General features: G+C 46.4%; 1 long non-coding RNA gene and 1 pseudogene across 5 annotated transcripts; one reads left to right on the top strand and one right to left on the bottom strand.

Moving 5' to 3' along the window:
* The first annotated feature begins 6,744 nt into the window (after positions 1 to 6,744).
* LOC103666269 lies at positions 6,745 to 15,607 on the top strand (annotated as a pseudogene).
* A 4,253-nt stretch (positions 15,608 to 19,860) lies between these two features.
* On the bottom strand, positions 19,861 to 60,247 carry LOC121100301. 5 transcript variants are annotated; one of them, XR_005832057.1, is made up of 5 exons: positions 59,889 to 60,225; positions 38,405 to 38,632; positions 30,947 to 31,271; positions 24,194 to 24,283; positions 19,861 to 21,145 (listed from the first exon to the last, which is right to left on the bottom strand). It is a non-coding gene; the product is annotated as an uncharacterized LOC121100301 (long non-coding RNA). The 5 variants fall into 5 exon arrangements; XR_005832056.1 differs by lacking the exon at positions 38,405 to 38,632 and having other exon boundaries at positions 59,889 to 60,220; XR_005832055.1 differs by lacking the exon at positions 38,405 to 38,632 and having other exon boundaries at positions 30,947 to 31,256; positions 59,889 to 60,220.
* Between the last annotated feature and the right edge of the window lie 7,368 nt (positions 60,248 to 67,615).

Below are 67,615 nucleotides of genomic sequence, written 5' to 3'. Positions count from 1 at the left end.
CCCGGCCAGCCACGCAGCCCCCGGCCAGCCACGCAGCCCCCGGCCAGCCACACAGCCGGCTCTGTCCGTCCTCGGCCTTCGTGCTCCGCCACTGCAATTGCTGCTGCTGTAAGCTGCTGCTTCAGGACCCCACATGCCTGCCTTATCTGGTTCCTTGACCACCAAGTGCTCCCTCCAGGCTTCCCTTGTCAAGTTGGCCAAGAGCGAGGACCTCCATGAGTGTCGCTGGGCTGAGCCCCCACTGGCTGACCAATCAGTAAGTGGGCTGCTACTTGGACCAGGTGCCCAGCCCGGCGAGGTGAGGTCAAGGCGTGGCTCCACGCGTGGGCAGAGGTCTTCTGTGGGGCTGAGAGCAGAGCTGGTGTCTTGCAGGCCGGAGCCCTCAGCCTCCGATCATAGACACGTCGTGATTAAAACAGGAGACGGGAGGGGGACAGACTGCTGGGAGTAGTGTGCGGAGTTCGTACACTTCTGAGAGTCCCAGTGCTTGACCATCAGAGATTTCTTTGACTCTGCAGAGTTGGTGAGCACATACCCCAGGTCCCCCTGATGTCATGTGCACGCTCCATTTGGGTCGGAAAATCAGCAATGGGCGTTGAGTGTGTATCCGAGCTGAGAGTGGATTAGGGGGAACACGAAGCCGTGACAAGAGATGAAGAGTATGTGCCAATGATTTTAGTTACTCCATGAAGGAGAGAATCTGCAAGGTGACAAAGCTGGTTTAAAATAGGATATGAGAGGGGCGCCTGGGTGGCACAGCGGTTAAGCGTCTGCCTTCGGCTCAGGGCGTGATCCCGGCGTTATGGGATCGAGCCCCACATCAGGCTCCTCCGCTGGGAGCCTGCTTCTTCCTCTCCCACTCCCCCTGCTTGTGTTCCCTCTCTCGCTGGCTGTCTCTATCTCTGTCGAATAAATAAACAAAATCTTTAAAAGATAAATAAATAAATAAAATAGGATATGAGAATAAAGATGTTGTGCGCCCAGAAAACAAAGGAATGCTGAAGGCTGCAACGTCTGATGCGAAGCTGGTTAATGTCCTAAGGGCCACAAAGCCGTAACCTTCGGGGTTATTTTTTGCTACCAGATAGAAATCATTTGCATCGCTACTGAACAGAAAAGTCATTTACATTTTAACCGTTTCTACGCAGTGTCATCTAATTTTACAGCGTTGTGCATGCCTGGACTCTAATTAATAGTAAATACTAAGTCAAAGTTACCTTCCCCTAGAGAGCCAGAAGACCCCCAGGTGAGCTTAAGACATTGCTTTGATACCGAAGGGCCTTTTTGCTCACCCCCTCCCCCTGCCGCCAAGTTTTAAAAACCCTTCTTAACAGAGGAAAATTGAAGGCCGTGTACTTCAATGGGTGTTAGAGAAGGGAAAACAATAGTGCAGGGGGGCAGCCCAAGGCCAGGGGGTGGGGCAGGAGGGTTCTCTACTGGGGTTGGCCGCACACCAGCGGCGGGGCTTCAAATCTGATCTCGCTGGACCTCAGTGTCCTCATCCATAAAATGGGGCTATTGGACCTCACATGTGGCACAACGTTGGCCTAAAAGTCCTTTTCCAAATAAAAACCTGCACCACCGCCGCCCCCCACCCCCACCCCCTTACCATACTAATCCTGAGAGAGAAAGAGGAAGGGGAAACAGCACCAAAGCAGTTCCCGCGCAAACCTTCGGGGCTGGGAGAGGACCGTTTTGACTGCTCCAGAAAACACCGCCCAGCCGCGGGGTAAACACACACGCCGCAGTTTCAGGCAACACCTGCCCGTTGCCATGGGCGTCTTCTGCTTTGACAGAAGCTGGGCCGCGAAGCCCTTGATTTGGGGCAGCAGGCTGTGGGTGTCGGGATCTCCGCGGCTTCACCCGGAAGGCTGGGGTGGGGGGCTGTGCCCGCCATTCTCACGGTCTTTCTCGGGTCACCTGACCTTGGCTGAGTGCCAGGGGTTCTCACTCCGGCTTGAGACAGGAGGTGTCCCGATGAGAGGACTTTCAGGTAGGTGAGCGCCTTCCTCTTTGCCCGCCAAGGACCACGTGAACACATCCTTTTGTCATCTCCAGAGTAGATGGGACTGTGGAACCCTGCCTTCTGGTAGCTTCTGTCCCTGCCAACTCAGACCAGACTCACTGAAGACCGGGAAGGAACCATGCAGGCATCCCAATAAGGGGAAGCAAGGAATCTGGAGGCCAAGAAGATAGCAAGGACGTGTTTGGACCTGCAGAGAGGGTTTTCAAGAAAATGCTGAGCGCTTGTCCAACCACTGCTTCTCAGTGGGGAGGGGAGCGCTCTGGGTCTTCCGGGCAGGACAGTTCTAGGCCGATGAAGACAGGCTGGGCTGCACTGCAGGGGGTTGGCATCCCTATAGCTCCCCATGCCGCAAATGCCCATAGCACCTCCCATCTTCGGGACCACCCGAATGCCACCGCCTATAGCCAAATACTCCTGAGATTGACGGGCTTCTTTAGGTTGACAACCACTGCTGGGTCATTTCCTAAAACCTATTACAAAAAACATGAACTAGTTCCTTGAGACGTAGCCGTTGTGGTATGAAGAGTTTCATGGTTGATATCATGCTGCGCTGGGGAAATGGTAGGTTGAAAAGGGGGAACAGAATTTCTTTATGACAGGCCTTCTCAGATCCTTTAATGTAGAAATGTGTGTTTTGAATGATCAAAATTCCCCAATCTGACAATGGAATTCTTTGGGACTCACATGGGGGGGGGGGGCGCCTTGGATAACTCGGCTACACCATATCCCCCAGAGCACCCTGTGGCGACTCTTGTATCGTCCGCCACGTGCAGCAGAGGGGGGAGCCCTCAGAAGGCCCTTATGTTTTCACTGAATTGAACTCTGGCAAACCAGAATGTGTGAAGCTACCAGGAAGGGGGCCAGAGGGCCCGAAGCCACTGTGAAGATGACCTCACAAAGAAACCAGTGTGGTGGGGCTCCCGGAGCGCTCACGGGGATGCGCCCTGCTTCTGGGAGGGAGCAGGCCGACAGGCGCCTTGGGCTCGCGTGGCTCAGGGAAACTAAAATAGCCCCGGTGGCTGGAGGAGAAGTGTGTGTGGATGAAATGATTCAAATGCTGCCGGGTGGATTGGGGGCCTGGCAGCCTCTGTGTAGAAAGCCTGGCAGCTCTGCTGAGGTGCTGGAAACGTGAGCCCGGGCAGATAGAATGGCGGGAGGCACAGCCACCAGGCGCTCAGGAGGGAAGTTGGAAGCCAGAACGTCCGCGGAGCCCAGCTAGGAGCAGGACCGTCCCGGCCAAGCGCAGAGCTCTGTGTTCAGGTCGAAAGGGTCGGGTTTCTAAAAATGGAAGCGTGACCTGTGCACACGGAGCTTCAGACTTTGCTCCAAGGTCAGGGGGACAAAAACCTGCTTATTCCCCTTCCAGGAGGATGCCACCCAAACGCGCTCATTCTTCCCAGGGCAAGGGCAAGGGGCCAGGGCCCGGGGGATCTGCCACTTCCTGTGAAAACCCGGGGAAGCGGCCCAGTGACTTCAGGCTGCCAGCACCTCACCACACCCTCCCGGGCTCATGAAGCTCGTTCTGCTTTCCAAGGGTGCTCTGTGCAAGTGAGACTTCCCTCTGAGCAGTTAGCTACAAGCTGCCGGTTCTTGACATTTTCCAGTTTAACTGGCCTGGTCGGTGCCTGGGGGCCCTGTGTTCAAGATCACAGCTGCAAAGGAAGAAGAGAAAAGGAAAGTGGTCCCCGCTTCCCCAGGGCTGCTGGGCTCTGTGGATCCTGCCTCAGCTGCCAGGCGCCCCAGAGTCGCTTTTTTTCCCCCAGCCTGGCCAACTTCTTTGCTCACAGGTCACAGTCTAGCTTATTAAACTTGGATGACAGTAAACCAATGACTAAGTGGATAATTAAAGCCACAAGTCAGGAGGCCTGGGTGGATCCTTCCTCTGGAATCTGCAGTGGCCTGTTCTGTAGGCAAACGTCGTCTCTCGTTCTCCCCACGGTAGAAATGCTTCTGTGAGTTTAAAGCCGTCTGTGTGACCTCCACCTTCTTCATGAAATCAGTTCTCCATTATTGCTTCGTGCCCCCTCCCCACCGTCCCTGTCCACCCTGAGGAAGGAGGAAATCTAACCGCACTCCCCACACTGCTGCGTAGACAGGAACATGACCAAAGATTTCCAACTAAGGAGGTTACTCAGGAGACCTTCCTGCCTGGCTGCCGTGCTGGGGGACAGAAGGCGCCTGCTCGGCTCTTTCTCTTCCATGCAACCTCTCTGCTTCAGTCACTTGAGAGCCTCCCCACTTCCCCAGGAGGGTGGAGGAGAACTTCAAAGCAGACAAGCCTGCACAGAGAGGACTCTGGTTGCTTCAAAGACGGTCTTCTCCAAGTCTGAAGTTCTTAGTGAATGCCTCGCCCCCATTTCTGCAACATGAAGGGTTACTGAAATTTCCCATCTCCCCAACAGCATTTCTGTGCTTTCCCCTCTAACCTAGGGCCCTCGGACCCCCACTGTGATACCACCCCTGGGTGGGGGCTTGCGCCTCCCCGGTGCCTCTGCCCTCTCCCCCCCCCAGCTCTGGCTGCCCTGCTCCCTCCCGCCTCTCCACCACTGTGCCCTCCAATGCTGGTCCTGATCAGCCCCCCATCCACTAGGATTCACGGGTGGAAGAGGGGCTGTAAGTGGGCGGGTGGGCGATCTGATTTTTGCAAGCTCTTCCACAGTAGGGGTTTGTGGTTATTTTAATCAAAAACATTAATGTTCCCTCCCAGTGTCTGAGGACCTTTGATTCCAAGAAAGTATAGACCACATGTAGCCCATGGCTCCATACTGCTTACCCCTGCTTCTAAGGACCCTAATAGGAGACAAGAGTAATCTGGACTTGTACTTGTTAGTAAGAATGTCTTTCATAAAACTATAAAACTTTTGAGGGCAGAGACTTTCTGACATTGACTTTCATGGTCTTGCCTGGAAAACAGTAAGTGTTCTTAGGCAATTTGTGTTTTTTGCACTACTATCATTATCTAAAAGAAATTATAGTCACTCTCTGTTCTCAAGAGGCTGTATGTGTTTAGGCTTATTAAGAAGAAACAACAGGGGAAAAAAAAAAAAACAGGGGCACCTGGATGGCTCAGTCTGTTAAGCATCTGACTCTTGATTTCTGCTCAGTCATGATCTCAGGGTCGTGAGATCAAGCCCCGTGTCGGGCTGCGTGCTGAGCAGGGAGTCTGGAGTCTGCCTGAGATTCTCCCTCTCCCTCTGTTCCTCCCCCCCACCCCACTCGCACTGTCTCTCTCTAAAATAGATAAGTAAATCTTAAAAAAAAAAAAAAAAAGGAAACCACAGACCAAAAATGGAATCACTTATGTTAAGCCCAACCCAAAACTTAGCACCTAACACTACCGCATTTCCAGCCTTTCCCAGGAGTGGATTTTAAACCAATCAGTGTGCAATTTCCTGATCAGCATTAGTGAGGGTGTCTGCCAAGACCCTTGCCCTTAACCCTAAGGGAAAGTGACCTTGCCTGAATCAGTTCTTTCTTTTCTTTCACCAATAACTTCTTTGTCCCGCCCCTTTCCTGTCGCACGGCTCCTCAGAGCACCCCCCTATTTGTTGGATGGGATGCTGCCTGACTCATGAATTGTTGAATAAACCAATGAGATCTTTAAGTTTCCTTAGTTGAATTTTGGGTCTTTAACAGGCTACATGCACGTTGACAAGTTGCACACATATCCTCTACATCTCGAGTCACCAGGAACCGATGCTACGAAAACCCGTGTCTCACCTGTCCTCTTATCCTCTGTGTCTAGCGGAACGACCCCATGGCCGACCAGGAGACCTGCGGACTGAGGAGGAAGGCATTTGAGACCAAGCTCTGACAGAGCTCCAACCCAAAATGAAAAGTAAAAAAGGGGCGCCTGGGTGCCTCACTCAGGCGTCTGCCTTCGGCTCTGGTCAGGAGGCCAGGGTCCTGGGTTCGAGCCCTATCTCGGGCTCCCTGCTCAGCGGGAAGCCCTGCTTTTCCTCTCCCTCTGCCTGCCTCTCTCCCTGCTTGTGCGCTCTCTCTCTCTCTCTCTCTGTGAGATAAATGGAGAAAATCTTTAAAACAAACAAAAGTTGCGCATCCTGTGAAGCGGCCCCAAGCCTCAGTCCCGCCCTGGATGTCCCCACCGCCTCAGGCCTCAGGGGCCTTGAAGCTGCTCAGCTGAGCGTCTGCTGGGCCGGTTTCCTGGCCGAGGAGGAAGTGCTGTGGGGAGCTGAGTGAGGCAGCCACAAGGTGGGGGTGAGCGGGGCGCACACCCCCGGGGGGCTGCAGGGAGCTGGCTGAGGACAGAGGAAGCCACGGGCGAACCACCCCTGCTGCAGAGGTGACTTTCTTGTCCCCCGGGCCCCCAAATGCACTCCAACTAAAAAATACCAGTTGTGCCTCGCTCTGCAGGCAGGCCTGCCCCTGTGGGTCCTACCAGAGTTTTGTTCCCGGGGAGGAACAAACTACAAACATCCCATTCCTTTCAGTGTTGAGTTACTGCTGTTTAAAAAGTCAAAGGAAAGAAGTAAAGTCGATCCTTCTATTAACAGAGAAATTTTCAATGAGAAGAGTGTGATTTCTTGCCAGTTGCTGATGATGGGTTTTCCAGAAGGAAATGCTGTGCACGTGAGGCAGTTATGAAGTGTGATGACAGCCACCAATTTAGTGAAGGGTCCGTGGTTTGCTTGTTCTTAAGTATTGAAACCTCCTGGGTCATACATGGATCACTTGAAATAATACCGAATAGTGGCATTATGGTGACAGAATTCGACCACTTCCTGGCAAGTGAGGAGTATGACCTTCTATGTTACTCTTCTAGAGTAAGAAGTTACTCCCAAGTAAACGCTAGGAAAACCTTCCCTGATGTCCCTTGAGTTTGCTGATCCCACGAAGGGAACCGTGGGCAGGATCCCCTGGGATACAGTCTGAGCAATGGGGTGAAGTCCCTGTCCCCCAGGCCATCTGGTGCCAACGAGCCAGGGCAGCAGGCCGCGAGGGCTACGTGGTGGTCAGCATGAGCCAGCCGGCTGCCTGGCGCAGGAAGCCCATGGGAGCAGGTGTCTGGGACATTCCGACATTACCACTGACCTTTGCCAAGGGGGCAGGTTTGGTTTGATCCAGAATGGCTTAGCCTGGTGGTGAGAATGCACCCTCTTCATCCAGGACACTTTCAGGAACTAGGCTTAAAATGTTCAACCTCCAAATTGAATATTTTCTTGAGCTGTGGGGCTTATGTTGCCCCTGGATTGTTCTGGGACTTCATCCTGCCCATTTCCCTCCCCATGTAGAAGTGGGAGATGTCTCTCCCTATCTTGTCGCCCTTGCAAGTGTCCTGACCAATCACAGTGACAGGGCCTCTAGGGGTTTTCTTTGTTTTTTGTTTTGTTTTGGTTTTTTTGTTTTGTTTTTTCAAATACATGTGCCATTTAAGTAAAAAGAGTTTAATATACACTGTAGCTTTAGGAACGGTCCTTCAGCTATTCCTCCCAAACAAAATGCTACCTCTGAGATTTTCCTACATAGAAATTCTAGAGCCATGGCTCAGCCTCTGTGACATGTTGTCATGAGTAAATTGTTTTTGGTAGAGTACCAAAGTACACCAATGATTTACCTCTGAAAAAAATAAGTTGATGGCTCACGGTTGTCCATGTCCTAAGGTTCTCCTCTGTTCCTTGGGTCTGAATGTTTTCTAGCGTGGGAACGGAGACCGTGGAACAGCCTGTATACTGTCCCGGGAGTGGGCTCCGTTACTGGGGCGTACTGGGCAAGGGCAGACGGGGGGGGCAGGTGGGGACTCCAGATCCAGGGCGGTGTTCTACTGCAGCAGAGAAAGGGGATTTCTAGAACTTCAGAAAGCCAGGGCCTTCTTTCCCTCCAACAACGGAATTGCCAAGTAGGAGGTGGATTTAGCTCTGAACACTTGAGAAGCTCCTTTGGGGGGGGGGGGTTCTGCTCATTTGGGAGCAGAATATTAGAGCACACCTAGATCCGTCCCTGAGGCCAGGCTCTCTCCTCAGAGTCTCAGTCTGTGGCTAGATGGTGTGATTCGCTTGGTCTGAGGAAATTTCTAAACTGTTTCAGTATTTTATAATTAGTAGAATTCAGGTAAAATGGAGACCTCTGACTTTTCAAGAATCAGAAGTGTCAGCAACACTGGACTATCATTGGTGAATGGGAACAATGTGCATGAGCAAGGGATGGCCAACCCCACTGGCAAGGTTCCCCCCCATCCCTCCCCCAACCCCCAAACACACCCAGACAGCCCCCCTCCTGCTTGAGTACCACCGTGAAGCTCCTGCCATGGACCCCTGCTCCCCTACACTCTCTGCCACCCAGAGGCTGTCCAGACACATTTCCTGGATCAAATTCAGGCCCGAGAGCCATGATTTATTCCTGCCTCGGCACCTCCCCGCCACACACACACACATACCCCTCCTGCCCTGTCAGGATTAACCCATAATTGAAACTTTTGAAAGCTAAAGGCAGCTTTAGCCTCAGCATTCCGTAGCTTCTCATGAAAACAGGGACTTTCTGTAACTGTAGGGCAGCTGGAGACACAGGACTGACTTCCAGAGCTCACACGAAGGATGCTAGCCTCAAGGGTGCAAGGCAGGCTTGTTGGGATGCTTGATGTGTCTTTCGGTCTCGGGACAGGTGTATTTGGTGTTCAAAACCACAGCCCAAAGGTCAGAAGGCCCCAGGCCCTTGGGAGCAAGGCAAGGATGGTCACAGTCAAGGTCACAGCACTGCTGGCCCCTGGCAAGCCGGAGTTGAGGTTCTAACACCCAACTGGCCCAGAAGCAGGCAGCAACTTTGAGCCCCAACGTGTGTGGTCACCGTTCCCCACGCACCACCCCGCCCAGACACCCTGCCATGGTGGCTGTTCCCTGGGACTACACACTGACTTTCTCATGGGCGTTCACAATAAGGGCTTTCACCTCTGGCCTGAACTGTGTGGAATTACGTGGAATGTGCTAAAAGGGGCTTTGGAGTCAGACAATGTTGGATCTGAGGGCACTTCAGAGAGCATCTGTCCAGACTTCCCAATGGTGACTGCTCTTTAGAATCACCGAGAACACTTGCAAAGTACAGATTTCCAGGCTTCAGAGCTCCACCCACCACCCCTCCCCTGACGCACACAGTGTGTAGTCATGAGCTGTCAGGCTTGGGAAACACTGACGTCATCCAAACCCTTCACTTCCGTTTCTGATGTAAGATCTGAGGTAAAGTAACTTTTCCAAGGTCGTGTAGCTGGTTTGGGAGGACTTGGGTCAGAGTACAGGTCTCTTGACTATAACCCAGGGCTTTTTCTATGACACATCACCTCCTGGATGCACCCACAGTGGGACCACCACACTACCCCAGAGATTTTGGATGTGGAAGCGGGTAAGAAGCTTAGACTTCGTGCACGTAACCCCAAATAATTTCCACAATATCAGCTTCCGTTGTGGTTGATGACCCAGATGCCTCCGTCTCAAGTCATTTGGGCGGGAGCTTCTGCTTCTAGCTCTATAATTACCACAGTTTCACTTGTCCTTTGAGAGGCGGAGGAAAGAACTGTACATGTATACGTGGACTGCTCTGTGCCTCGGTTTACCTCTGTTTAAAACGGAGAGAATGACTGACCCGGCACCCTTATGTCTGCTTCCTTGGAACTCTGCAGAAATGTTGAATGGCCACACACACATTTGTGATCCCCACTAGGCACAAGAAGCAGCTTTCTGTACCCACACAGAGCTACTCTTAAAGTCAAGTCTGCTCTTGCCACATTTTTAATAATTCTGATGTCAAATATCATTGTGGCTTCTCTGGCTGCCCTGGATGTCCTCCAGGAAAGGCTGCCTGTCTTCTCTTGGTTTCTGGAGAGCTTGTGAAATATTTCCTGTGGGTAATCTTGGGAGGAGCCCCAATTTTGAAGGACCGAACAAGATAAAAAAAAAAATCCAATACTACCAGGAGCTAGCACGGAGTTCTCATTAAGTGTCAGGCATTCTGCCAGATATTTTACACACATTATCTCATTTAATCCTTAACTACAGCCCTATGAATGAAGTGTGCTGAGTATTTCCATTTCACAGGTGTGGAAAATGACGTTCAGAAAGGTTAAAGGACTTGCCAAGATCACCTAGTTGCTGAATGATGGAGCCGGGATTCAAACCCACATCCCACAGTCTCCAGGGGTGAAGCTCTGAGAAAGGGGGCTTTATCACAGAACACTGCCGTCATGAACTTGACCGTTCACGTCGTGCTGCCTGGTAGTTGCCAGCGGGATGTTACCCCCTGCCGCAGCTCAGGCCAAGGACAGCCCGGGCACTGCCGCCCCAGCTGTCGGCTGCGAGGCTCGCGCCTCCCGTCAGTTCAGGGACTGCCTGACCCAGCCCGACCAAACTAGAGCAAGTAATGGGTGTGACATAATTTGACATGTACATTGTTAATTGAACCCCATGGGAGATGATTTTAAATAGAGACAAATACCATACTGTGAACTATTTGGGTTATGAAGCCCTTATTCTCTGACTTTTGCAGAAAAAAAAAAAAAAAAAAAAGAATTGTGTCATGATAAACTGAAAACCCCAGAGCTGTTCATGGTCAGGAGAGCAGCAAGCTAGCTGGATTGGGAAAAATTCTTCCTGGGTGTTTCGGGGATTTATGTTCCCTTCCTAGCATCGTACCCCCCAAACACTCCCAAAGCCCACATTCGGAACCACTAATTCTACCATCCTCCCCTCCAGAGACTTTCTAGTCAGGGAGATCCAGAACCCTAATCACAAAGCCAGCTCTGGTCAGACCGCGAAACGGGCACCAGGTTGAAGTCCCCAGATGAACACCCATCCCACTCTCCCTTTCTCAGGTTCACGAACCCCAACCTACCCAGGGGCCTTGCCGAGGACCCTACATAGGTGGGCTCTTTCTGGGCGTCACCCTATGACCACGTGCTAGTCCTTTTCCCTTATCACCGGAAAGACTTACCTATCCCATTTCCCAGGCCCTCGTGCTTGCCGACTTTCCTAGAGAGTCTGGGTACCCACATCTGCTAGTGACGCCAATCCTGATGGCTTAATATGTGCCTATCCTCTCAAGTACCACCTGCTGACTGGGCGACACATAACTAGCACCCAAGAAATATCTAGTACTGAATCAATGAAAGTAAGAGTAGCAAAGGTTGTCTGGGAATCCTATGCGTTATCTCAAACCAATAGGCCTTTTACTGGCTTCCAGGCTAGTAGAAATGCATTGGAGAGCCGGAAACCTTTGCCTTTTTAAAAACTCCTTTAAATGACACTCCTTCAATAAGACTAGCTGGTGAGGACGGCCAGGAAAGATACAGGACACATGGTGGTCTCCCCACATGCATTCCTTTTTTTTTTTTTCTTTTTTTCTCCCTCCCAGCAAGGTCCCATACTTCCCCAACCATGCTGTTGGGAGGAAGAACCTTGTTACATGTCTCTGAGTGGACCATCTAGTGGGCTCCATTGTCCTAGCTCTCCTAGCCCCAGTGAACTATTTGGGTTATGAAGCCCTTATTCTCTGGACTGGGGACCCAGTCCAGATACAAGAGGACTTTGCCAAGAGCTTCAGGAAACTTGTGGTCATTAGGTGAGACTGATGTCTTCGCTGACATCCAAAGACCCTGGGAATTCATTGATCTGTCCAGCCACGATGTTGGGCCTTATCTGAAGCCTACCTGACCTCCGGACTTCTCAATTACATGAGAAAATAAAGCCTGTTTTTATTTAAGCCAAATAAATACATAACACAATAATACATATACATAACTCCTTGGTTACTTTTTATGACTGAGTTCAGAGAGACAGACTATATTTTGTCATTTTAAATCACCTTTGTCTTACAGCTTACTTAAATAAATATACCAAAAAACCCAAACAAATAAAAACCCTAATTTTTCACTCTTCAAATGCTTCTCAAGATTGCTAGGCTTGTGACGTCCCAGGTGAATGAAGAAATAACAGTGGTTTCAATAAGATAGAAGCTTATTTCTCTCTTACATAAAAGAAGGCTGGAGTCTGGCTGCTATGGGAGCTACAAACGTCATCAAGGTTCCAGGTTCTCTCTCTCTTTTTGTTCTGCCGTTCTTAGCATGTGGTTTCCATCTTCACATTCACTTCATGGTCCAATGTGGCAGCTAGAGCACCAGCCATCACACTGATCTTCCTATTCCAGGAAGGCACAGGGAAAGGGAGAATGGGGAAAAAATGAGTATGTCAGTAGAGTAGTACCTCTTAAAGAATCTTCACAGAAGCCCCGTCAACAGCTTAAGTTTATACCTCAATGGCCATCCCAGCTGTAAATGTGGCAGATGAATGTATCATTCAGCTGGGCGCATCGCCACCCGGATTAAAATCTGCATTGCGTTACTAAGGAAAAAGGTGAGAGTAGAAACTGAGTCGGCAAGGAGCAGTTTCTGCCCCACCTTGCTTAAACAAGCCCGACTTTGGTGTTCACTCCTGAAGCTTGGTGCCTGCTCCCCCAAGGAAGCTCTCTGGCTCAAGCTGCAATAACTCTTTCCACAGACCCTTAACAACCCCAGCTGGTTCCCTAGCCCACCCCCACCCAGGACCTTCTGACCAGCATCTTCCCGTTTATCCAGTTAAGAAGCATTCATTGAGCACCTAGTGTCTACCAATAGGCCACATTGGTCTTTCATTGGAATCTTGGCTTCAGTTGAACTCACAGCACACTTGGACTTCTCCACCATGCCCCAGTCAGACCCCACTCACCCCTACCCTACTTTAGTCACCAGTCCTGCCCTAGAGCTATGTTCTTTCCAACACAAGCCTGCTCTTCAGTCATTGGTCTCTAATGTCTTGCCAACATTGGCGTTCTCAGTCCTATGGCTAAGGGCCTTGTGGGCCCAGGGCAACAAGGACTGTGGTCAGCAACAGCACCTCAGTCAAAGCTGAGTCTCTCTGAATCTTCATGGACGACAGGGTATGATTTTGCCTGGGGACAGGTGACTGAGTGAGACCAGGGCAATGATTTTCAGTTCTCCCAAAGCCCTCTGGTTCCATGTGGTACACTTCAGGCCCATCGACAACACTGTGGGCCTCTGTTCGCAATGAACAGCACAAACAAGGTGAGGCCAAGTAGTCATAATGAAGTGAATTATTGTCTTGCTAGACACAAAACATCTGCTCCTTCCTACCTCACCTGCACGAAAGTAGAAAAAATCAGGAAAAAAAATCAATGTCTGATATTGCTAACAAAACATGTTGCCTTGAGTCCTCACATAAAGAATACCTTTCAAGAGTATCTTGTTCTTTCACTTGAATTTTACCCTTTTGATTTTAATTATAAACTGAAAGCTATTGTAACTCAAAATTTTACATTCTGTCTTTTCACATAGAAACATCATTAGGCAGATGTGAACAATTATCCCCCATTGGATTTTTTCTTTTTTTTTTTAAAGTTGAAGTCTTCAGAGGAACAGCTAAATTGTGCTTTGAATCACTGGTTTAAAACTAAACCCAGGAGCGGATCCCAACTGACAATGGGGGGGAGGAGCCCGGGAGGCAGTGGAAGTGGAGGGGGGCAGAGATGGGGATGAGGATGGGTCCACCGGTGCCCTAAGGGACAGCCTCTGCCCCCACCGGTGCCGCACGGTCACCCAGCCCCACCTCCCCCTCGCCACGCTGCTCTGTGGTACCCCCTGAAATATTGACCTGAGCTTGGATTATATTGAAAAGCTCCTGAGCACTCTCTTTCATTATCAAAACCTTGTGGCTGCGACCCAGCGGATAAGCCCACCTCCATGAACCCGATCTCTCGAAGCCATAAAAGACCCTTTCAAGTTCATTTTGACCCCCTATTTGCCTCTACCTTCTGGAGGATGAAACATCAAGTTGAATAAACATTGCTACTGGTACAGGAGTCTTGGAGGCAGAAAATTTAAAATTTGAACATCTGTGAGTATTCTAACAGGACCACAAAGGGTTTTGCTTGTTTTGTTTTAAGGTGTCCAGAACCCCGTGGCAATTCCATGCAGCCTTCGGACTCAAAGCCTTTGTCTTCACTCCTGGGAAAGTGCAGGGATGGCTGTGGTGGGTGGTTTCCTTACCGATCTGAGGCTGAGTGCCCAGACTCCCCCAGCAGAGAAGGGCCCGATGATGAGCCAGGAACGTTAGGCCTGCGGGGTGGGGGCGGGGCGCTGACCAAGCTCTTTGGTGTGGTGAGTGCTGCCCCGTGCAGTGCTTCCTCTCTGAGGAGGAGCACCATTGGTGGCAGGAGCACCTGAGAAGCCCTGAGCCAACAGGACTCCAACCCGGCCACACCCCTTAGCCACCCCAGCAAGGGCCCCAAGGGGCATTCGCCAGGACCAGGTGTGAGGCAGAGGGTGCCGGGAGGCACCAGACCTGTAAAACTAACTTGTGTCGGGGACACCAGAGAGGAGTCACCTGGGAAGGGTAGTAAAGGGCGACACCCCCTTCCTGTGTACCACGTCACTAAGGTCCAGGGGATACTGAAGGAAGAACAGGGTGAGACCAGGAGGAGGATGACAACTGGGAAAGTTGTGGGCTTCCTCCAAGCCGAGAGAAAGGAAGACACATTCCAGTCGCCAGTAAAGGGGGACTATTAGGAAACTGGACTGCAAACCTGGGCAGCCCTGGAAGGTGGTTTCCATTTTTGGAAATACTGCTGATGGAAAGTCTCACACCTCAACCACACCTTTTATGTCTGGGAAGCCTTCAACACCTCACCTGCCCGGGAGCCCTGCACCGTGGGAGTGTGGGCGGGGCACGACCCAGGCCACAGCGCCCGAGTCGCAGGTGCGGAGGGAGTCCCAGCCAGACAACACCGCTGCTGCTGCGGGGCCTGGCCACCTCAGACCTCGCCGTCCTTGGAACTGGTGCAGACGGGCTGCGTCATGACCCCTTCAAGGGCCTTGGGGGCGCCTCTGCAGCTTATCTGAAGTACTTCCCCAAGGACCTCACGGCCACCCTGCCCGCTGTGGCCTGGATGTCCCCTTGTCCACGCCAGGCGCTGCTGTTGTCATTTTCCAGGACACTGAGCACACGCGTCTGCTGGGCTCTGATCAGCCCTCGAGGTGCCAGAAAAGCTCATCTGGGACCCGTTCCGGAAGCTGGGTGGCTTCTCCGAGGCCTCCGGTTCCATTCACTACAAGGGAATGAGGACTCGCAACCCTCCCCCAGACTTCTCCCCGCTTCAGCAGGCTTTGCACCCCCACCCCTTCTCCCCGGCACCTTGGAGCCTCCTCCCTGGGCCTCGGCCGTGGGGCTGGATGTAAGGGCTGCATGAACCCTAGAAAAGGAGTACTTTATGGAGCCAGGGCCGCTGAGGTGCTCCCACCGGCATGACAACCGTGTTTATACCTGCCAGGCCTGCTGTGAGAAAGGCAAGGAAGCCAGCCGAGGGCCCAGGACGTCTGCTTCCACCAACTCCCCCTGGATAGGTCTCAAAAAATGTGCCTGGTCTGGGTATGTGATCGAATGTCCTAACTGTGATGCCATCTGTCCTAGCCAGCAAGCCTGGTTGGGGAGCCCAGATCCTGGGGATGCCTGGGTGCAGACTGAGACTGTGTCTGCGTGCCCGCAGCTGGTGGATTTCTGAGGTCAGCAACAGGCTGCCTAGTGCCTCTTGGACGGGATGAACTTCATGGCTCAGCTGGTGTCTAAGCTTAGCCATGGGCCCACCACTGCCGGGACCGTGGAGAGGGCTTCTGTTCATTCAAGACCTGGTCAGTGCCTGAGGGGATGTGTGACAACTGCTACGAAGCCAGCGAGACGTTACTGAGGCACAGGGGGACACCCTTGGAAGGTGGGAGAGTATGTATTGAATTCGGTGGGGGCCATGGTGACAGCCACTGATGTACCACTAGGTCTGGGGAAGGCTGCGGCCGGGCTGGCCTGGCTGAACTAACTGCCAGAAGGGATTCAGCGGCAAGCTTTCCTGCAGACAGGGCTTCTGTGACGAGTGCTCTCATGACCTCCAGGCTGTCCCTTCTGGAGACTAAGACCATCCTGTCTGAGTCTGATTCAACTGCAGTTAAAACCCAGTGACCTTAGAGCACCTGGGTGGCTCAGTCGGTTTAGCACCTGCCTTAGGCTCAGGCGTTGACCTCAGGGTCCTGGGATCGAGCCCCACGTCGGGCCTCTTGCTCAGCAGGGAGTCTGCTTCTCCCTCTGCCCTTCCCGGTCTTCATGATCTCTCTCACTCTCTCTCTCAAATAAATAAAATCTTTAAAAACAACAACAAAACCCAGTGATCTTGAACCTCAGCTCCCTCTTTGAGTCCTTCACAATTCCTCAGGTTCTCAGAGTTAGACTAGAAGTCTCCTCGAGGTACGCCCTCCTTCCAGTCACCTCTGGTGCTGTGCGTTCTCTCTGCTCCTCCTGGGGCCACTTTCCCACGGTGCGGGGAGGGGGCAGATGACAGGCCAGGGTGCGCCTGGTGCGGCTGGAAGGCATGAAGTCCTCAGGGCAAGGAAGTGAACGGTTCTAGCAAAGGGGAATGAACCTCAATCTGCTGCATTTGTTTCAGGTAAAAATAACATATAGATACACGGGTATCACATGCAGAAGCTCCTGGCTTGAAGACTTCTCATAGGTTGTCCCCAGCACAAGGATAAGGGGGCAGTGGCAGCAGGTCTGACCCATGAAACTGAGCCAGGTCCAGAGCCACTGTGGTTCTACTCACATCTGCCTTCTAGGCCTCTCCAGTCCTTGCCTTCCCCCTTCACGCCTCACAGCTACTTGGGGAGGTGAGCGCCCGGGCACTTCCTGCTTAGAAGAGCCTGAAGGAAATCTTCTGGGGTCCTCCAGGGTTAGATCCCAACTCCTGGCCTCAGCCCTTTTCAGTCAGAGACCACCCAATGTACCGTGCGGGTCACTAGAGTGCATGCAGAGTGAGGGATAGGGTCCTAGTCCCGAGAACTCCTCGTGCAGGTGATGCGATGCCTCCGTACCTGGGGAGAGCACGGAAGGAGACAGGCCTTCCCTGGCAGTGTGTCCTGCTTGTGGATGCTTCTGTCTGCGTGCCCACTCAGCGCTCCCAAAGGCCGCACCCTGCCCCTAAGCAGAGCACCTGGTCCTCTCCCCCTCCAACCCTGGCAAGCCCACCATCTGCTTCTGAGTCTGGCACTAGAACTTTTATTGCTTATTTTGAAGTGTGTTAATTCTTGGTTCCCAAATCATGAGAACTATTCGAGGGAAACCAAGCAGACAATGGACTGTTAGTTGTCTTTTTTTTTTTTTTAAGTATATACAAATATTTCAACAGATCATTAAGAGAAATTTCTCTCTCTCTGGTCCTTGCAAGAGAAGGCAAATGAACTTTTGTTTCTCCTCAAGAGCTGGGATATCTATATCCAGCACGACTGGAAAGGGACTTGTGGTGAAATTGTGTCACCGTGGTGGATTTTATCTTCAATGAGTGAACATGACAAAAGCAACATAGTTCTTGACAGCACTAGCAGGTGGGCGGAGCTTCAGGGAGGCACGTGGCAGTCATTCCTGGTGTGGGGATCAGTGTGACATGAGTCCCGGAATGTGTTGGCTCTTCTCACTGCTGCTTTCCTGCCTTCTGTGGATCAGTGACTGAGGCCTGTCTAGCACTGCGTGCTACCAAACTCACCATTATAAAGGAATCTTCCTGTGGGGGAGGGGGGAACAAGCAAACCTAAGAGACCTTGTAAGTCTATTATATTATAGGTTTAACCAAGAAGGCTTGACTCTGGATTCAGAAAATTTAATTGGGCGCCTGGGTGGCTCAGTCAGTTGAGTACCTGACTCTTGATTTCATCTCGGGTCTTGATCTTGGGGGTCGTGATCTCAGGGTCATGGCGTCGAGCCCCGTGCCAAGCCCTAGGTCAGGCTCCAAGCTCAGCAGGGCGTCTGCTTCTTTCCCTCTCCCGTTGCCCCTCCCCCTGCTCTAGCTCTCTCTCTCTCTCTCTCTCAAATAAATCTTTAATTAACAAGATTTTTTTTTTATCTACTCATCCCTTTTCCTGAAACTATCCATGTAGTTTTAAACCAAATGACCGTGAGAACGCGTGCGTTAGGGTGAGAGGTGTCACCATCTTGACGGCCAATGATAATGGTGAACGGTCTGAGATCTAAGAGGCTCTGCTACCATATTGAGAGGCAGGTAAAGAAATCCTGTTGGCATATGTCCTCTCTGCTTTTTAATTTCCAACAACAGACAGTGACATCACAGTCACAAACATTTTCCATATATTATTTGGATTAGACAGAGCTTTACTCTTCAGGGAAAACAGGCAGCATAAATTAAAAAGAAGTGCATTTTGCTGATAAGCCAGTCGGTCCTGGGCGTCACAGACTGTCAGTAAGGCCAGGATCACTGCAGAAAACCAAGAGTGGGGATGACTCCACCACCCCCACCCCCAGGAGCACACGGTCACCTGTACCCAAGCCCATCAGGGGACCTGGTGGGCTATCAGAGGACGTGTCTTTTTGGAGTCAGAGCAGATACACTGAGGAGGGCAGACACTGAAACAGACAAGACTTATCTCAGAAAGGTCATTGGAAGGAGCATTTACCCAGGAATGACATTCTCCTCTGTCTTTGAGTAGAAGAGCAGCGGGGCCTGGCAGCCCTACAGCCTGGGCTTCCTTCCAGGGCTGCGGCACCCCTACAGGCAGTTGAGCAATGTGACCCTGGCAGCTGAGAAACCCTGGGCAGGCCTCTGAGGCTGGGAAGATTGACCAATACTTCACCGAGGAGAAATTGCCCTGTCCTCGGAGACACTGTGCTTGCCTTGACTTGAAGAGCCTCCCTCTGTGTTCCCCTCCAGGATACCACTACCTGATCTCCTCTCCTGTTCCTGCTGTAGCATTTTGCTTAGAGGACCCTGAGCCATGAAGCTGGGAGAGAGGATGGGGGGAGGGGGTGTCCATAATTTTACACAGGAGGTGTAATGTGTGATGTTGGGTATGTCACTTAACTTCTCTGTGCCTCGGCTGCCACAACTGTAAAATGGATATTATAATCACATTGACCTGATAGGACTGTTAACGAGCCGTCAACGAAATCCTCTCAAAGAACATTCATGAAGGCTAGCTATTGCTATGAGAAACAGGGGAGCCATTTTTTCCATTACTTTTTCTCCCTGGATTTCCACTTCAATAAAACACGCGTTGGCCTCTCCAAACCCAGAGCAAAGATGGTCAGAAGGTGCAATGTTTGACCTGGCCTTGGAGTCCCTTAGTTCTGTCAGTACCCTTGAGGTAGCAAGAGAGGTCTGCGTGTGCACATGCATCTGTGTGTGAGGAGTCTTTGAATTGCACAGTCTCTGCTGGTTTGGTGAAGTGTGAATGTGGTGGCGGAAGGCTAACTCGCGTTTGTTCAACTGGCAGTGCTCAGCCGCGGGAACATGTGGATAAACTGTAACTAGCGTTATCTTGGTTCAAATTCCTTTTTCGTGACCGACTGCTGTCTCAGTGAACCTTCGCAGGGTTTCTGTTTGGTTTTTTTCTTAGTTACAGCGGAGAGTAAAATAAGCGCATCCAGATCTTCTCACGTGGAGATAAACCGATGCCAAATTAGGTCTGTGGAGGCTTCTTTTGGCTTCTCTGGTCACCGTGCTGAACATATTGTCATGCACGTTGAAGACAGTCCATTAGTTCTTGGCAAAGAGAATTGAGTTTCAAAGCTGCTCCTTCCAAGAAGCCTCCCCTTTCTCCTGCACGAAACCTCGCTGAAGGGAGGCCCCCCCCCCGCCCCGCCGCTTTATGGAGCAGAAGGGCAAACTCCATCTGCCGTTGTCCTGCCGCAGCCCTGAGACCCATCCCCTCCACGACACCCCTGGACTCTGGTTTGGCCCCATATTTAAGCCCCCAGTGCCCCGCCCAGATTAAAACATCGCCCCCCCTTTCAGGAGAGAAGCATTTTTATTTCAAAACCATAGAGTAGAGCTTGAAAAGTAGTTGACAAACTTCTTTGCCTCTGGGGAAGGCATGTCCATTCGCATCCAGAATTTTCCCTCGATGCCTCCTGTGTTGCGTTGACGGAGCTGCTAAACGCAGACAGTGCAGCTGAAGAGGAAACGAAGCTTCGCCTGCATCTGTTACAGTGGAAAGACGAACCACAGTGGGAGGGGCGGGTCTGGAGTCTCACTGGAATCCTCAGACTGGTTCCTGGGAGAAAAATCCGCCCTCGATTTCTGCGACAGTCCCGAACCACCACCGGGTGTGGACTCCTCAACCGAAATGTGCTCTGAGCAAAGCAAGTAAGGGAGTGAGCGCTGTCGTGAACGGTGCTGAGGTGCTAAGGATCGATATTCACTGGCAAGCAGCATTTTGGAGCATGGTTACCATGGTAACATTGTCAGCCCCAAATGACTGTCATGAGGTGAAAAAATCCTCTTAAAATAAACGAAACCAGAAAAAGTATATTTATAAACCTCTTACCAAACACCTATCTGTTCACAAAGCAGAATGTGTTCTTTAAGCAATAGATACTCAAAGATTGGGGGAAATTTCATGACATAAACATTTTCTTAAACGAACTTTTACTCTCACCCTCCACAAAATGGCTTGTCAAAATAACTAATACAGATTTTTTTTAATGGGAAGAATTCTAAGGAATTATGGGCTTGTACACTTAGATATTACACAGTTGTGACATTAAAATTCTGCACTGAACTACCAGTAGCTTATTTGAGAGTTGTAAAATGTGGTTGACCGGGAGTTTTCTTATGTCTCCGTTGTATAAATCATTTCTGGCAGCATCAATAAATACTGTCATAAGATCTGTTAAGCAATGGGGGAAAGACATTGGCCATGCAGATAAAAACCTGGGCACAATTTTTGGCTTGCTTTTGTGAAGCTCCATCCCTCGCTTGCCTTTTCTTACTAACAAAACCACAATTTTATTTAGGGCAGCAATGTGCCCAACCCCAGATACTCAAATTCATAGCCTCCCTTGCAGGTAGAGGTGGCCATATGATACAGTTCCCGGCCAGTAACATACTGGCAGAAGTCCCCAAGGAGGGATTGTTGGGAGACCGCTCTCGGTGGTCTCTCATTTCTGTACATCTTTCAAGCAGCCGCTCTGGCTGTCTTTTGTTTCAGACTATCTTCTCAAGCATGTTTGAAAGGCATATAACCTTGGAAAATAGACATACTGTCTCTCCAGAGCAAAAGGAAGGCTTGTTTGGCACCTGCGAAGACAGAAATAATGTTTCACTCCAGAACAAAGGGCAGGCCTGCCTACTGCTATTATATAAGCTTTGGGGTCCCTAAGCGCAGGGTTCCTCTTCTGTAAGGCAACCCACTGTGTGTGCAAGCATTCCTGGGATCTGTCTGGATTTCCAGATGAAGATAAAAAGCTCTTGGCCCCCTTGCCCTTCTCCTTTTTCCTGTCTTGAGGTGCGGAAACCATTTTGGGATCATGGTCAGGACGCATGAATGCAAAGGTGTACATCTGAAGATGGGAGAGCAGGTGGGGCGCCTGGGTGGCTCAATCGGTTAAGCGTCTGCCTTTGGCTCAGGTCATGATCTCGGGCTCCTGGAATCAAGCCCTGGATCAGGCTCAGCAGGGAGTCTGCCCCTCCCCCCGCTCATGTTCTTGTGCGCTCTCTCATAAATCTTAAATACATACATGCATATGTACATACATACATACATACATACAGATGGCAGAGCAGAAAGATGAAGAAACTGGGTCCCTGACAGAGTTACCGTGTTAGCCCTGGGTCGCATGATTTCGGGCTTTTTGTTAATATGGGATAAATGAGCTCTACTTGTTCAAGTCAATGTTGATTTTCTTTCCCCATGCAAGCACATCCCTAGAGCTTGTGTCAAACACAGTAACATAGTAATTACATAATGGCAATTGTGTCCAACATGTGCAGCTTAGGGCTCTAGTATGTTACTACCCTCCTTTCTTCTTGGTCTTGATACTACCTCTTTGCCTATTAACATTATTGTATGATACCTCTTATAAGCTAACTCAAATCTTTTTGGGAAAGCCATGTGTCAAATCAATCCAATAAGTACAATTTGGTCCTGGGCCAAATTTATCCCTAAACTTTTATGAGTTATCTCTTAGGTTATTAGTCAAGAAGGCAATAAAAACAAGAGGACTCTTTCTTCAAGCTTCTATCACATGCCACAAGGTCTGTCTCCTCACCAGCGTGTATCCAGCACCCAGTACCACAGCTGGCTCGTAGTAGGCCCTCAAGTATTTCTTTTTTTTTTTTTAATGATTTTTTATTATATTATGTTAGTCACCATACAGTACATCCCCGGTTTCCGATGTAAGGCTCGATGATTCATTAGTTGCGTATAACACCCAGTGCACCATGCAGTACGTGCCCTCCTTACTACCCATCACCGGTCTATCCCATTCCCCTACCCCCCTCCCCTCTGAAGTCCTCAGTTTGTTTCTCAGAGTCCATAGTCTCAAGTATTTCTTGACCAAGTGTTCACGAATGCTATCTTTGTCAAATGTGTTGGCTCAAAGAAAATTAAGATTTAACAAGTACTTCAACACATTGGATCAATCATGTGACTAGAGTAAGTGTTTTGAGAAAAGACCACAGCTCAACTTCAAAGAAACAACTTCTTATCTTTGTCCTAATGACTACAAAATGCTGCGTAACAATGGAATTAAAAGAATCAACTCAAGCTCAAAGGCTGGTTCAATAAGATACCAGAAGTAGTAACAATTGTTGCCAGAGATTAAAATACCCCTAATGTCATCTACAAAAATTATTTTTGGAAGACTGGATAAAATTTGAAACTTGTATCAAGTAAAAAAAAAAAAGAACTAATATACAAGATGAGAATATAGGAGGGCAATTTAGAAATTTACCAAAATAGGATAAACAAAAAGATACTGTGCCCAAAAAGATGAATTACAAACTCTAATTACTGAGCATTATTTTTGGTACATTTTATGATTCCCAGATTGCCTTTAAAACCTAAACTATGTGAAATTACCTATAATATAGGTCTTAGGTATGATTTCTGTTTAAAAATCTATCAAAACCACAATGAGCTACCATTTTATATCCATTAGCATCTGTTTTTTGTTTCGTTTGTTTTTAAGGAGAATAGCGAGTGTCAGTGAGAATGGGGAGAAACTGGAACTGTCCTGTGCTGCTGATGGGACAGGAAAATCGTGTAGCCGCTATGGAAAACAGCTTGTGGATCCCCAGGAGTTAGACGTAGAATTACCATAGGGTTCAGCCATTCCACTCCCGGGCAGATACTCAAAGAATTGAAAATAAGGGCTGAACCAGATGCCTGCACCCCCAGGGTTATAGCAGCATTATTCACAGTAGCCAAAGGTGGAAACAAGCCAACTGTCCATCAGTATAGGAGGGGATAAGCCGAATGTTGTACATACGATAGAATAATATTCAGCCATAAAAAGGAAATTCAGATACACGCTACAACATGAATGAACCTTGAAAACATTGTGCTAAGTGAAATACAACAATTATTGCATTACTTTTGTCTAAAGAAATAGATATTGTATTATTGCATTTATACAAGGTCCTACCTAGAACAGGCAAATTCATAGAGACGGAAAGTAGAATGATGGTTGCCATGGACTGGAGGATGGGGAAATGGGAAGTTACTGTTTACTGGGTACGTAGTTTCTGTTTGGGATGATGAAAAAGTTCTGGAAATAGGTAGTGGTGATGGTTGCACAACATTGTGAATATAATTAATGCCACTGAATTGTACATTTAAACATGGTCGTAATGGTAATTTCTATGTTGTGTACATTTGACCAAATGAAAAAAAAATTGACGACACAGATTAAATCAAAAAAGGTAGGGTTTGTTTGTTTTAGGAAGAGCAAACAGACGGGACTTTAAATTTTTGTGGGTTTTGTTTCGTTTGTCTTTGCTCTCTCCAAGCCCTGTCTGCCTACGCTATGAAGCCGACCGAGACGCCCCCGACATTGCCGAAGCCTGTTCAGCTTGAGTGGTCATGTGCCTCAGGGGGTCCACGTCATTTGGAAAGATTTCCAGTTCTGCAATTTTATTCCAATTCTTTAATTCTCAGGGGTGTGTATCATCAGAGCTCCCCTACCCCCATCCTCCAGGCGTATGCTGGGCCAGAATTTGTTTGTGAAAATATTATTTTAGGATTCCTTCCACTCCTATCATCTGCTTATTTTCCTTCCTGCATATTTCATACTATAGCACAGAGATTTCTGATTCAGCAGTGAGAATAGTCTCTGCATTCCTTACCACTTCCTTGTGACCCACTTTATACACAATTACTCATGCTGGCGTTGAAAGTTCAGGCTTCAAAAAAATTCCTGGGACTAAAGTATGCATCTGTGGGAATTAAAAAAAAAAAAAAGGAAAAGATGTTGACTGAATATCTGTTGGTAGTCCTCAAAGGACCCCAAGAGCAGGCCTCCCAAATCAGCCCTGAGATTTCCCATCTCATTTGACTCTCCTACAAAAGCTCTCACATTACACCCTCTTCCTTTATTCCTTGCCTTAATCCCACCTTTTCCACCTCCTTTACTCTCCTTTCCTTCCTAAGAAATACACTGCTGCATCGAATTCACCACTTCCATCGGCCGTACGGCCCTGCACTAAAGCCACAGGGAGCACAAGGGCCATGCGACAGAGTCCCTGCTCTGAAGGGGCGTGAATGCCAGTGCCGTTGGTCTCCCACTGGAGCGTGCTACCAATGCCACTAAACGCCCGTGAGATGCAGAGTCCCGTGCACCCCCCCCACCGCCCGAGAATCTGAGTTATTGGTCTGCACTTTTCACAGCTCCCCAGAGGATTGGGATCTCAGGAACACATTTTGAGAACCACTGTGATGAGTTGGAAAGCAGTAGAAATCTCTTCTGGGCTATTCTGACGTAGAACAGAGAAAGGAGAAACAGGATCGGTCAGAGAAAGCAAGGGAAGTCTTCAGTGGAAGAGCAGCTCTCAAAGAGCTGAAACTAGACAGGTGGGAGGCACAGTGGACGCTGTCACTTGCTACCACCGCCCCCTGCCCCCCCCACCCCCCCGCCCAGCGGAGTTGTGAAGGTGAGGGCAAGACATGGGATCCCATTCCTCCCACTCAGGGCCTTTGGAACATTTGGGGAGGACAGTAGACTCTGGGACAAGAGGATACTCTCACCTCTGAGATGATGCCTTTTCCTGGAGTACCCTCCCTGACACTGAGCCCCAGCTCCAAACCAGCTGGCTAGCAGAGAGCCCTGGACAAAGTCCTTCACCTCTCCAGCCTCGGGTAAGGGATGGTGTTATCTGCTTTGCAGGCTTGGTGCAAGACTTAAAGGAACTAATGTGTGTAAAACTCGGTACACAATTAAAACTCAATACACCATAGCTAACCCTAGTCTTATTATTCTAGATTTTTCTTTAGGATAAATTCCTAGAAGTAGGATTACTGGAACGAGGAGACTGTTATTAAGAGGTACACACAGAAACCATGTGTGCAACTTCTGAGTTTCATAAAAGTGTCTCAATTTGACTGCTAGAGATAAGGGTATTCATTCCTGTTTATGACACGAGGTGTTTGGGAGGATATATACCAAGATAGTAGCAGTAGTCGTCTCTGGATGGGAGGGAAAAGGGGTGTTCTCTATGTTCTTTTGCTACATTGATAAATAGCAGCTACTATCTTCCTCCTCCTCTTCCTCCTTCTCTTTTCTCTTCCTCCCATAACATGCACACACGCACACACACACACAGACCCCAGTTGGTTCCAAAGCCTGGAAATCTCTTTAACACTCCCCACCCCCAACTCCACCCAGGGGACTCCTATCAAAATGAAAATATATTACTTGGGATAAGTACCACATCGAACCCACTAGCACACCCCTTCCCCAGGTTACTGATCCAATCAGCTGGCTGCTAACATCTGGCCCAGAATAAGGACAGATGGAAGGTCTGGGGCAGGTCTACCATCCCAGAAGGGCAAGCCCAGAATTAGAGTGGTGGCAGTGAAAGTCCTAAGAGCTAGAAGGCACGCCAAAAATCATCAGATGCTCAGGGCACCTGGGTGGCTCAGAGGGTTGGCCATCTGCCTTCGGCTTGGGTCATGATCCTGGGGTCCTGGGATCGAGTCCTGTGTAGGACATTCTGCTCAGCAGGAGCCTGCTTCTCCCTCTGCCTCTGCCACTACCCCCTGTTCGTGCTCTCTCTCACTCTCTCTCTCAAATAAATAAATAAAATCTTTAAAAAAAAATTATCAGATGCTCCAGATAAGGAAACCAAAATCCAAAGCAGTGGGCAGGTTTCCAGAGGAGTCCTTGAAAGGGAGCAGCTGCCCTGCTATCTGAGGTGGCTTCTAGTCCGTCTGGAGGCAGAGGAAGGAGCCGAAGGGCCTTTGGCTGTCCCCTGCACAGTTCAATAGAAGACCATTGGTGGGGCGACAATGAAGACCCTGAGAACGGAGATTGCTAATCTGCACATCCCTCCTCTTCTCGGCATGTATTTTATACCAGAGGGTTACAGTTTGTACAGGTAAAAGCAATCCTAAGCTCTCAGAGTAGATGCGCCACAAGGGTTTGGAATGATTCCTTAACAGGTTTTCCATACGAAACTTTCCTTTCTCAACTAACTTATGCTGTAGCCGTATCACTTTTGACTATAGGATTGGTTTTAGAAAACCAAAACCTTCTAACATTCCTACGAATACACTGAAATCTACTCTTTTGGAGAAATGTTGTGAGAGACTGGTATTCCTGAAGGGCAACTTTGTTGTTTTGCTGTTTTGGCTTTTCCCAAATTCTCTTAATCCAATTTGGGGCAGAAACACTTTTTCTCTAGAGCTTAGAGCAGTTCCCTATCCAACCTGGAATGTAAACTCCACGTCAGAAACCAAATTTTTAAAAAAACAGAGATTTCCAAGGTCTGGGTGGAGGAGAAGATGACCAGGTTGTCAACAAGGACAGACAAAGAGTGACGGTCACTGTCTTGCATTTATGATAACACTAACGGGAGATGGGAGGCTGACGGAGGGGCCGGCCGGCTGTAAGGCCCTGCTATGCCCACTTCCCCTAAGCTTGCCGTCCACCCGAACTGCCCTGACCGGCTTCTGCGTGTTCTGTTCCTGCCAACGAACCCACCGGGAAGGAGATGTTCTATCCCTCCTCCGAAAGAGGAAGGGGTGGAGAGGAGAGAAATCCCATCGAGTGTTGGCTACTCAGGCCTGTGAGGTTTCCACAGAGACCAGTGTTTAGAAATTCAAATCGAAGGCTCTGTGGCAGTGCAAGAGGACTTCCTAAAGGCCTGTCTGGAGATGGGGGGAAACCATCAGCAAGGAAAGGCCTGGCACACGCAGGAGACTGGGCACCCCTGGTGGCCAAGGAAGCTGACAGAAGCCAAGACACCTCGGTGTCTCCAAGCTGTTATCAGCAGCCGTCATCCTCCCATTTTCTGCCGTTCTCCACAGAACTGACCCTCTAGGAGAAAGCTGCCATCTGATCTGGGAGACGGAGGCCCATACTTCAGAGGAGGCTCCCATATCTGGGGTCTCACCAGGCTCTGTGGGGTTGCTGGGCCTTCTGTTTCCTGGGTAAGGGCCTCATCTGGTTGTGGAGGGAAGCCTTCCTCTCTGTCCCTTTAATAATTCTGGAGAGAAAAGAAAGCAAGCCCCCCCGGCAGGCAGGCAAACCTGGACAGCGAATAGAGAATGAGGCAGGGAGGGACAGGCCACCACAGGGGGAAGCCAGAGCGGGGGACTCACGGCAGGCGTGGTGGCGAGTGGTGGTGGTGGGTGATGGGTGGGAGGTGGTGTTTCTTTCCGCTTACCAGAGAGATGGCAAGTGGGTGTCTACAGAGCTGGGGACAGCTAAAGCTTATCTTTCAGTGGCTGAGGGGAGGCTGCGTCTGGTCTGTCCTGCGTCTTCTTTTCTGCTCTCCTAACTCACCTTCCCTCAGGGCATCTCATCTACTTCTACGGCTCCAACTTGCATCAATGCTGTGGCTTCCCAGATCTCTTCTCTGCAGCCCAGACTCATGTACCAACCCTAAAGCCAGTCACCTCCACGAGGACATCCCACAGGCCCTTCAAACCCAATCTGTCCCGACCGAACCCTTTGCCATTCCAACTAAATACACCCCCCATTTGGGTTCTCTCATCTCAGTCAATGTGGGGGGGGGTCCACATCCACTGACTCACTCAAATGGGTAACCTTGCCCATCCTCCCAACCCCATCTTGCCAATGACCAAGTCCTACCAACTTAACTCCTAAGTGACGGCCACCACCACCTGGGGGCTCAGGCTACCGTCACTTCTCACTGGATTAGCATGGCAGCCTCCTCCCTTTCTCTACTCTTGTCTTCCTCAAATCCAGCCAGGGTGATTTTCCTAACAGGCAAATCTGACTTATTTCAAGCCTCTTTCTAGACCCCCATTCCCATATAACCTATTCAAGACCTAAGCCTGGCATTAGGGGCTCACAATTCTATTCAGAAATACAGCTTTTTACAAAGTTCCATTATGAACTATTTCAAGCTCACAAAAAGGAAGAAGGAATACAGCAGCACACATGTACCTATCCCCTGACTTGAGAGACAAGACTTTCCCAGAACAGCCGAAGCTTCCTGTGGAACCCCACATCCCCCTCCTCTCCCACAGAAGTCACTGCTGTCTGCATTTCTCATTACTCCTATTAGCTCTTTGTAAGTTTACTTAATATGGTTTCTTTATTTCCTTATAACTTATTCTTCCTTGTGAGCCTCTTTTGCTGGGTAAATTTTGGTTTCTGGTACGGTCCAGGAAATGCTATGAAGAGCTCATTTAAATACAGAGTCTCTTCAGGCACAGTCTCAGGTTCTCAGGTTCTTTCTTCCCCTTGTTGCTTTCCAACGTGGTATCCAGGTCGGTGGGACGGGTGCTGTCTTTTGTGACCTTATGACGGGAGGTTGAGAGGGTAGAAGACAAGGTGTTCAAAACCATGACATGTCTTCCAGATCCTCCCTGGTTTCTGCTACAGGGTTGCTGGGAACTCCTCCTCTGGTCTCTCAGCTTAGCCAGGGCTCAGTCATCCTGCTCTGCTTTCCCTACCATTCTGAGTCCAAGAGCTCTCTGCTGGTCTCCCCTCCAGCCTGTGGCCTAAGCGGCCCACCCAGCCTTTGCTATGGGCTCACCTGGTCCTTCACCATTGCAGACTCAAGTCAACTCTCTCTCAACTCAACAATCTCCCATAGCATAAGGGAACCTCTGAGTCCTGTCCATGCCACATGGAAACTGAAGAGGGTTCAGAGAAGCCAAATGTCAGCACTTTCTCTGCCTAATCGCATTTCTTGGTCTGTTTTACTGTGATGGGTCAGGTCAGTCCGAGAGGCATTCTCCTTTCAGATCCCAAATATGAAGCAGGGCATATGCCCCAGGTCTGGCGTTTGTATCAGCCTACCTGACAAGCAGACAAGTTCTGCATGTGCACCCTTCTTACTTCTGGGGTAGGCAGTCTCCCAAGATTATCAGTGTTAATTCACGTCTCCCTGCAGGTGCATCTATTGCTCCTCCCGACAAGAAGTAGAAGCTACTTCTTCCCCCTGACTCAGGGTGGGCCTTGTGACTTGCTTTGATCAACCAAGTGCAGTAGAAGGGATGTTCTGATACATCTGAGCCTAGATCTTAAAGGCACGGCAGCTTCCTCTTCTTAATTGGAAGCCATCAACCATGTAAGAGGTCCAACTACTCTGAGATTGTCATGCTATGAGGAAGTCCTAGCTACTCAAATGGAAAGAAAAGAAGAGAGAAGGAGGGAGGGAAGAGAAAGAGAGAGAGAGGCCCAGCCAGTTCCAGCTATTCAATTTATCCCAGCGGAGGCACCAAACATGGGAGTTAGGAAATTTTCTTGAATGTTCCAACCCCAACAGATATTCCATGAACAGAAGAACCACCCAGCTGAACTCCACTCAGATTGTAGAATTATGAGAAAGGATAAAATATTATAGTTTTTAGCCACTAAGTTTTGGGGCTGACCTATGTCGAGGCTCTAGCTAAATGAAACACCTCCCCTGCTGCAGGGCTCACCACTGCCTGTCTTATACTTTATGCTCCAACAACGCAGACCAGCCTGTGGCTCTCTGTGCCTACTCTGCTGTGTCTCACTTCCATGCCTTTGTTCAAGCTATAATCTCTTTTCCCACTTTTCTCCTCTGCCTGGCTAACTTTTATTCCACTTTTGTCTCATTTTCTTTTTTTCCTAGGCACGCATAATACTCTAGGCAAATCACTATCATTGCATTAATGACATTACATTGCAATTGTTCCTTTATGTTTCTGCCTTCCAAACTAGGCTGGAGCTATTTAAGGGTGGGCTCTACGTTTTATTCAGCTTTCAGGCATCACTTTATATGGAAATGCAAGTAAGTCCCTTAAACTCCTTTAGTTCAGTCTCCCTGTGTCAGGGAATACATTCAGCTGTCTGTAACAGAAACCCAACTTCACTGAGTTAGCCAAATAATGGTTTCTTTTCTTTTTTCTTTTTCTTTCTTTCTTTTTTTTTTTTCATATAACAAGTCTGAAAGTAGGCCTTCCAGGGCAGAAGCATTGGTTTTGCAATGTCAGAAAAATACTAGTTTCCTTCTACCTTCCTGCTCTACCACCTCAGAATAAGGCTGTCCTCCCCATGGTTGTCCTGATATCACAATATGGCTCCTCTACCACCTGCCTCATACCCATGTTCCAAGCCGGGAGAACGAGAGAACAAGGAGGAAGGGGCTATGCCCAAATCAGAAAAGCAACACTTTTACAGAAATCCTCAGAAGACTTCTATTCAACACTCACTGGCCAGAACCATATCACATGGCTATCCACAGCTGTGGGGCAGAAATGAAAAAAATGTTTGCAAAATGATAAATATCTGCAGTAATTGCCCAGAGAGCTGAACTTTGAACAAGAAGCAGTACGTGTTGGAGTTGTCTCTGTAGGAAACATGGAAAGAATGGATGTTGGGTAACCACTGATAATGTCTGCCTCATTCCCCTACGTTACAAAACAGGGATAGGACCTACCTGGCACAGCGGATGAAATTAAAAGAGAATATAGGCCCAACACCATTCGTAGTACCAAGGACATAGTAAACACTCAATAAAAATCATCCTCTTTCTCGGATTCACAGATGTGGCGCTTAACTCAAACATCCGACGGTTTTCCCTGAAGAAGCAGAAAATTAGTTGGCTCAGGGCAGTTGTCCCGCTGTCTGCAATTCCTCCGCAGTGAATTTGCTTCTGATGATTAACGAGTCTTTTCTCAATAGTCTGTTCAACTGTTCATAAATCCAAACAGCATTATCATTATGACTCTTCACTTACAACGTGTGACCTAGAAAAAACAAAGCTTGGAGAGAGATACAAAAGGCAAATGAACTGTTTTCATTCCTCTGTGGCAAGAGGGCTGCATATTTCAGTTCTGATTCATGGAAGAATATCCAGCACAGAGGAGTCGGCAAGATTGGTGAGAAGCCTCCGACCAGGGGGTTTAGGGATACAGTTTCCAATGTCTTCGTTACGGGAATCTAGGAAGCTGACCTGGAAAATGTTAGCAACAGAAAGATTTCTTTCTGCTAGAAACGTGCTCTCTGAATCCACAAATCTCCTACCCCACAGGTTATGTTTGTTTGTTTAAGATTATTTAAAACTTCTATAGTGGTTAGGACTTTTTTTGTTTGCAAGGGAAAAACACAAAATGGCTTATTACAGAGTGAATTTACTGGCTTGATGGACTAAAACCTCCACCAGCCGAGTTTCAGGCATGACTTGTCCAGGAGCTCAGGAACCTCTCCATCTCTCGAGTTCTTCTCTGTGGTAACAAAACAGGTCCCTTGCAGCTCCTAAGTTCTTACCTACCAGTATGACAATCCCAGCAGAAAGACGATGCCTCTTGGGCAATGGTTCCAGAAAAAAATCTCCAGAACCGGCCCAACTTGGGTCACACACCCACCCCGGAACTGATCTCTGTGGTAGAGAGAATATGGTTCTTATTGGCTAGTCTGGGTCACGTGCCCAGGGGAGCCGGGGGCGGGGTCAGCCCATTCAAACCACGTGGGTTGAGAGTGAGCGAGAGAAAGGTGACCCTCTGAAGGAGAGCTGGGGTATTCCTGCCCGCAAAGCATGGTGCAGAGGCCAAAAGCTCCAAATGTCCTAAACAGACACAGATCCATTTGGCTATGATTAGACATCAATACCATAATAATACTAGTGACACTCTTCACCATCTGTCAAAATCCTACTAGCTTTTCAGGCTCATTTCAAACGTCACCACAAATAAATCTTCCCTAATAAGATTAATTCTCCATCAGCACATTGTTTATTTTTCTCTCGTGGTCGGGATCATATCTTGCCACGGGTTATGTTCAGTTACACACCCGTGTGTCTCCACTCTTGTTTGGAAGAAACTTAAGGCAGAACCAGAGTGGGGCACGCCTCCCATTCATCACCCAGAGCCTGAGGATGAGGGCTTCTGTCCTGAAGTGACCAGGGCTCGGAATGAAAAGAATGCAGGATGGTGAGAAGGGGAGAAATCACATGGCTCCCTCCAGGAAGAAAACGCATCCACGATGCAAAACTGGATTGTAGAAAGTCAAGCTGGCTTTTCTTTTTTAAGTCCTACTGGAATCCTCTTTCTTTCACATGTGTGGTGAAACCCAGAGTGAAGCTGAAAACACATTCAACCCCTAAGATGGCAGTCAACTCGGAAATTTCCTGTCCTAAATGAATTAGAGAAAGAGAGGGAGGGAGAGAGCGTTGTGAAGTGCCTTTCTCCCCTCAATAAACAAAAATGCAAATACTCCAGATGCCTTTTACACTCTCCCCAGGGCTAGCAGATTATTAATAAGTTCAGAATCTTGCCACGCTGCTCCTATTTTTACAAGCCGTCTGTTTCCTCTCCTGTCGTTGGTGGCTTCATTCCAGGGACACTCCCCTTGGGGGAGAAGGAGCCAACATACCAAGATCTTTCTAATGTCACCCTTGCTTGCAGGCACCTGCAGATTCCCTTTGAATGTTTCCTGTTCCACTCAACAGGTTTTAATTATGTGAACTAATATTTGCTCGCTATTAAACCATGTTTACCCTCGTAAAAGGCCAACTCCAAAGGACTGGGATTAGGCAAGCCCAGAAAAATCTCAACCCTTATGCAAACGTGCTGTTGTTTCCCGCCACCTACCACTTCCTTACTGGGGTCATTCTGGGCACTCTGCTTTTTGGACATCTGTCTCCCGGTCTGATTTAGAGCAAAAACCTGCAAGTTTTTTCTTTTCAATTTCCACCCATTCCGGGACTAAGTTCTCCTTCTACAGATACCTGATCTTACTTTCTTTTTTTTTAAGATTTTATTTACTTTTGCAAAAGAGAGAGAAAGCAAGCACGAAGGGGGGGGGGTGTGCAGAGGGAGAAGCAGACTCCCCAGCAAGCAGGGAGCCTGATGCGGGACTTGATCCCAGGACCCTGGGATCATGACCTGAGCCAAAGGCAGATGCTTCCCTGACTGAGCCACCCAGGTGCCCCTGTAGATGCCTGATCTTTCTGTGAAGAAATATCCTCTGTTGGCTCCTTAGGAAAGGTTAGCTATTAATGACCCTAATAAGGCTGCAATGATGCTTCCCTTTCTGTGGTTTCTTGGTCATATTTCTTTTTTTTAAGATTTTATTTATTTATTTAACAGAGAGAGACAGCCAGTGAGAGAGGGAACACAAGCAGGGGGAGTGGGAGAGAAAGAAGCAGGCTCCCGGCGGGAGAGCCTGACGTGGGGCTCGATCCCAGAACTCCAGGATCACGCCCTGAGCCGAAGGCAGACGCTTAACGACTGAGCCACCCAGGCACCCCTCTTGGTCATATTTCTGAATCAAAAATTAAAGACTGTCTCAGAAAATCTGAGATGTTATTGCTTCTCAATTCTTGTCAAGCATATCGCATGGTTTGTTCCACTGCCAAGTTTCTCCCTAATAATTCTGACATGTTTATCCCCAAACACACTCATTTCCCATAACCAAAGAGCCTTGTGGTGTGTGTGGGGGGGGAATCTTTAGAACTCAAAAGATATAAAAACGGAAGCTAGTTATGTGAGACTTCATGTATTATAATAGCAAATACAAGAGTTCCTAATGTATTGTTTTTGTTGGCTGTTAGGGTCTAATGTCTTCATTCTGAGCTTAGAGATTCAAGGCCCTTCCACTCCCTCAAACACACAAACCAGGCTGCTCACATCTTGGGAAAGGGGGCAGGAGTCAAGTCCCACTTCTAGCAACCAATCAGAAATGAGCCGTTTTATCCACAAAGTAGGCTGGAGGAAGAGAGTGTGTACGCACCTTGTGTCCACAACAGAGCCTGGGTATGAATTACCAGGACTCTGACCCACACCAGAAGCTCTTAGTGCAATAGATATTTAACAAGGCAAAATGCACGCCCTTCCTCTTCTCTAAACTAGTTCCGTGAGTGGCGGAATGAAAGTCTTCGCCTCTCAATACACATCGTTCTGATATAAATAACAGCCTCTGACGGCCTCAAACCTGACTTCCTCAAAGCTCAGGTCTTCACTTCCCCCAGTGTGTGGCCAAATACACCTGTTCCTCCAAAAACAGCACCGAACTGTCCCCAGTCAATTACCCGCAGATCTTTCTGACGGAAGGTCCTGTGCCTTGTGGGTCAGTTGCACTTACGTGCGAGATTCTCCGTGGCATCTCTTCAAAGACACCAACCTACAAATCCAGATGTGTGATGCTTGAAATCAAAGAAACTCTGCCATACGCTGTTTTCTTTAATCATCCCCTGCCTGTAGGCATAAACGGTTTAGCTATAAAACACGCCTGTGCCGACAAGCCTGTGTGTGCTGCACACGTGCACACACACACACACACACACACCATGTGTTACAAGCAGTAGAAATTCCATGCTTTGAGGACAGGCACCAGCCAGCTCCTGGAATTGTGAAACTCAGGAAGCAAGCAAAAAACCTTGATTCGAGGCCACTTTTGATGACATTTCTGGAGCGTGGCCAGCAAAGCGATTTCCAAGCAAGCAGCTCAGAGGGTTCGCAGCTGCACGTGCAGCCCCCCAGCTTAAAGCCCAGCGCCCTGTCGAGCGAAGCGAGATGTCGCTTCTCTTTCCCTANNNNCAAGCTCCAGGCCTACAACATGTTCACGAAGTCACAGGTGACTGGCCTTCCCAAAAATGTGTGAGGAAGAAGGAAAGAGGAGGGACAAGCAGAACCCCGAGCCCCTGGAGAGGCAGCCCACGCCTAAACAATGCCACACTGAGCAGTGAACGCTGCCGGCCCACAGGCACGACAGGCTGGTGCTCATTTCAGACGAAGTGGGGAGGACAGGCTGAGTTCAGACACCCTTCTCCCATGATGTGAGCCCACACCAATCACCCAGCCAGCCAAGAAAGTTGTTTCCATCAAGTGGACAGCTTGGCTGGGGACGTCATGTCTCTGACCAGAAGCTGACCCTGGAGCGTGGCAATAAAGTTCGAGGTGGGCTTCTGTCTATACTGGAGATGGGCTCGGAGCACATAATCCATTTGGGGACGTCTACTCAGATTTGGAAGGGAGCCTTAGGAGGAAAAAAAAAAAAAGCAGCCATGGTTTTCCTGACCCAAGAATCTATCTCCAGTGTGCGGTCAGGCTACCTCGAAGATGCCGGAATGGGGTCTTTCTTCTTCCTCGTTGGACCATAAGCCCATGAGAACCCACTTTAAAGTTCCATAAGTACATAGTAAATGAATAAATAGTCATTTACCATGTATATGCCTGGCATTTGGGGTGGCAACCATCGATTTAGAACATTTGCTCCATTTAGAATCTAGCTCAGGCTTCACTTAGAGGAGACTATTCCAAAGTAAAAGCAATAAATAAATTTATTTTTGACAGTTTCCTAGCTCTTTGATGTTATCATCTGTTTTAAAAAATTATTAAAAAATCTAGACAGCAAATGGTATAACTTTATTCATCTCCCTGAGTGTTAGATGATGAATTATTAGCCTCTGTCTCTCGCCCTCACAAAGGGTGATTTCAGACTGATTAAAATTTCAGACTGACTGGGGCATCTCGGTGGCTCAGTTGGTTGACTCTTGATCTCAGCTCAGGTCTTGATCTGAGGGTCATGAGTTCAAGCCCTGTGTTGAACTCTATGCTGGGCATAGAGCCTACTTAAAGAATAACAATAATAAGTAATATAAAAATAAATTTCAGACCAATTGAAAAGCCTGTGTAAAAATCAAAATAAAATGATTTTTAGAAGGAAACGTACGAGAATATTTATAATCTTGAGATAGGGAAAGACTTTCTAAGCAAGATTTAAAACTCAAAAACCGGGGCGCCTGGGTGGCACAGCGGTTAAGCGTCTGCGTTCGGCTCAGGGCATGATAAAGCGTTCTGGGATCGGAGTCCCATCAGGCTCGTTTGCATGAGCCTGCTTCTTCCTCTCCCACTCCCCCTGCTTGTGTTCCCTCTCTCACTGGCTGTCTCTATCTCTGTCAAATAAATAAATAAATAATCTTTAAAAAAAAAAAACTCAAAAACCATTTTAAAATGTACAGATTCAACTGCGTAAGAATTTTAAACTTTGTAAAATAAAAAGCAATATAAATAAAAACCACGAGAAAATATTTATAATGGAATAACACAGAATTAACATCCAGGATTAATAGAACACATACAAATCAATAATAAAACACAAACCACGCAGGGCGCTTGGGAGGCTCAGTCACTGGGCGTCTGCCTTCGGCTCAGGTCATCATCCTGGGATGCAGGGATCGAGCCCCACCTCGGGCTCCCCGCTGAGCGGAGAGTCTGCTTCTCCCTCTCCCACTCCCCCTGCTTGTGTTCCCTCTTTCACTGTCTCTCTCTCTCTCTCAAATAAATAAAATCATTAAAAAAACAAACACTAACCATACAATAATTAATGTGCAAGGAATAATCATAGGAAATTCACAGATATAATTGGCCAGGCTAATAGAAGAACATGACTTGTGCCCCCAAAATTTCATTCCTAGATATATACACAACAGAAATGTACGCACATGTATTCTAAAAGACATGCATAAGAATGTTCATAGCATTGTCATTCGCGAATGGCTAGAAGTTGGAAATAACCCAAGTGTCCATCAATAAACAAATTGTGGTATATTCATATAATGGAATATAATATGTAATGTAAATGAATATATTAGAGCCATAAGCAAGTACATGAATGGCTCAGAAACATACTGTTGAATGAAGGAAGCCAGGTGTGAGAGTGCCTGTTTTATGATTCCATTTGCATGAAATCCAAGAACAGGCACAACTAATTGATAGGGGTTAGACATCAGGATAGTGATTACTTTTGGGGTGGTGGGAAGGGGTCTAATAACATTCCATTTCTTGCCCTGGGGGGCGGATACTGCTTGTGTTAAGTTCACCTTGTGTTAATTCATTCAGCAGTACACTTATGACTTGGGTACCTTTTCTGTAATTTTATACTTCAAGAAAAAAGTTCAAAAAACCCTGAATAGTCAATAGGCATGTGAAATGATGCATAACCTAACTGGTAAACCAGAGAAGTGCAATTTTAAACGACATTGCTTTTTCTGCATGTGATGTGGGCAATTATTTAAAAAACTGATTATGTCCAGTGTTGATGAGTGTCATGGTAGCTGTATAAATTAGAACAGAATTTTCAGGAAGAACCTTTGTATTATTTACCAAAACTGAAATGTGCATGCCCTTTGGTCCAGAAATTCCACTTCTAGAAATACACCCTTCGGAAATATTTATACATGAGCACACAAATTTTTGTACAAGAATGTTTGTTGTAGTACTGTTTGTAATGGCGAAAAACGGCAAACCACCTACGTGTCCTACTGTAGGTTAAGAAACTGTAGTACGGCTATACAGTCTGGAAGGAATGTAGCCATTAAAAAAAAAAAAAACGGGGAAGCCTAATCCTACTAACGCAGATCTCCAGCAAGCATTGTTAAGTAAAAAAAAAAAGTAAGTCACAGAAGAGAACATGTTAAACGATCTTGTTTATGTATAAATGACATGAATAGAAACAAAAAGATTTAAACATGAAAACAAAACTAAAATCTGATGTCGTTCATTTATCTAGATATCTTACAAATCCTACCACAAAATGAACTTCTCCCTTGAGAGAGAATGCGCTGTGTAAGAATTTTCAAGAACTGTCTCTGCATCCTGAGGCAGACCCTAAAAGGACTGCACCACAACAGGAAAGAACTGTTTCTTGTCCCACAGGCTCCTAGAAGAGCCTCAGCATCTCAGAAATGCCAGCTCCCACACAGGCCCGAGCAACAGCACATGGAGTCTCTCCAGACCTTTGTGCTTCCAAAGCACTTTTTCAATAACTAACTAATCCGCCTAACGGGTGGGGCAGGCGTGGCTCCCACAGACTGGGCACTCCCTGCTGCCAGCTGCCCTCCTCTGGAATGCAAAGGCATCCTCTAGAAATGGGAGTTCCTCAGCCCCTGTCCTACCTCAGTCCCCAAGCTCAGCAAGGTGAGGAGGGCCTTCAAGGCACCGCCCCGGACAGGACAACTTCTTCTGACAGTATGTTCTCCAGAAGAGTTACACCATTCCGTACTCTCCTGGCCCCAGCTCTACCTCCCTCGTCCCTCCTCTGAGGAAGAGCAGTGCAACAGGCAGCGGAAGAAATAACAGCTTCATACTGTCGGTTTCAGCTCTGCCATTTTTCTTCAAGACTCCTATGAACAATAGGAAAATGCAGAGATCCTTTCAATTTCTTATTGTACAAGTAAGTTAATAGCAGGAACAGTCTCTGATATAATATTTTCAAATAGTTGCAAAGGTTCTCAGACTTTGGAATTTAATGAGCCATCCAAATCTCAAAAATTTTGAGAAGACTAACACGGGATTGCCCTTCCTTTTTCTTTTCTTTTTTTAAGTAGCCATCAGTCCAACCTAGGGCTTGAACTCAGGACCCGGAGGTCAAGTGTCTCATGCTCTACTGACTGAGCCAGCCAGGCACCCCTGGATTTCTCATTTTTATTTTGCCGAGTACAGGCATTTTAAAAAACAACCTGAATTATTGTCACCATCACTTCATAAATGAGTGGACACCTTAACACCAAAACAATGTGGTCATGGCAATCTCAGATTCCAAAGCAGCACTTTAAATTTAATACACTTAGGGGCGCCTGGGTGGCACAGAGGATAAGCGTCTGCCTTCGGCTCAGGGCGTGATCTCGGCGTTGTGGGATCGAGCCCCACATCAGGCTCTTCTGCTATGAGCCTGCTTCTTCCTCTCCCACTCCCCCTGCTGTGTTCCCTCTCTCGCTGGCTGTCTCTCTGTCAAATAAATAAATAAAATCTTTAAAAAAATTTAAATTTAATACACTTAGATTTACGAATAATACACACATACTGCACGTAGACTGGCAAACATCTCCTCACAGACTGGCACCAGTCCCCTTGGAAAGAACAAGCAGATATTAAATCATGAATTTCTAAGCCTGGCTGTGCCTGTGGAAGACAGGAAGTCATTAAAAAAAAAAAATCTAGGGGCGCCTGGGTGGCTCAGTTGGTTGGGTGACCAAGTCTTGGTTTTGGCTCAGGTCATGATCTCCCGGTTGTGGGATCGAGCCCCATGTCAGGCTCTGCGCTCAGTGGGGAGTCTGCTTCAGATTCTCTCTTCCTCTCCCTCCCCCTCACTCATTCTCTCTCTCAAATAAATAAATAAAATCTTTTTAAAAATCCAGAATCCAGGTTCCCAACTCATATTTACTATATCAGCCTCTCAGACTCTTTAATAGTAAGGCCCTGGTATATGTATTAAAAATTTTTTCCTTACTGTGGTAAAAGATACATAATATAAAACTTATGATTTTTAACCATTTTGAAGTGTACAATTCAGTAACATTAAGTACATTCACAATGTGGAGCCATCATCATCACTATCCATTTCTGGAACTCTTTCTTCATTCCAAATAGAAAGTATGTCCCCATTAAACAATAACTCCCCACCCCCCGCCCCCCAGCTCCTGGTAACCTCTATGCTACTTTCTAAGTACCTCATAAAAATAGAGTGACCAGTATTTGCCCTTTTGTGTTGGGCTTACTTCACTTAGCATAATGTTCTCAAGATTCATATATGTCACAATGCATATTGGATTTTATTCCCTTTATGGCTAAATAATATTCCATTGTATGTATATACCACATTTTGTTTATCCATTCGTCTGTTGGTGGACAGATGGGTTTTTTCTACCTTTGGCTATTGTGAATAGGCTGCCATGAACACTGGTGTACAAATACCAGTTTCAGTACCTGCTTTCAATTCTTTGGAGTGAAATTGCTAGATCATACGGTAACTCTATATTTAATCTTTGAGGTAACACCAAACTGTTTACCACAACAGCTGTACCATTTTACATTCCCACCAGCAGTTCACAAGAGTTCCAATTTCTTCACATCTTCATTAACACTTGTCATTTTCTGTTTGGCGCAGGGTAAGGGTGAGGGTTCTTTGGTTGGTTTTGGTTTTTGGAATAGCCGTCGTAAGGGGTGTGAAGTGATATCTCATTGTGGTTTTGAATTCCATTTCCCTAACAACCAACGATGTTGAGCATCTTTTCACGTGCTTAGTGGCTCTACGTATATCTTCTTTGGAGAAAAGTCTATTCAAGTCCTTTGTCTACTTTTTAATTAGGTTGTTTTGGGTTTTGGTTGCTGAGATAGAGGAGTTCTTAATGTATTCTGGATGGCTATCCCTTATCACTATATGATTTGCAAATATTTTCTCCCACTCTATGGATTGTCTTCTCACTCTCTTAATAGTGTTTTTCGATGCACTAAAGGTTTTAATCTTGTGGAAGCGCAGTTGTTTTATTTTTTTCTTTTCTTTCCTGCGCTTCTAGTGTCATGTATGAGAAATCATTATCAAATCCAATGTCATGAAGAATTTCTGTGTTTTCTTCTTTGAGTTTTACACTTTAGCTCTTAAGTCTTTGATCCATTTTGAGTTAATTTTTATAGACGGTTTCATTCTTTTGCATGTGGACGTCCAGTTTTTCTAGCATCATTTGTCAAAAAGATTGTCCTTTTCCCCATTGAATGGTCTTGGCACCCTTGTCAAAAATCATTTGACCCTATATGCAAGGATTTGCTTCTAGGCTCTCTGTCCCATTAGTCTACACTGTCTGTCTTTACGCCAATACTGAGTTACTTTGATTACTGTAGCTTTATAGTAAGCTTTGGAATCAAGAAGGATGAGACCTCCAATTTTGTTGTTTTTTTTACAAGATCATTCTGACTATTGAGAGTCCTTCGAAATTCCATATGAATTTTAAAATGGGTTTTTCTATTCTGTAAAAGAAAAAGTGGGATTTTGATAGAGATTGCACTGATTACGTAGAGCAATTTGGGTAGTATTCATCTTAATGTTAAGTCCTCCGACACATGAGCACAGGCTCTCTTTTCATTTATTTACGGCTTCTTTCATACATTCCAGCAATGGTTTATAATTTTCAGCATATGAGTCTTTAGCCTCCTGGGTTAAAAATTTATTCCTAAGTACTTTATTCTTTTTGATACCATAGTAAATGGAATTATTTTCTTAATTTCCACTTCAGAGTTTTCTTTCTTTTTTTAAGATTTTATTTTTTAAAATAATCTGTACACCCAAAGTGGGGCTCAAACTCACAACCCTGAAATCAAGGGTCTCCTGCTCTACTAACTGAGACAGCCAGGCGCCCCTACTCGGGAGTTTTCATTGCTACTGGCAGGAAATGTGACTGATCTGGTGCGCCATTTTGTACCCTGCAACTGTTGAATTTGTTTATTAGCTTGAGCTGTTTCGTGTCTGTGCGCGTGTGATCCTTAGGATTTTCTACATATAAAAGTGTATCCTCTGTGACCAGAGATCATTTTACTCCTTCCTTTCCAATTTGAATGCCTTTTATTTCTTTCTATTGCCTCGTTGTGCTGGCTAGCATTTCCAACGTTATGCTGAATAGATGTGGACATGCTTGTCTTACTCCTGATCTTGAGAGAGAAGTTTTCAGTCTTTCACTACTGAATATGGTGTTCGCGGTGGGTGTTTTTTTTTTTTTTATATATATATATATGGCCTTTATTATGTTGAGGACGTTTCCTTCAATCTTGAGTTTACTGAGTGTTGAATTTTATCTGATACTTTTTCTGCATCAGTTGAGATGACCATCTGGTTTTTTTCCCTTTCATTCTATTAGTGGGATGTATTATATCGATGGATTTTCATATGCTGAACCACCTTTGCATTCTGGGAGTAAATCCCATCTGGTAATTGTACATAATCCTTTCAATATGTTGTTGAATTGATTTGCTAATATTTTGTTGAGGATTTTGCATCTCTATTCATAACAGACCTTGTTCTGCAGTTCTCTTTCCTTGCAGTGTCTTTTTATGGGGTTGGTAGGAGGGTAATGTGGGCCCATAGAACTAATTAGGCAATGTCCCCTCCTCTTCAATTTTTGGGAAGAATTTGAGAAGAATTCGCATTAATTATTCTTTAAATTTTTGGTAGGACGCACCGCTGGTCCTACAAGGTGTGTTTCTAAGCCAACGTCCCTCCCCTCCCCCCGCTCCCCACAATATACACTTGCATTTGGATCTGACCACCCAGAATACCTCATTCGAACACCTCGGGGTGTTACTCTGATAAACTAGCAACAATAGGCTTTAAAAAGAGAGAAATGTCACCGAGAAACATCACCAAGCTCCCGGGCTCCAGAATTGCCCTCAGGAGGGCAACAGGCCCCGGGCTGGGTGGGCCTCTGAAGGGGAGGAAGCACGGTCACCGCCTGGGGAGGAACCAGGGTGCCCTGGGGGGCAGCTTCCAGCTTCACGACCGCGGTGGCTTCTCCCCAGCCAGCGACTCCCCTCAGTCCCCTCAGTCGCACCAACGTGTGCCCACTGGAGTGCTGGGCAAGCCCTTCCCCTGAAAGAGGGCGAAAGGCAGAGGTGTTGTGTGCCAAGTGTGACTCGTGGGAGTCAGCCGGCCGGGGTCACGTCCCTCTCGGAGCTCTAATGGGCCCAGCAGATGGTGCCAACAGGAAAAAGGAAGCTTCTTGACACAAGCTGATTCCTGTCAGGTTGCTCTCCCTGCAACATTTTCTTAGTCTCCTCGTGCACAAGGATCACGGACAATGGAAACGTGTCATAAAACTTGTAATTAGACAGAAAAGCAATTTTCTGTAGGTTCCTCTGCCTTTTAAAGTCAGTCTCTCCCCCTCACCACGACCCCCCCACCCCCATTGTTCCTCAGGCACTGGTCTGCGTTTCCAGTAAGAAACTGGCTCGGCCACTTGTGCAGAAAGAGGAATTAATTTAATATTTGAATACTCAACTGACTGGTTCTCCTTGGGAACAAGGAGCCAAGCAAACACCCGAGAGAGAACAAGGGAAGGAACAAAATGGCACGAAGCCCGAATGTGAAGTTCCTCCCTCGTCCCGCAGCACCCTGGACGTGCAGCCACGTCCTCTCTCCGGGTGAGTCACGGCCTCCCACGCCCAGCACAGTGTGCACACATTTTCGGAAGAACAAGTCAAGCAGGTAAAACGTTCCCCTGCTGTCAATGTCATACACCGCTCAACCCCGCTTCAAGATGGAAGGAAGACAGAAGCAGGGTTTCAGCAACGCGAGGTTTTACATAATCCCACAGAAACTAAGGCTCCGCAGTAAGGCGGATATTTTGAAGATTGTGAGTCCTGTGAATATTTCCATCTACAAACGTGAAAGTGCGCACAAGCTCCGAACAGAGAATTTGTGTTTTGTGTGAAGGGGAGGGGCGTCTCTGCAGAGCGCTGGACCTGGAAGAGACGATCTAAGACGCTCTGGAAGGTCTGAGTGCCTCTTCGAAATCCAAGACGTAGGTGAATAAACACTTACGCTGTCCCCATGTCTAACCCCCCCACCTCCGCATCCCTTCCACCTCCTACCGCTGAAACGGAGAAGAGGAAGTGAGAATAGCATCCCAGCAATTCAGCACTGGCTCAGAGACTAAAGACCAAAACATGGTTGTAACATTAGCCAGAACGGCTATGGTTAAAAATCTAAATTGTAACACCCAACATTCAAACATTCTAGCCACGGTTATATCAGAAACATGATTTCTTACGGTAGAGACGGGCTGGTGAAAACCCTTGTGGGTCTGCAAAGGGGTAAACTTACCCACAAGGCTGCTGTGGCCCAAGCTCTGCTCTTGGTGAACGCAGAGCTTCCTCTCCCCCTTCATATAAATAGAAAATGTCCCAGATAGGCTTGCAGCAGGGTCGTCGCATCGTTATCATGATGGTTCTTCTCAATAAACACTTACTAGGCGTCCACTTGGCCAGCACTGACCTGACCAAACCTATTTCAACTTCCCCAAACCACCACTTGGATGGCGAACATATCCAGGAGCATGGCTTCATCACTGTTCTGGAATGACTCCCTTGGAAATTTCTATATAGGTATGTGCTGCTTTTGACACAAGCTTTCGTGGTAAGGAGGCACTAAAATAGAGGCTTATAATTAGCTCTCTGGGGAGGCAAATGTGTGGTAGAGCAGAAAGCAGGAGAAAAGTCAAGACAGGTATTGCAGAAACACGGCATGGGAGATGTTTAACATACAATGTTTGGAAGCGTGGGCAATCCCACCGAAGTGCGGGAAGCGAAGGGCGCCCTATGACTGCAGACCTTCCTTGTTATCCTTTCCGTGCGTGTTGGCACATGGTTCTGAAAGTGTCCTTGCCACTTATCTCCCACCATTCAGTCTTGGAAACCTGTGGTAGGCTGGGGTACGACACACGCGGTCCTGCAGAGATCACGGCTCCGTAAGGGTAGCAGTGTGTCTACTCAAGTCTGCCTCCAGCCCGAGGCCAGCACCTGGCTCCAGGACCGGCTCTCGATTCATGGGCCCTGAATCATATCCTTCCTGACCTCCCCGCTTGTTACTTCATCTTTTGACATCTCAATCTAAGATTAGCTGTCAACGTGAAGCCCTATTGTCTTTAAAGGTCAAGCACTCTGCCCCTGCACACAGAACCAGCCTCGATACAGGAGTAGACGCTTATTAACTTCGGCCCTGTCCTTGTCTGCGTGTGGCTTACCGCACATGGAGTTCTCGCTGCCTTATTTTCCAACCCTTCCTGCCTTCCCTGACAACTCAGAGAGGTGACAGGCAGTACCAGGACTTAGGCACTGGGCCCTGGCCCTGTTCACCCATTGCGAGTTTTTTCCTCCTTAAGCTTTGTTACTCTCCTTCATACATTTGGAGACTGTCTCGCACCAGCTTACTCTCACTCGGATGGACCTAACTGACCATTTTCTCTCCTCAGCTTCTGAAAACAGAAGTTACAGTGGAGTTGAGTCTTGGTTAAGCTGAGGCTTTTTGCCACCCCATGACTATCTACAGTGGTCCGGGTGACGAATACAGATGCGTCCCCAGAGTAGCTAACAACGGCACCAAGAAAATAATATGCTCTCCAGGAGTGTTTCTTCATCCCCTCAAATACATGAGGTTGTGTTTGAACCAGGGTCGGAGCAGTGTTTTCAGGGTACGAATCTGATGGGGTGATGTTCAACAAAGCTGTCTTTTGAGCAAACTGACAGTTCTAACCAGTGTCCCTTACACCCCATCTCTTCATAGTGAGACAAACCTTACACAAATTTTAGTAGCTGCGTGCTTCATACTGCATCCTACAATAATATGATTTTGGAGTTGGACTGAGTGCAGTATTTTATTCCCTGCAAAACCCAGGAGCATAAGGGAGCGTCCATATGATTCCCAAATTTCAAGCAAGTGACAGTTTGCCTGGCTTTATTCTCCTTTGTAAAATGAGTAAATAAACTAGTAAGTATAGAATATTCAAAAATAAAACTCAAGCGGAGCTAAAACCTGCTCAGAGGATTTTAACATGCAGACAAACAAATCAAAGTGATTTGTATATTTTTCAGCCCAGCCCAGGACTGGATCAGCAAGAAAAGGGTAGGTAACCTTTGACACAGAAACCTCTTTTATTTTTTTTTATTTTTTTTAAGAGTGTGGGGAGAAGCAGAAGGAGAAGGAGAAGGAGAGAGAGAGAATCTTAAGCAGGCTCCATGCCCAAAGCAAAGCCCGAGGCTGGGGCTCAGTCTCACCTCCCCGAGATCATGACCTGAGCCAAAATTAAGAATCAGACGCTTAACCAACAGAGCCAGCCAGGCGCCCTAGGAGCCTTTGACGATGACATTGCTCTGCAGGAGGAGCCCCCCAGAAGTCACCTGCTGTAAATGTTCCCCAGTGCTACTCATTTCCTTTATCTTGTCTTCACGACTCCCACCCCCAGGCGAGCTCTCTTGTATCTGATGGTATACAGTGCAGCAGTCGCTGCCTTCACCGTTGATCCTATCTCCTAAAAGAGCCCCATCTCTAGTAGTTCAGGGGCAGGAGAGAAAATACTCCCCCCTCCTGTCATCCCCAGAAGTAGTGCTGGGGAAAATACAACCAACCAGGCGTGACACTACTAAACTGAGATGGGTGCACCCACAGGTGCGGATTTCCTAGCCGGGTGTGGGAGGTGATGAGCAAGCTCCCAGCTCGTGGGGAAACATAAATCACATAACTGTGGTACTTCCGAAGCTCCAGACTCTAACCAGAGAGCTGATCGTTGTGTCAATGAACATTCCACCTGCTTTTTATCACGCTGATCTGTTCACTTACAAAACTAAAACTTCTAGGATTTCTCCCCAGAAGCCATAGGTTTCCAAAAAAAATGTGGAGAGTTTCACCAGAAAGAGAACACTGGCTTGAAGAAAGCATTTTATTTTCATAACGTTTTTATTTATAGGTATTCATCCATTATCTTTATGTGAGATAGGTTATTCAGAATTATTTTCATAAAATTAAAATGCAACATATAAGAGGGAAATTAAAGCAAAACTGCAAATTGTGGTCGAAGTAGCTGGTGATGATGGTAAATTTCAGCACACTAGAAAAGTCTCTCTTGATTCCCTTTTAGCCAACCATTATGTGCCAAACAGATATCATGCTGGATGCTTCGGGGATACAAGAAGGCAGCATAATAAATGGCCTATAACCTCAAGGCATTTTTTAGTTTAATTGGAAAAAACAATGATATATAGATGTAGATATAAGTATCAACAATTCCAGGGGCACCTGGGTGGCTCAGTCAGTTAAGCATCTGACTCTTAATTTTGGCTCAGGTCATGATCTCAGGGTCATGGGATCGACCCCCACATCAGCCTCCATGCTGGACGTGAAGCCTGCTTAAGATTCTCTCTCTTCTTCTCCCTCTGCTCCTCCACCCTCCTTCTCTTAAAACAAACAAACAAACAAACAAACAAAAAAACGACAAAAAAACAAAAAACACCTCAACAATTCTAGGACATGAGCAATGTAATGGCCAAGAATACAGACCTGGAGCCAGATTGCCTTGGTTTGAATCCCAGCTCCGCCACTCAAGCCAGGTTTATAGTGAGGCACTCACCTGGGGCACAGAATTTAAGAGGATGCCAAAAAAAACTCTGTAATCAAGATAAATAATATTTTAATGCAATATTTTAAAAATTCATGATGCACAAAATAGCAGAAGTTTAAATACAGCCAGGCTCCAAAAATGCTATGCCAAGTCACACTGGAGCCCAAGGCAAAAGAAAAAATGTGCATCTCCATCTGCATATGTCGGTGTACTTTTTAACGGTTAATTTTGTCCCAGGACATTAATGTAGTTGAAAAATACTGAAAATTGAAAAATAGACATATTAAAATTCACATTATTTTAAGTTTAAGTATTTTATTTTTGCCCCAAACAGAATTTGTTAAAAATTTTACTTTCCTGGCTTTCAAGGAAGCAAAGTCATCACTTACTAGCTTTGAAACCCCAGGTGAGTTTCTTGACCTCTCTGTGTCTTAGTTCCCTCTTTTGTAGAAAGGGTAGAGGAAACAGTGCCCCCTCACAGGGGTGCTGTGAAGAATAAATGAGTTAGAACAACCCCCTGCCTGTAGCAAATTTTCAAGGTAAGCCTTCGTAATTGCTGTATCTTCATCATGTAGGCGGTGTAAGTTCTAGAAGATCAGAGAGGGCAGATCAGCTCCAGCTGAGATGACTCCTCACTCACGTCCGTTACAGCCCTCTTAGGAACGCGTGCTCCATGGGGAGCTAGGACTCCGCGGCTTGTTCACCACTGTACACCCTGCTTTATAGCAGCTCGGGTCCCCTAACAGGCACTTGATACATACTGTTATTGGGTAAATGATCATCAGAAAGCAGTTATGGGTTTATGAAGATCTGACCTTCCCTCTTCCAGTGACTTGCCAATTTTACCAGAATCCAGCCTTCATCTGTGTGGAGTGAACAAAACCTGCAAATTCCCCCAAATGTGGATTCTTTGCTTCTTGGAGTCAGCATCTACAATGAATTTTTAATTAACATATGCTTATTTTATTATGATTTTTTTTTCAAGATTTTATTTATTTACTTGACAGAGAGACAGCCAGCGAGAGAGGGAACACAGCAGGGGGAGTGGGAGAGGAAGAAGCAGGCTCATAGCAGAAGAGCCTGATGTGGGGCTCAATCCCAGAACGCCCAGATCACGCCCTGAGCCGAAGGCAGATGCTTAACGACTGCGCCACCCAGGCGCCCCTATTTTTTATGATTTTTGAGTATAGCTAATATACAATGTTACATTATTTTCAGATGTACAGCATGGTGATTCAACTTGTCTATACGTTACATTATTTCACCACGAGCGTAGCCATGGTTCGTCACCCTACAACGCTATCACAGTACCGTTGACTATATTCCCCATGCTGTGCTCTGTTTCTATGACGTATTCATTCCATCACTGGAAGCCTGTATCTCCCTCTCCGTTTTACCCGTTTTGCCCATCCTCCCACCCGCCTCCCTCCAGCAGCCATCAGTTTGTTCTCTGTATATGTAGGTCTGATTCTGCTTTCTGTTCACTTATCCATTTTGTTTTGGGGTTTTTTTTAGATCTCACATATGATATTTGTCTGTCTCAATCTGACTTATTTCACTTAGCATAATACCCTCTAGGTCTGTCCATGTTGTCGCAAATGGCAAGATCTCATCCCTTTTATGGCTGTGTCCTATTTCATCGTATCTTCATTTTCCTTATCCGTTCATCTATGGCCGGACACTTGGGTCGCTTCCGTATCTTGGCTCTTGTAAATAATGCTGCGGTAAACATAAGGGCACACATATCTTTTCAAATTAGTGTTTTCATTTTCTTTGGGTAAATATCCAGTAGTAGAATTATTGGATATGATATATCCGTTATTAATGTTTAGCATATGCTTATTTTAAATGTATCAGTGAAATACTAGGCTCTAATACCAGCGGAGACACGTCACCGAAGCCACCTTACTGGCCAGATTAGAAAGCCTATAGTAAGTGGGTTCTACTCAAAGAAGCAGGAACATGGGACTCAATAAGAAACTTGATTAATGGATTACATACTATTTCACTTGTAACACAAATATTTGCTTCCAGCTGGAGTGGAAGTCCCATATTAATTAGAGCTAGAATTGCTGACTTGGTTTACAGAACATAGACAAGAAACACTCCTCATTCCTGATGCTAAAAAGTTGGAATGGGAAAGGAGGGAGTGACATTATTCATACCAGAATAGCTCACAATGCGATTGCATCTCTTATGAAATGTTAAGAAATCACAGAAGATAGTGACACCAAATACAAATCCAATTAACCCTTCTATTTGGCCGCCGATAGCATCCTAGCACTTCTATTTTATTTTCCCCCTTATTAATTTTAAATGTTATTGACAAGACTTTTTTAACCTATGAGTTTTTTATTTCCCTCCTACACCTTGTAGTGACCCCTCTCCCTTCTCCTGTCTGAGTGAAGAGCAGTTTCTGTACTTCCTTGTCTCAAAGGAGGTTATGGCAGAGCAGAAAGCACAGTGCCTGTGAGATGCTTCCCTTCTGGCCGTTGTTTTCAAAAGCTTAAGCTGTTGATTAATACATTGGGGTTGGGGGGGGCTGTAAGGGAAACATGAAGAAGGTGGAATGTTCATCAGACTAAGCCATCTGGGAGACGAGAGAGAGGGACAGAGGTCTATGCATTCCTCAAGCATCCGGGACCAGAGCCATCGCCATACCAGGGCCCAAGGACGCGACCAGATCTTCAATGGCTTAGCTTTGCGGCACCCCTGAGGAGACAGAACCCTAGGCAACAGTCTTGCCAAAGGTCTCCGTGCTTCAAGTGCCTCAGGGGAGGAAACAGAACCAGCACGATCGAAGGGACTGCACCGGCCAGGAAAATGTGTGTGTCAGCAGTCACCCATACAGTTCAGTGACTGATGACCAGAGGGCCTCCCCCCATATCTGGTCTCTCTGAGACCCTGGGCTTCCAAACGACTCTTGGGGTGAAACGGCTCTAGAGAAAGTCAGCTCTGTCTGGGGATACGTTTGCTGCTCATTGCTTAGGAAAATGAGAAGTTGAAATTCAGTGAAATTCATGAAAAAACTCAGCATCTCTTGCCTCTGAGATCTGTGGCCTGGGATTCACACCTGCAAGCACCGAGTATTTAGAGCCCATACTTGAGAAGATCTTTCTCTACGTTAAGTTAGCTGTGTCCACTCTGGGAACATACCCCAAACCCTTGACTCTAGGTCTTAAAATCTCTACATACAGCTGCTCTTATGTGAAGGGGTATAGCAGGCTTACTTCCAGACCATTCTAGACAGAGACCAAATAGGAACAGAGGGAGCATCTCTTTGAAGACAGGAACATAAGATGGCCCAATCTAACACTTGGTTGCAGGCAACAGAAGTAAGCCCTGCCTAACTTTATCTAAGCTGGAATGTAGGGGAAGGATGTTGAATAGTTCACAGGATGGATGGGAGGGCTGGAGAACAGGTTCAGGAAATGGGCTGGAGGTCAAGAGATAATGAGCAGTAAGGACCACAGCCAAGGTCGTGCCACAGGACAGTGTGCATGCCCACTGCTGTCCACAGCATGACACTGTCACAAGTGGCTTCCGGACTAGCCTTGAATCTTTTCTTCACTGCCTTGATATTCAAAATCCCAGAGAGGAGACTGTCTGAGCCTAGGTCCTGCACCATACCCTAGGTGTTTGCGGTAGGGAGAGAGGGATCACCCTTGATGCAGTGTAGACCCCTGCCCCTCCCCCATACTACATGCAATGGGGAACTCCCTCCAGAGCAGAAAATAATGTGGGTGAGAGCCCACCACGTTCCCAACCACTTAGGGAAAACGAAAGGGTGTCAGAGTTCTGAAAGCTTCAGCCTGAAGTCAACTACCTTAGAAATGTAGTCCCTTTATTTCCTGGAATCAAGCCCTGCGAAAGCTTTACGTAGGCTCATAATTTCACTCCCAGATCAATTTGTAACTCATGACCCTGATTCCTGCCATGCACTTTGCCCTGTTCATTGGCCCTGGATTTCTTCTTCTGTTGATTTTGGATTACTGAGGCAGTCCCCCAGGCTCAGGGACTGAAATGCTTGGTAGACACCTAAGTTTAGAACAATCTTTTTACTTTACCTCTCACCTCTGACCTCCACCCTGAAGCACATTGGTCATGTTGGCTTCCTGGTGAAGCTGAGACGGAAGATAAACTAAAGTACTATAGACTTTAGAAAGTGTTTTTATCTCCTAACATATAGAAGAACTAAATTCTCAGAAAAACAGAAATATGGTCGGGGTTTGTTGTTGTTGTTGTTGTTGTTGTTGTTTTAAGAATTTATTTATTTGACAGAGACACAGCAAGAGAGGAACACAAGCAGGGGGAGTGGAAGAGGGAGAAGCAGGCTTCCGGCTGAGCAAGGAGCCTGAATTGGGACTCGATTCCAGGACTCTGGGACCATGACCTGAGCCGAAGGCAGACACTTAACCGAGTGAACCACCCAGGCACCCCTGTTTTTTAAGCTCTTCAGAAGCAGGAAAACACTATCCTTGATACAGCCAATGATAAGACCCAAGCTGTGTTTGAAGATTCAGTAGAAAACAGAGAACACTTTATAAAAACAGGAAGAAAGATGCTCACAGACTATCCCCAGATCCACTCATGTGCACAGGAGGAGGATGTCCAAGGGATCTGACAATGGCCAGGGACATATCACTCCCATATCTGTGAAGGCTCCTCGCTGCTTCTCCAGCCTTGGGCAAGGGACACCGTGTGCAGACAGAGCCGGTGTTCTAGGTGGAACCAGGAAACGAGTCCTCTCTTACATCTGACACAACCTCAGGATCTGTGTCTGACAGAAGCAGCTTCTTTTTTTCCTAGAGGTTCATCAGGATCTAGGACAGAGGAGACAAATGTTCTGAAAAGGGAAAAACTCGATGAGGTCTACGGGGACATTCAAACCTACAGCTATGCCACAATGAGTGTTACAAAGTCTTAGAAAGTATTTATAAGCCATAAATGATCAATATGCAATAAGTGCTTATTAACAAAAAAAGGAAGAGTTTGGGGGCGCCTAGGTGGCTCTGTTGGCTAAGCATCCGACTCTTGGTTTTGGCTCAGGCCACGCTCTCAGGGTCATGAGATAGATCTGAGTTAGGCTCCATGCTGGAGAGATTCTCTCTCTCCCTCTGCCCCTCCCCTTCTCCCGCTCATGCTCTTGCACTCTCTCTCTCTCTCTCTCTCTAATAAATAAATAGTCTTTCAAAAAATAAAAAAGAAAACGTTTGGAAATCTTAATGAAAGTCAAAATCTTTTCAACGCTTCTTGTTTTAATTTTCCTTAACTTTGTCACTTTGTTCACTCCGTATTCAAGGGTCTTGTGCTGTTAGCTTGGCCAAAGGAAAAGCAAAGTCCCCCCTAGGCTGTGCCTCTCTGTCCTGTCCCCAACCAGTGTGTAGGTGACTGTGCCAGTAAGCAGGACCTTGGGAGCTGCAGCACCAGTGGCCTCAACGTTGGCCACTGGCCAAGAAGAAACAGGTTCTGGCGGCTATACCTGAGGTTTTGGAAAGCTACTTTGTACCCATCCCTGAGGTGCTGTGTGTAAGCCTGGACAAGAACAGGCATGCTTCTGCTGAGTTCTGTGGATGTGTGGGGAGAGCCTGCTCTGGGCCGACTCCAGGTTAGGCTCCAAAATGGGAAACCTGAGGCAAAAGGAAGAAGTCCCAAAGAGAAACGAGCAAATTTTAAAATTCTAAGGGCTCCCATAAGCCACAGGAGACTATGTCTCCTCCCAGTCCCTTCCCTCATGGCTGATCACCCTGCTAAAGAAACTTCTGCCGTGGGATACCTGGGTGGCACAGTCGTTAGGTGTCTGCCTTCCGCTCAGGGCGTGATCCCGGTGTTCTGGGATCGAGCCCCACGTCAGGCTCCTCCGCTGGGAGCCTGCTTCTTCCTCTCCCACTCCCCCTGCTTGTGTTCCCTCTCTCACTGGCTGTCTCTATCTCTGTCAAATAAATAAATAAAATCTTGGGGAAAAAAAAAAGAAAGAAACTTCTGCCTCACGCAGCAGCAAGAATGTTAAAACAGAGGAAGAAAGTGAAATGACACAATTGTCTCATTTTTCATCAGAGGCGAAGCTTATGTATATAGCATTTATAAGTATTATACAAAATATAAAATATTGAAGTTCTTCTCATTTTCCTAAATATGATTGACAAGGGCTGAAGGTCACAGAATGAGGCTTTTGTATGACTCACATTTATTTCTTTCTGTTTCTTAGCTGTCACACTCACCCATAATTAAAGGCCTTCCAGCCTATTATTACTTCAGAACACTAGCATTTCTCAGAGGACCTCCCTACCCCAAGGAGTTTTTACTCTATCTCCAAAGAAGATCTAACATTCTCAAAGAGTGAGTCAATTTATCGGGTGAGCGAAGGCATAAATTACTCAGCCATCCATCGTTACAGCTCAGATCTGCATGGCGCTGCAGAGATTTGACATATCACACAAGGTTGCATCTGAAGGCAAGCTTTGTGCTGGTCAGAAATTCCCAGGATGAGTTTTACAAGCCACGATGGAGACCCTCATACTTCTATGGTTCTGGTCTAAGTTATTGACCCTTGATCATGATGTTTTAGCTCTCAGAAAGAAGTGAAAATGACTCAGGTTTCAAGGTGGAAATGTAATCTAGGAGTTTGGAGAAATCTAGGTGCATAGCATATTTTAATTTATAAAGATGCTCCAGACTCCACCAGTGCTCCTTTTGTGCTCAGCAGATGCCCCTCCTGCGTCATCGAGAAGGGGAAAGGCACCAACACTGATCACTCTCTATTTCTCTACTTTCTGCTTCCGAACTTATAGTCTCACTCACCTCCAGCCTTCCGGCTGCAGAAACGCGGGCCCCCCTCCAAGGCCCGCTGTGGTCTTCCTGATACTGTCGCCACCATCCTGAAACCTCAAGCTTTCAACAAGCCCCATTCTCTTCACTCCTCAGTTTCTCCTCTGCCGCTATTTCCCCCTATTCCTCTTCTCCCTAAGAAAATGATCAACACTCTTCATCCTGAAGAACCATCCGTTCCCTCCTCATCTTCTCGCTGCCAGTCTCCTCGAAGGCACTGGCCTCTCTCTCTTCATCATTCACACCTCAGCTGAGTACCCCTAACACTGGCCTTTTTTTCCTTTTGGATGTTTACTTCTATTCTCACGGTTTCACATGTTACTTATAAGTCGATTATTCCAAAGATCTATCTTTAGCCCTGAACTCTCTTCTGAATTCCAAACCATTTCTAAGTGCATAATGGTTATATCTGGCCAGGCATACCAAAAGCACCTAAATAAACATGTCTGAATCCAAACTCATCAACTCAAATTTACACCGCCAACCCCACCCCCAGCAAACGCCTGCATCTTATCAAGCTAAGAGTTATTGTCAAATACCAGAATTCTATAAGCAAGAAAAGACTACAGTTATCATAAATAACCACACACATGCCAAGCAATATGGGGGGGGGGGGATCTGTGACAGCCATAAAACAAACAAGCAAACACAATGAAGAATAACCTAAAGGATTATTGAGTAGAGCAACCCCAAAGGAGCAGCAGAATATATTAAAATAGTGACTTGAAGTGATGTCTTAGAGACAACAGGTGAAGATCAGACATGTCTAACAATTAAGAAGTCATTAGCTGATCATACTTGCTTGGATTTAATTGGCTTAGACCTACCATTTGCAATTGAAGAGATCAAAAGACATCATTACCTGGACTGCAGTATTACTGCTGGCAAAGTGGATCTGCCTGTTGGGTCTGCCCAACACAGCAGGAAAGTTTGCTTCTAGAAGAATATATGATTTACAGCTTTCCATTCTCACTTTGGGTAAGAGCAGACATCACAATAAGCTAGCCCTCAAAGTCCCAGGGGGAAAAGCCAGGAGAAGACGCATCTCAAAAATCTGCACTGACTCCATGTGCTAAACAGAGTTCTACGCATCACGAGTTACAGTCACTTGCTGCAAGTGACTCCGAGATGTAAGAGAACCGGATTCCGATCAATATTCATCAGTTCCCAGCTCTAATCTGTATATTATTCAGTGACCTTTGGCGAATGACTTACATTTTCCGCGATGATTTCCAGATCTAAAAAAGGACCGTCTCACGGTTAAAAATCACTTGACAAAACCAAGCTCAAGCTCGAGTGATAGTTAAGTGCTCGAAATTCCCAGCCCTGCCAACCGACTCGTAGAATGTTCAAATAGAACTTTACAGTTGCCAAAAAATGGAATAATGTGAGCGTATACTTCTAGGAAATGTCAGATGAGGCAATTTGGAAAATCCACCTGCTGTGCCTAAGCCTGAATCTGAAACAATAAACGGTCCATTTTTCTCTGGAAGTTGAGTCCTACTGAATTAATCTTGTTACAAGACGAACGCCTGAAAGTAAATATGATGAATCACTCCTCCCACCATGTTTCCCTCTCGCGGCGCCAGCAGTGGCTCCCCGCTCTCTCTGCAAAGCGCCCTAGCGAGGAGCCAAACGTCTGCAGCAAAGTGTGACCAACAGATGCTCGTTTCCATAACTGGCACTTTTCCAACAGCCAACCCCAAATTTAATTAGCCACTTATCTGAAGCAGAAAGGGCTTTCTGAAGCGCTCCAGCAAGCTCTGCTCGTTCTTGCCTCCGGCGCACGCCCTAGCCCCGTGCGTCCTCGCCCAGAGTCCTCGAGGCGGGCAGAGCGGCGCGGGACGGGCGCTGGTTCCTACTGCAAATAAGCAGTTCTCGGAAAGGGTGCGCGAGATTGCTCTCTGGGGAGAAAGAGCAACGTTCTGTGGAACCGCAGCCCGCGCACGGCCCACGGGAAGGACGCGGCAAGGAGAGCTGCCCGGGTAACTCGGCGCCGGCGGGTCAGCGCGTCCACTGGGACCACCCGGCGTCGGGCTCCCCCCGACCTGCAGCCAGATCCCCAAGTGGCGGCATTCATTCAGTGCCGGCTGGGAATACCGTCACGCTTCACTCTGCTGACCCTGTACGCAGTGAGGCCTGTCATAGCTCCAGATCCCTTGGCACAAAGGAACCGTCTACATTCGGTCCTCTTGCCAGCTATCTGCCGTGAGATGGGGTCTCCAGGAACTCATGCGATCACAGGACTCCACCATCACCTCAGGGGTCCTGTTGGCTCAGGGGGCTGGTGTCAAGCCGAAACAGAAGGTGTATAGGCCCATGAGGTGATGGCAGATGGTGTGGGAGGTCAGGCCCGGCACCACCTGCTGTGGCTGGCTGTGTTCCTCTTGCCTACCCAGCATCCTTTGCCCCGTCTGCTGGAAGCAGAACTCCTCTTGGTGGTGGTGAACCCATGCATGTGGTTCAGTCAGCCGACCCTCCCCAGTGTACCCCAATCACTCTAGGACCACAGCCACTGAGAGAGAGTTGGACCCGTGACCCATGTCAAGCCAGAGACCTCTGAAATCTGGGTTCTCAGAAAAGGCTTTCTCCTGAGTCACTGCGCTCAAGGAGCGAGTCTTGCTCACCACTTGGAGAATCTGTCTACCAGGTGGAGGTAGGGGCCCTCCGGTTCCACACCATTGGAGCCCTGGATCCAGCCCTGCCTGGAGCCAAGCAAGATTAGCCTGGATTTCACTTCCGTAATCTCATCAACTCCTCCTTTCGCTTACGCTGTAGAGGACGTAGTTCTTTCCCTGAGAGCTTCCCTGCTGAGGAACACCTAACCTCATCCCCTTCCCAGCTTCTGCCTAACTCTTTTAGATGATTATCTTCCTTCTTCTTGTGGTCTTTATCAAAAAGTTTCCGTATTCTCCCCTCCAGCCCTTTAAACTCAAGTCGAAACCTAACTCTTAAAGGGACCCTTCCTATATTAACGCATACCTTCCAAAGACCGGGTCTTCAATGTATGCATATGTGGATACCTTCTATCCAATAATCACATCCTATGTGCTCTTCCATAAGACCTATCCATGCTGTAACACTGCTCTTTAGCCAAGAAGTTTTAATTATTTAAAAAAAAAAAAAAGAGGATCCTTATTTTAAAATGTCCTGCCTATTAAAAATGGGCTCCCAGGGGAAAATAAAGTGAGGCTCCAAGGTGTTTTTAAATAAATACTAATATTTGAAAGCTTATTATATGCCAGGCAGAGTGCTAAGTACTTTATACGCGTTTTTCATTTATTCTTACAATAACCGTACATGCCAGGTACTTTTATCTCCCATTTTAAAGAAGTGGTATTAAGACTTCAAGAGGTTAAATCATCCGCTCAAGGTCACACAGCTGGTAGACCGAAGCAGCTGCACCGACTGTGTTCAGAGGCCTTTCTTACCACCCCTTAGCCCCACCCACACCCTAGGGACCAGGCATTTGCCTTCTTGGAAATGCCCCCAGGGAGGCTCCCTTTGCGGTTCCTCTGCACAAGTAACTCAGAAATAGCAGCTCAGAGTCTGCCCTGGGTTAACTCACGGCGTTGCTGCTCTCACCCACCCAGCCTGGACTCCCTTCACCCTGCAGCCGGGTCCCGGGTGGTCCCGGGGGCCGCCTTCATACTGCCTGAGCCGCATTAATCACTGAAAAGCGTGCATGGGGACTAAGTAGGTATTCTTCTAATGAATATGCAATCGTCCAAGCATCTTTACGAATATCTAAAGTCCTCTTGGCTCTTCCGTCCATGGTGGCGTTGAGGCCAGGAATCACATCTAATAATCTAACTTCAAATGTGTCACATAAGTGCTTGGTACCCACATGTCTTTATTACATAGATAATGAATTCTGTTTCTTTCTGCGATGAACGAGTTGTACATCCTTATTTTAAGCACTAGTACAAGTTGCAAATGTTTTGTTTTAAATATCATTCCACAGAAATCATTCCCTGAAATTTAAATGTTTTACTCAGAGAAGGGCACCTCAGTCCCTTCATCAGCACCCCGTACTTTTACCCAAGTAGACTAGAATGTAAATGAGAAAAGTAGGGAGAGCATCTTAGAAATAGGTACACGGAGTGGGGCAGGTGGTGAAAAAAGTGGAGAGAAAATCCTCATCAAAAGTAAGCATACCAGGGATGCCTGGGTGGCGCAGCTGGTTAAGTGTCTGCCTTCGGCTCAGGTCATGATCCCAGAGTCCCGGGATCAAGTCCCACATTAGGCTCCTTGCTCAATGGAGAGCCTGTTTCTCCTTCTGCCTTTGCTGCTCCCCCTGCTTGTGCTCTCTCTCTGTATCTCTCTCTCTGACAAATAAATAAAATCTTAAGAAAAAAAACCCCACATAGAAAAAAATCAGCTAAAAATTAAAAATTATTATCTCAGGGGTGCCTGGGTAGCTCTGTTGGTTCAGCACCCGACTCTTGGTTTCAGCTCAGGTCATAATCTGAGGGTCATGGGATGGAGCCCCGAATTGGGCTCCAAGCTCAGCGTGGAATCGGCTTGGGTTTCTCTCCTTCCTCCTCTGCCCCTCCCCCTGCTTCCTTGCATTCTATCTCTCTAAAATAAATAAAAAATATTTTTAAGGAAATTATTATCTCAGGAGAGAAGGCAATCTCCCCCCCCCCATACCCCCTCCCTCGACCCCACCTCTCCTTCACAGGAGTGAGAGATTTGTGTGTGTGTGTGTGTTTGTGTGTGTGTGTGTGTGTATGAAACTTTGCAGAACTCCAGGAGCCAGCCTCCAAGGTGACTCTGAAAACGCTTGTCTGGTGTTGTCCTCTTCCAGTGAATAGGTCTGACTTGTGTAATCAATAGACCATTGTGTGAAATGTGACTTCTGAGGCTAGATCATAAAAGACATCGCAGCTTCCACCCTGCTCAGTTGACCTGCGGGAGGCCACTTGTCATGCGTGAAGATACGCAAGCAGCCCTGTGGAGAAGTCCACGTGGGGAGGAACTGAGCCTTCCCGCCGACATCCAGCACCAACTCGCCAACCATGAGAATGAGCCACTTTGGAAGCAGATCCTCTAGGCCCAGACAAGCCTCCAGACGTCTGCGGCCATGGCCACCACCTTGACTACAACCTCGCGAGAGGCCCTGAACGACCCCAGAACCACCAGAACTGAGCTTGTCCCAAATTCTTGGCCCACAGATAATGATATAACTGTTTATCGTTGTTTGAAGCCATTGAATTTTAGGGTAATTTGTTACACAGCAATAGATAACCAGCACGAAAGGTGATTTAAGTCTATACAATGTGCTCACATAACTTTGATTTTAAAACTCCTAATCTGTGTGATAATATTTTCTGGAATCCTCAACCGACATCAAAAGTTAAGATTATGGACAAAACGATGGGCTGTAAGTTCAGCTTGTATATACAAGAAGCACAGTGTTTCAGACCTGGCACATCAGTACTTAAATCTCAAGAGGAGAGAAAGCAAGGATACTTGCATTCAGTCCTTAGTTCTGTTTAATGTTTAGTTCACCTTCAGCCTAGCCAAGAATGCAGCTGTAAAAGGGGGTATATGTACTGGGGGGGAGGGACGCATCATGATCATATGTCCGTGATTAGAGGGGAAAAATCAGCGTTTAAAAGTGTAAAAGGAATATGTTCGTTAAATCAAAATATCGGTAGATAAAACTTACTTGAAATCCAGGCGCTGATAGGACCACAGCTCACACTGTTCACTTCCTTCCCGTCTTTTTCCTACCCGGTCTTGCTTGTTTTGTTCAGCACTAGGAGTTCCTGACGATGAGAAAGGATGAATCAATGCTCAAACCCAGCCTTAGTAATCCGTGCAAAAGCTCTGCTTGGCTACATGTTTTTCTTTTAAGATTCGTTTTCGAAGGTACAGAAATGAGTTATAAAAATGTATGTGGGCATAAATATGTATAAAGTGCACTTTAATAAAATACTTAACAAGCATTCTTCAGCACTTCCTGTGTACCCACACCAGAGCAGCTGTTTCCGGGAATCCTGAAGAAGATAGTTTCCGCCCACAGAGTCTAAATCTTACTTTGTACCACCACTCGGCTAACATCAAAACTCATTTGTTTCATTGTGAGCAAGAGGCCATGTTGCTATAGTCATTTACTGTAACGGACAATTTTCTAAAAATGTAGATATTCCATTATTCTATAATGCATAGAGATCGTGAATAGAATCTCTACTTTTTTTAAAAAAAAAGGATTTCTAGTTTTCACCTCAGTGCTGGAGACAAGAAATACCAAGCTGGCGTATATAGGATCAAGTCAGGTGCTCTGTCTTCAGTTAATAGTGAGAAAAACCACCATTAGTTGAGGGCCTACTTGGTACTCATCATTTTACAGGGATTATCTTGCACCCTTACCATAGCCTCAGAAGATAATATTAACCCCATTTTACGGAAAGGGAAAATGTGGTTCAAAAGGGCTAAGTAACTTGAGGGGCACCTGACAGGATCAGTCAGTAGAGCATGTGATCCTTGAGTTCAGGGTGCTGAGTTCAAGCCCCACATTGGGCGTACAGTTCACTTAAAAATAGATAAATAAATAAATAAATACATAAATAAATAAATAAATAAAATCTATTTTTTTAAGGGTTAAATAACTTGCCCGAAATCACCAGCTTGTCAATCCTGGAGCCTGGACTGGACGCTCAGTCTATAACTGCGAAACCTTTGTTCTTCTCATAGCACCACCGGACCTATCAAACAGGGCCCTTATTTTCCATCTGATCCCCAGGCCTCCTCTTACTTGCACCAAGGTAGCTTCACAAGTCTTTGTCCTCCCGCAAGAAAACTGAACTCTCTCATGAGGAGCCATGAGGTGAGGTCTGTGGGAGGGGTTGGGGATATAGAGGAGACGGACAGTTCTGACCGCCATACCTCAGCCTTCTCCACACAGATGGAAGCAGAAGCCAAACACCTTGTCCGGATCTTTGTTAAAAATTCATAAGTTCTTGAAACTAAAAGGGAAAGGTTTTACTCACGAGAGTTAAAATATTCACAGAACAGAGCGGATAGAGTAACTTAATCTTATTACTTAATCTCTTTCATCTTATCTGGTTGCTTATTTCCTGGGCTAACAATTTTTCTATGCTTACAGTCACGAGTTGATTTCTTTCCATTCAAAACTATTCATTCCTTGGTGTTCAGTGCAGTACCCTTCCCTCTCTATAGTTGGAATGAGGGGCTTAAACACTCCCACTCTGAGCAGGGTCATTAACTCTTCAGATCCCCCCCCCCCAGCTCCAGAGCACTCATGTACCAGACACCGTTCTTGGAGATTTGAGGGGCTTTACTTCTTGAATGCAACTTCCTGTCTGGCAGATACTGAGGCGAGGACTCAAGCTTGGTGTCCCTCCTTCACACACAACTCCTCCCGTCAGGGACTTGTTTCAACAGTGGTTTCTGAACACCTACTAATCACCAGGCTGGTGATTGTCAGTGTAGTTAGTCAGTGGCCGCTACTCTCCTGGTTCGGCCGCGGGTCCAGGGAGTGAATGAAGACAATAGCCAATGCTTGTCTCGAGAGCTAGCACTCATACAGTGCTCAAGGTGGGCCAGGCACAGTTCAAAGTGCTTTACTCACGTGAACCCATGGAATCCAACACCAACCTTCATTTTACAGGTGAAGAAACTGAGGCACAGAGAGGTTAAGAAACTTGCCCAAGTTTACACAGCTTTTAGAGCCAAGTTCTGAACCCTGGCTGTGGGGCTCCAAGTCTACATCCTTAAACACTGTGCTACCCCGGTTCTCATGTGATTGGGTTAAGGGTAGGCCAGGAGTGTTATTATCCAAAATGGTAAAGGTCACTTGTGTGACTACATTATGCCTCTCCTCGTCCTGAGCAGACAAATGGTTAAAATGAGCCGCTGTGTGTTCTGTAATTCTGAGCAGTTCTGTATGTCGAGTGCCTCCGTCGCCTAGCAGAACGTAACTGCTGACTCTGCCATTCAGAAGAATCGCACGAAGTGTGAAGTGGCAATCATTCAAAATTGACAAGCTTGGAGACACGCAGAAAGTCAGGCCTGTTATTACTATTTAATGGAATCAAGTATTTAGTAGACTTGGTAGAAAGTATTACAAGAATGAATCTCAATAAATCAGCAGATTCCGGGAATAGTTTGGAGCTAAGTATCTTCAAAGTACTCTACATATAAGAAGTGAATGGCTATTCCTGGAAACTAGTTCCTTAAGTCGACAGGAGAGTTTTAGATCTCTTAAAATGTTTATTTTTAGAAAGGTTCAACTGGAGTAAAAGTAATTTAAACCTTAAAAAAACTTTCAATACTATATGGTTCTAAAGATACAACACAGACTTTTTACACACTGACAAAAATAAATATTAGCTTTCTAATTAGCTATCATATAATTAAAGAAGTGTAACACTGTCACATAAACTAAAAAATAACTACAATTGCATATCAGCTCAATATGATCTGATCCTTATGAAATATTTTTAAGTCTTGACATAAGTATTATTAATTCCTATCTATGAGGCAACATTGTAGACTTGTCATGCTAGACTGAGACTAAAGCCTATTTTGATGAAATGAGTACTAAAAATAGTGTACATTCCTTTCTTGTTCAATTCAATGTGTTGCTGACTCCTAAAGAATGAGGGACACTCAAGGCATTTCCAGTTTGAAGATGTCACATAAAATTGGCATTTCCGTCCTCTTTTCAGAAACCACCCAACAACAACAACAACAAACAAAGAAAATGGGGACAGGAATAAAAATCCCATCTTCTATAAAAAATTTAGAACAGGTGAGGCTCTTAACCACAAAATAGGTAGAAAGAATACCAAAAGCAGTGGAGTTTGAGCAAAGGCATTGAGGGGAGCTGAGGGAGGGCACCCAAGGCTAGCTATCGCCTGAGATGCACATACTGAGGTGAAAAAAGTCAATAGTTGTGTTTGTACAATGAGAACGAGGTAGTATTATGAGTTCAATTGTGTCCCCTCAAAAGATGTGCTGAAGTCTTAACCCCTGGAACTTCTGAATGTGACCTTGTTTGGAAATAGAGTTTGCAGATGGAATCGAGTACAATGAGGCCATACTGGATCAGGGTGGCCCTTGATCAAATGACTCGCGTCTTCATAAGAAGGTAGAAATCTGGACACGGGAGGTAGAGAGGAGAAAGCCATGTGAAGCTGGAGACAGAGATTGAAGTGATGTGTTTATTTACCAGACAAGAAACACCAGGGTTGCCAGCAGCCACCGGGAGCTAGGATAGAGGCATGGGACAGATTCTCCCTCAGGGCTTCTAGAAGGAACCAACCCTATCAACACCTTGTCTTTGAACTTCCGGCTCCCAGAATGGTGAGAGAACATACTTCTGTTTGAAGTCACCTGGTCTGTAGTACTTTGTTCAGGCAGCCCTAGCTCTCTAATACAGACGGGTAGGCTGGAGCATGAGTGTCCCTGGACCAGATTTGATTTTGAGTAGTAGAGGAGGTGGGACTAGAGTAGAATCCCACAAATAAGCCATATTCACAGAAAGTCACATGTTCATGAGGAGAGAAAAGAGACTACACTAAAAAGCTCTGTAGCGGCTTCTCTTCGTTGGCTGGGGAGAAGAAAAGGCTAAAATGTCTCACATGCAAAATCCTGGGTCAAAAGAAAAGTTTTTGCTGATGTGGAAGGCGTCCGTGGCCCCTTCACAACACAGACGTCCTATAAATACAGTTAATCTAGGAAAAACTCTCCTCATTCAGAGATGAGGAATAAAAAAGGAACCAACAAAGGCACAAAGACAAAAATGAAAAACAGAAAAACAAAGGCAGATGAAGAGTCACCATGAAAATGTTACCTCAGAGCAGATGAAAATGTTGAACACACATTGTGTCTTAAACGTTTAAAAAATGTAACAAAGCCATTGTTTCCACAGAAAAGACACAAAACAAAGAAACAACAACTCAGAGAAGTGGGGGTGAGATGACTAAAAGAGATGAAACAGAAGCTGATGAGGAAAGAAGTGAAAGTAAAAGAAAAAAGAAACCGGTGGTAGAGATGTATGCAGAACTGGCCACAGGGCAAGGGTGAAAAGACAGTACGGGGGCGCCTGGCCGGCTCAGTTGTGGAACATTGATCTCGGGGATGTGAGTTCAAGCCCCACATTGGCTGTAGAGACTACTTAAAAATAAAATCTTAAAAAAAAAAAAGAAGAGTATGGAACATAGGTCTCAGAAACGAGAAAAAGCTACAAAACGAAATGTAAATACAGACAAAAGTGCCCAGGGAGAAATTCATAAATATAAAAGCAAGAGTAGGCATTTCAGCTTGCAAAAAATAAGAGGACCTGAAGAGAACAGCATCAATAATGGAAGAGAACAAACATTTAAAGATATTCTTCAAAAAACTTTCCTGGAACAAAAGGCAAATTGAATCCACAGATTGAAAGGGCATACCCTAGCGCACAAAAATCTTGACTTGCTATAGTTGTAGACAGTGGACTGGACTTTGAAGATAAAAGATTACTTTAAAATAAAGATGCTTTGGGCAGCCAAGGTGGAAGGGTAGGGGGGAGGAGGAATCAAGTCATTTAGAAAGGTGAAAAATGAGATTAGCCTCAGATTTCTCCACGATGACATTCACTGTTAGAGAGTATAGCAGTCTCTCCCAGAGAGAAAATATATACTCCAAACTGTCATTCACTGCTGAAGGCAATCAGCAATTTTGAACATGCAAACACTCAGGGAATATTGTTCCCATGAGCTCTTTCTGAGGAAACTATCAGAGGGCAAATTTCAGTCAACCAAGACAGATGGAAAACCCACAGCAGAGAGCTGCCTGTGAGCATTGAATCTGTTTAATTGTTGCACTTGAACTAAAGCAAAAATGGAATTACAGTTACAGAAGCAAGTGCAAAGGCCGTGAACTCTGACAAAGTGAAAACAATTTGAATAAGAAAGTTGAGAGGGGAATGAAGAAAAGGTAAGAAGTTAAAGAATACTGATTTCTCTCTCTCTCTCTCTCTCTTTTTTTTTAACCTGGGACCAAAAGTTTTCTTTAAACTCAGAAATTAATGCGAATATAGGCATAATTAACAGTTACCAAAGAAGATAACAGAACTTTTTTATTATAATATGAAATGGGTAATAGATAATATGGCTAAAATTATGTGGTAAAAGAAAGGGAAGGGAGATAAAGAGGAAATAAAATAATCTCATCATTGTTGTCAGTAGAGAATTAATAAACATCAGCTAAAGAAATAGAGGATTCAGAATAATATCAACTATCCTTTCTAAAGTTTATTTAAGTAATCTTGATCTCCAACACAGGGCTCAAACTCGAGACCCCAACAAGATCAAGGGTCACACGTTCTTCTGACTAAGCCAGCCCGGTGCCCCATAACAACCATCCTTAACAGACAACACTTAGACCAAAAAATATCTGAACTGTAACAGCAATGAAACACTCCAAATCAGATCTTAGGGGTACAGCTAAAACTGTGGTCCCAGGGAGTCTCACAGCCTTAGGTAATAGTTATGTCTACATAAAAAGGAAAGAAAAAATGAAAACTTTAAGCTCTGACAACTCAATATGTTAGGTTCATTTATCCTTGTTTTTTTCTTCTCTAAGGAAAACAAAATAAAGCAATAAAGATAAAAGTAGACATTAACTAAAAAACAGAGAGAAAATAGAAATAAATCCCAAGAGCTGGTGCTTTAAAAATAAAAAAAGGCAAATAAGCCTTATCTAAAAAATCAAGGGGAAAAGAGAAAACTCTTGAACATGCAAAATAAATGAAACATAAGGAAAACTAGTCACAGACGCAGAAGAAATTACAACATTCAGAAAGTTGACTTTTCTCAATCTTTCAAAGAAGTGTAAAAAATCTTAATGATACAAATACTTATCTAAGGAAGTATAATTTAACTGAACTTCCCAAGAAGACACAGAAAATCTAAGCAGATCAACTATAGAGAAGAAACAAAAAGTGGTCAAACAGCTCTTCCACTCAAAAAGCACACAACCCAGACGGCTTCACTGGGAGGTTCTAGTAAACCAATGGGTCTCTTGGGGCGCCTGGGCGGCTCAGTTGGTTAAGGGTCTGCCGTAGGCTCAGGTCGTGATCCCAGGCTCAGTCATGATCCCTGCTGAGCAGGGAGCCTGCTTCTCCCTCTCCCCCTGCTGTGCTCTCCCTTGCTCTCTCTCTCTCTCTCAAATAAATAAATAAAATCTTCAAAAAAATGTTTTTAAATTAACATCTCTGGGAGGTATCGGTAGTTTTTAAGCTCCCCAGGTGATTCCAGTATACAGTCAAGGTTGAGAACTACAAAATCAAATTGTCAAAGACATGTATGATGCTATTTAAACTGCTCCTTTGTGTAGAAAATAAAGGAAATTATTAATTGTTAATAATTTACAAAGTAAATTCTTTGTAATATTACTATTAACAATATTGCTTTGTATGCTAATTGATAATAATAATTAAGCATTTATATTAAACATAACTAATAATTAACTTACAATAATGTTATTTTGTAATAATATCAATGACTATAACACTGACACCAAAATATGATAAATAGCACCAAAAAGACCACTACAGACCAATGGCACTAAGGATCAATGCCAAAAATCCTCTATTGACTGTCAGCAAACAGAATCCAACATCACATTAAAATAACAATACACCAAGTAGGTTTCTTTCTAGGAATGCTGGTTTGTTTTAATGTTAGAAAATCTATGGGGGCGCCTGGGTGGCTCAGTCAGTTAAGGGTCTGCCTTCAGCTCAGGTCATAATCCCAGGGTCCTGGGATCGAGCCCCACATCAGGCTCCCTGCTAAGCAGGGAGCCTGCTTCTCCCTCTCCCTCTGCTGCTCCCTCTGCTTGTGCTCTCTCTCTCTCACTGTCAAATAAATAAGTAAAATCTTTAAAAAATGTATCTCTTTATGAGGGGTGTCTGGGTGGCTCAGTCAGTTGAGCCCAACTCGGCAGGGAGTCTGCTTCTCTCCCTCCCTCTGCCCCCTCTTACCCCACTTGTGCATACTCCCGCGCGCTCTCTCTCTCAAGTAGATAAATCTTTTTTTTAAAAAGGAAATCTATTACTGTAACTCACTATAATAGATCTAGGGAGAAACATATATATATAGTCATCTCTTTGGATGCTATTAAAGGGTTTGATAAAAATACAGTATCTTTTGATTAAAAACTCTCGCTAAAATAGTAGATGGATACTCCCTTAATGTAACAAAGATGATCTCTCACCCAATCCCAAAGCTGTATAATGGAGACACACTGGCTCTTCTACCCATCAGGATCTTTATTCTTGCCCTGTTCTCATTAAACACTTTGCTCCCAGATCTTCCCAAGGCTGATTCCTCCTCCATGTTTGGAACTCTTTTCCTCTGAAGGGCTTCCCATGACCATTCAATGGGA

The sequence above is a fragment of the Ursus maritimus genome, unplaced genomic scaffold (assembly GCF_017311325.1).
Source record: "Ursus maritimus isolate PB19 unplaced genomic scaffold, ASM1731132v1 scaffold_36, whole genome shotgun sequence".
Lineage (NCBI taxonomy): Eukaryota > Metazoa > Chordata > Mammalia > Carnivora > Ursidae > Ursus > Ursus maritimus.
Note: the sequence above shows the minus strand (reverse complement) of the source record. Positions and strands in the feature narration are given on the sequence as shown.